At 34.3% G+C, this 71218-nt stretch overlaps 6 protein-coding genes and 1 long non-coding RNA gene across 8 annotated transcripts in view; 6 read left to right on the plus strand and 1 right to left on the minus strand.

Annotated features, from left to right (window-relative positions):
• Positions 1-11881: 11881 nt before the first annotated feature.
• LOC118057269 (dehydrogenase/reductase SDR family member FEY) lies at positions 11882-18862 on the plus strand. Its single transcript, XM_035069788.2, has 7 exons — positions 11882-12388; positions 12477-12594; positions 14482-14618; positions 15074-15175; positions 16111-16203; positions 17086-17158; positions 18247-18862. The coding sequence occupies exons 1-7, from the start codon at positions 12035-12037 to the stop codon at positions 18507-18509; spliced, it is 1140 nt and encodes a 379-aa protein (XP_034925679.1). The 5' UTR covers positions 11882-12034; the 3' UTR covers positions 18510-18862.
• A 7697-nt stretch (positions 18863-26559) lies between these two features.
• Positions 26560-34326, plus strand: LOC118057270 (protein argonaute 1). Its single transcript, XM_035069789.2, has 22 exons — positions 26560-26694; positions 27647-28353; positions 28444-28652; positions 28900-29049; positions 29129-29262; positions 29386-29495; positions 29666-29772; positions 29867-30005; positions 30086-30202; positions 30643-30750; positions 30839-30910; positions 31450-31572; positions 31674-31839; positions 32252-32511; positions 32624-32766; positions 32859-32921; positions 32996-33059; positions 33166-33301; positions 33392-33465; positions 33547-33641; positions 33773-33804; positions 33892-34326. The coding sequence occupies exons 2-22, from the start codon at positions 27655-27657 to the stop codon at positions 34107-34109; spliced, it is 3219 nt and encodes a 1072-aa protein (XP_034925680.1). The 5' UTR covers positions 26560-26694; positions 27647-27654; the 3' UTR covers positions 34110-34326.
• Positions 34327-35762: 1436 nt separating this feature from the next.
• Positions 35763-40343, plus strand: LOC118057271 (sucrose synthase 7). Its single transcript, XM_073404839.1, has 16 exons — positions 35763-35949; positions 36090-36222; positions 36331-36485; positions 36568-36760; positions 36866-36984; positions 37082-37298; positions 37396-37491; positions 37602-37775; positions 37879-37995; positions 38102-38268; positions 38360-38584; positions 38700-39266; positions 39339-39477; positions 39562-39717; positions 39816-39844; positions 39968-40343. The coding sequence occupies exons 1-16, from the start codon at positions 35849-35851 to the stop codon at positions 40113-40115; spliced, it is 2736 nt and encodes a 911-aa protein (XP_073260940.1). The 5' UTR covers positions 35763-35848; the 3' UTR covers positions 40116-40343.
• Positions 40344-43578: 3235 nt separating this feature from the next.
• LOC118057273 (uncharacterized protein At4g15970) lies at positions 43579-50283 on the plus strand. Of its 2 annotated transcripts, XR_004688933.2 has the most exons (5): positions 43579-43952; positions 47822-48187; positions 48291-48772; positions 49031-49146; positions 49805-50283. XR_004688933.2 is itself a non-coding variant. In XM_035069791.2 (4 exons), the coding sequence occupies exons 1-4, from the start codon at positions 43740-43742 to the stop codon at positions 49035-49037; spliced, it is 1068 nt and encodes a 355-aa protein (XP_034925682.1). In that variant the 5' UTR covers positions 43579-43739; the 3' UTR covers positions 49038-49616. The 2 variants fall into 2 exon arrangements, 1 of the variants encoding a protein (XP_034925682.1); XM_035069791.2 differs by lacking the exon at positions 49805-50283 and having other exon boundaries at positions 49031-49616.
• LOC140954660 (uncharacterized) lies at positions 48745-50148 on the minus strand. The gene is made up of 4 exons (XR_012168096.1): positions 50013-50148; positions 49748-49889; positions 48977-49082; positions 48745-48872 (listed from the first exon to the last, which is right to left on the minus strand). It is a non-coding gene; the product is annotated as an uncharacterized lncRNA (long non-coding RNA).
• Positions 50284-51115: 832 nt separating the features above from the next.
• Positions 51116-54966, plus strand: LOC118057274 (uncharacterized). The gene is made up of 5 exons (XM_035069793.2): positions 51116-51590; positions 51676-51884; positions 51984-52082; positions 53800-53873; positions 54498-54966. The coding sequence occupies exons 1-5, from the start codon at positions 51272-51274 to the stop codon at positions 54721-54723; spliced, it is 927 nt and encodes a 308-aa protein (XP_034925684.1). The 5' UTR covers positions 51116-51271; the 3' UTR covers positions 54724-54966.
• Positions 54967-70588: 15622 nt separating this feature from the next.
• Positions 70589-71218, plus strand: part of LOC118057275 (organic cation/carnitine transporter 1) — a 2296-nt gene continuing 1666 nt past the window's right edge. Inside the window, exon 1 of the mRNA XM_035069795.2 lies at positions 70589-71210. Coding sequence (XP_034925686.1) covers positions 70772-71210 — 439 coding nt within the window. The 5' untranslated portion in view covers positions 70589-70771. The remainder of the gene's footprint in view (positions 71211-71218) is intronic.

Consider the following 71218-nt stretch of genomic DNA (forward strand, 5'->3'; position numbering starts at 1 on the left):
CAAAAGCTTCTTGACAATCTTTGTCCCAAGTACCAGGATTCTTTTTTCGAAGCAATCGAAAAATTGGCTCACATGTTGTTGTTAACTAAGATATGAATCGTGCAATGTAATTCAAACGTCCCAAGAAACCTCTTACTTCTTTTTCGGTTTTAGGAGCTGGCATTGCTTGAATTGCTTTCACTTTATCAGGATCAACCTCTATTCCTTTATTACTTATCACAAACCCTAGCAACTTTCCAGACTTCACCCCAAATGAGCATTTTGCGGGATTCAATTTCAACTGATACTTCCTTAGTCTATCAAATAATTTTCTTAGAATCTGAACGTGATCTTCTTCATTCGTAGACTTGGCAATCATGTCATCCACATACACTTCAATCTCTTTGTGTATCATATCATGAAAAAGTGTCACCATTGCCCTTTGGTATGTGGCTCCAGCATTCTTTAACCCGAATGACATCACTTTGTAGCAAAATGTTCCCCATGGTGTGACAAAAGTGGTCTTCTCTTTATCTTCTTCAGCCATTTTAATCTGGTTATACCCAGAGAATCCGTCCATGAAGGAATAAGTTGAGCTTCTAGCAGCATTGTCTACCAAGACGTCTATATGAGGCAAAGGGAAATTATCCTTTGGACTAGCTTTGTTTAGATCCCTGAAGTCCACACATACTCTGATTTTGTCATCCTTCTTTGGTACTACCACTATGTTCGATACCCATTGAGGGTATTTAACAACTTCTAGAAAACCAGCATCCCACTGCTTCTTTATCTCGGCCTTGACCTTGAGTAGAATATCCGGGCGAGTTCTTCTCAATTTCTGCTTGACAGGTTTACATCCTTCTATCAAAGGCAATCTGTGTACTACAATATCAATGTCTAAACCAGGCATATCTGCATAAGACCAGGCAAACACATCCACATACTCTCGTAGTAGTGAGGTTAAACAACATCTTTCTTCTGTAGTAATCAAAGTTCCGATCTTTAGCTCTCTTCTATCTTGCTCGGTGCCTACATTTATCACCTCTAATTCTTCTTTTGCAGGTTTCCAAGCATGCTCAGACTGTTCTACCTGTCTAGTAAACTCTTTCATATAATCTTCATTCCATTCCTCTTCGTTCGTTGCAATCACATCCTTATCAAAGTTTGGCCATTCATTTTCAATGCAATATGTTTGTGGATTTATGGAGGATTCGCTTTCAGAATTCCTGAAAGCGGAAGGTGTTTTGTGTAAATGCGTATCTTGTAGCCAAACAAAACAAAAAAGATAACAATTGTTGAAGAAAATGCAAGATCTCAATAATATTTTAAAAGCTGACTCAATAATTATGAAAAGACCTTATGTTGACATCTTGAACCAAGATTTCCAACTAGGTACAAAAACACAAAGCAAACTCCAAAGCAAAGCACACAAAGTACATAAGAGCAAATATAAACAGACGCTTATTCATTACTTCTTGAAAACAACTGGGGCTTCTTCAATCTCCCAATTATGGAATACTTCGTCAACAGCAAGCTTTCGCACAAAGGTGTTGGTTGGAGCCTCCTATAGAGAGTGGACAGTTAACTGAGGTAACAGTTCATCTTCTTTTGCTGTTTTTGGCTCGTCATCAGAATTCCAGCCTTTTCCTTCACCTTCCTCTACATTGTTGATGTCCATGAAAGCTAGTTTCTACCCCAAGACTTCCATCATGTTTTCAGGTTTCATCACATATGCTGACTTTGGGAAAGAAACATGGATAGGTGGGATTACAATGTCTTCTTCTTTTGGCTTCCTTCCTTCCATTCTGGCCAACCTTCTTTCTCGCTTAATCCTAGCAGCTCTCTGGTAATCATCTTTCTTAGGCTTAAAGCCAAGCCCAAACCTCTGATCAACAGCCTTAATTTTCATTATGTTGACTCTCTTGAGATTTCCAGCACTTGGATCATTCTGGAATGGTAGCCCATGTTTCAAAAAGCACTTAGCTATCATTCTGGCAGTATCAGAAATCATTGGTCTTCTTAACACCGTATTCTCTGGTACCCATTCAGTGTTCACAACCTCGAAGGCATGGAGATTTCCATCTTTGCAATCTTCTGCTTCAATATAAGGGACCGACACATTCCTTATCATGGACAAGGTTTCTTCTGCCTTAACTTTTACTAGAGTACCATTGATAATATACTTCAAACATTGGTGTAGAGATGATGTCACAGCCCCAGCGGCGTGTATCCATGGCCTTCCCAATAACATGCTATACGAAGGATGGATGTCCATCACTTGTAATGTTATCAGAAACATCTGAGGCCCTATAAACAATTCAATGTCAATGGTCCCTATCACCTGTCTAGGGGAACCATCATATGCTCTAGCTGTCATCGTGCTTGGTCTCATGTAAGTAACATCAATTGGCATCTCATCTAATATATGCCTTGGTAGCACGTTCAACGCTGAACCATTATCCACAAGCACTTTGCCAATCAAATAGTCCTTACATTTCACGGTGATGTACAAAGGCTTGTTATGCCCAGTCCCTTCCGGGCCTAGCTCATCTTCTGTGAAGTATAAGTAATTGGATGCTTGAATTCTTCCCACCAAATGTTCCATCGTATCTTGAGTAATATCCTGCGGCACATATGCTTCATTCAACACCTTTTGCAATGCCTTACGGTGTAACTCAGAACTCAAGATAAGTGACATTAAAGAGATTCTAGCAGGAGTTTTCTTCAACTGATCCACCACACTATACTTACTATGCTTCATCAACTTCAGAAAATCATTAGACTCATCTTCACTTATAGGTTTGTTCACTTCCATGCCTTTAAAAGCATCAACTATTTCTTTTCCTTTAGCTTTCCTCTGCCTCTCTAATTCTTCTGGTGTAAAACACCGACCACTTCGAGTTAAACCACCGATTTCAGGGTGAAAGATGGGAGTAGGGTTCTTAATGTTGAAAGAATACCCATAATTGTAAGGCATTGAGCCATAACTTTCACTGTTTGTGCATACAGGCTTGGTCAGGATTAGTTTTGGTGGACCACCCACAGTTGGTTGGAGTCTACAAACTTCCATTTTTGTCTCCTGATGGCCTATCATCCCAACTTCACTGCTCTCTTCTTCACTCTCTATCCTTAACATGCTGAAAGTCAGCATCCTTTTCACTTCGTGGTGAAATTATTCACAATCATCAATGTGATGTCCCACCTTGCCATGAAACTTACAATAATTATTTTCATTCATCACTGGTTCAAACTCAGATAAATATCCAGACTGTACCAGCATATCATACAGTCTTTCCATGGAAACTTTCAAAACGCTTTCCTTTTTACCCTCAATTCCTACAGCATTCACTCCTCCACCGCTTGCAGCATGATTGGGCAAAGGATTGGATTTCACATTCGGTGCATCATCAAAAGTTATCCATCCAGCCTTTATCAATTGCAGAAGCTTGTTTTTTAATGCATTACAGCTTTCAATGTTATGCCCAGCAACGCCAGCATGATATTCACATTTCAGATCTGGCTTATACCAATTTGGGTATGGAGGTTGCAGTGGGGTTAAGGGAACGGGAGCTACTTGCCCAATACTCAACAACTTTGAGTACATTTCTCCCAAAGGAAGTGGTAATGGTGGCAGTCGTTCTTGGGTTCTTTGAAAATTCCTTCTTGGAGGATTAACGATCTGGTTACTTTGTTGGTCATGTGGTTGGTTTTCTTGGTTGGTAGGGAAAGGTTTAGTGAAGTTTACACTTGCAACTTGTTGGGTAGGCATTTGGAAGTTATAATGGTGGTAATTTGTTTTCTTACCCTTGTACATTCCTTCCACGTTGTTCACCTCGGAATCCTTCTTTTTCCCAGTAAAGCCTTTCTTCTCAGTAGGCTCTGACATTCTCCCCGCTCTTATCGCTTGTTCTATTCTCTCAGCGATAGTTACAGCATCATAGAAATGCTGAGCTGAACTACCCACCAGGTGTTCAAAGTAGGGAGATTTAAAAGTGTTAGAAAAAAGAGTGACCATTTCTTTTTCTAACAAAGAGGGTTGCACATGAGATGCTTTTTCACGCCATCTCAAAGCGTATTCTCTTACAGTCTCTTTGCTGCCCTTTTCCATGATTAACAAGCTTGACCTGTCCGGGGCTACCTCCATGTTGAATTTATACTGCTCCACAAAGGCTTTTACCAAATCTTTCCACTTTCTGATCTTGGTGTTATCCAGCCTTGTATACCAGCTTAATGCCGATCCAGAAAGACTGTCTTGAAAGAAATGGATGAGAAGTTTCTCATCGTTCACTACTTCTGCCATCTTATTGCAATAAGATTTAAGATGAGTGACTGGGCATTCAGTTCCAGTATACTTGATGAATTCTGGTACCCTAAATTCCTTGGGTACAACTACATTTGGAACTAAACACATTTCTGCAGCATAAACAGGATCATATAAGTCTGCCCCTTCGACTGCCTTCAATCTCTCTTCTAGAGCAGTCAATTTATCATAATCGACATTTTCAGAGAATTTCATCCTTTGTGGGCCATCAGTTGCCAGGTTTACAGTAACTGGCACTTGTGCTGGTGGAACATTGGCAGTGAACTGTTGTTCAAATGAAGAGGGATTTGCCCCTAAATTCTGAGGCGGGAATACAAAGGGGGCTGATGGCATAGATATAGATGGAGTTGCAACTGCCGGCTGGGTAGAGGTACCTTCCCCAGACTTGGATACTAGGGTCTGCTCGAGTAGACTTGTAAGTCTTGCTATATCGTTTTTCATGTTCTCTAACTCTCTTTGATAATGAGCCTCTAGTTGGGCTCTTTCTTCATTCTCCATTATCTTTCTTCGTAGTCGAGTGTAATGAATTTTATGGCCTCTTGGGGGACCTATATTTCAACCTGGATGAATGCAAGTAAACTAAATGAAATGCACAAATGGGTGCAAAATGCCATATGGTTTATGCATGTTTGTTATTGGTTTCAAATTTTCTTTTAACTTATGATAAGGAACAAACCAGATCAGATTCTCTTAAAAAAGTTCTCACTGAGGACTCCAAACCTACAGGGACTTGAACCGATTTAGGGGAGAAATTTGATGCCATAAATCAGAATCAAAATAAGCATTTCTCATTATTTTACAATATTACAATTACAACAGACTCAATCTTTCCAAAGCCTTGGACCGTCATATGCTGAGATCTCATTAATTCCATCTCTGATCAACCCAAAAAACCGATGGAATTCATTTCTAGTCATTGGCTCACCGTCTGCTATTTGTTGGGCTATACCTCTTAATCCTAAAGCATAATTCTTGGCATCATCTGCTTGTACATGATAGCGCATAGCTTCAGAAGCCCAACATTCTACTTCTCTTTCTGCATTTTCTTTTTCTGATAATAAGGTCTGCTCAATAGAAAGCAAATGATCCACCCGCTCATCTAAATTGGCAATTATTATATCTTGACTTCGGCACTGCTCCTGGAGTGATTCATTTGTCTCTTCCAACTTCAATACCATTTCCTCAGCTTTTGATGCTCTTCCAATCCATCTCTTCATGCTAACATCTTGCCTCTTCTTATCCTCTGACAAAAGTACATATTTTTCTTGTAGTTGCTGGAACTTAAGTTGTTGCTGTTGTAGTTAAGCTAACAAATCATCCTTTTCTTTTCTTGTGTTAGCCAAAGCTTTTTCTTGAGTGATTAGATTAGATTCTAACCTTCTTCTTTTAGCCCCTAACTCTTCCACTTCAGCATTCAAACTTAGGTTGTAAGATTCTTGTTGGGCGCGAACTTCTTCGTATATGTCTTCAGCAGACTGAATCAAAGACCTCGGTGGCCCTTCAAAAGGAGGAACTCTATACCCTTTCCCTCTCGTCTTTTGCCATATCGGATACCCTTTAGTTGTTTTTCCTTCTACTCTCTTAGCAGAAGTAACCCTACCAGGATGTTTCCATGCCTTCCTCACTGACTCTAATAATTTCTTCGAGGTCTTGAAATCTTCATAAAATGTTGCCAGTTCGGTAGTCCTTGGAATAAACTGCTCAAATCCAAACTGTCGCAAAACCATGTTGGGACAATAACTAATACAGCAACAGGCTCCTATCAACGGAACCCATGGGTACTCACCACAGTATGCCAGATAAGATTTGAAGTAAGAGTATCGACTCCTCCAATGAAACTGAGATTTACTTAAACTTCGAAACATTGATTCCCATGTGGATCTTCCTACTTCATGCAAATGTTTTTCAGTGAAATTCTCCAGCTTAGAATAAAGATGCCATGGGGTACCGATCAAACCTGAAATCTTCCCCTCAATCATATGACTCACAGTCCAGACAAACAACAACTGCAAACAACATCTTAAACGACCCCTTCCAGCTTTTCTACAATAATTTAAGGATGAGAAGGTTTCTGCCAATATCGCTGCAGCAGGGTTGATTTTAAGGGTCACCACACTTTTAAATACATTAACAGCCTCAAAATCAATCATTCCCTCGGCAGATGGGAAAAGAACCAAACCATATATGCCTAAGGCCAAAATTCTCAGTCGAATTTCGTTGCTCTCATCGCGTAATCTCCTGTTGAATATGGCTTCTAGTACATTCCAAAACCAACCCTGGCTATTTCCTCGTTTACTCGCCTGTGCTTTTGCTAGTTGACAGTCTATTTGAGTAATCCAAGCAAAATTAGAAGGTGCATGCTCTGTATGTGTGTAAAAGTACACCTTTTCTGACTTGGGACAATCTAACAGGGCATCATACTCCTCGACAGTAGGAGTCATATCCACAGTATCAAAAGTGAAGCACCGATATTCTGGATCCCAAAACCCTATCATGGCTTGAAAACAAGCATGCTGGACCCTAGTTTTCAGTAAATGTGATAGATCCCCGTATTGTTTCTGAAAATCGATTTGATCATGAGAGGATAACTTTTCCCAACAATCTAGCAACTGTCCTGTACCAAGTGGCTTGTCATCTAATTTAACATGTTCTGGCAATTGAGACTCAAACTTGGATGGCAAACAATCCCCTTCATCATATTGGTTCAATTCTGATCTGGTCAAAAATTCCTCAATAGTAATGGGCTTTTCCATCTCACACTTCCTATAAGGATCGGTGGAGATTTAATGAGAATATGAAATGTATATGAATATGTATGTTAATGCATTGATATTTGTTTGTGTCCTAAAGGTATATCCTAATTGATAAGATCTAGCTCATAGGGTTTGGCTCAGTTGATTCTAATCTTAAAGATTTTCTTTGGTTCTTAGATTGCCCGAATTACCCATGGGGTAATCAGCCTCTTAACCTTATACAACATGAGTATGGGAAGAAAATTCCACAATACCCGTTGCATAGGGTGAGTTACAATCCAAGCGAAAGTCCAAATGAGCATCAGTGGACATAAGTCACACTTGCCACCTGAATCTTTCTTTTCTAACCTTAAAAAGGACGAGCTCGGGTCCAGAGCTTTTATGGGTTCACCGTGAAGTGTGTGAATACACAAATAAATAACATGCATGCATGTGTAATTAAAAAATGAAATGATTTACAATTGATATTGCATAAAATAAATAGTGCAAATAAAATAAATACTCAAAAATAAACAGCAATAAAAAAAACAAATGAAAAAAACACACACAAGCAGTTGGTTCAACCCTATTCCCCAGTGGAGTCGCCATTCTGTCGATACACGACGTCGGGCGACGGCTCCATATCACTTTTGTTTATTTAATAAAAAGATTTTGTTTTGATTGGTTGAAATGAAAATTTTATTGGAGTCGCCATCTAGTAATTTGAGGGAACTAGAAATCCCAAATTAGACACTGGTTCCAGAGATTCAGGTACTGGGTTAGTTATGATTAAGGGAAGGTAGACACCACCCTTAAAACATCCTTTCAAAAGAAAGGTTACCCTTACTCGTGTGTTTTTATATTTGATTCAAATGCTATTATATTTTGAGCTTATTTGCTATTTTTTATTTTTTTTATAAAATAGTTAACGTCGGTCCCTAAAAATAGGAGACACGTTAAAAATGACATCAGTCCCTAAAAATAGGACACTCGTCCAAAATATTGACACTTAACCCTAAAAAGGAGATTTACGTCTTAGTTACCAAGAGAAAATAATGGACATAACCCTTATTTGGTATAAATCCTTGACATCGGTCCTTTTCTGTAAAAAGAGACGTGTCGACCAAAACAAAAAATATTCGTAGGAGACGCGTTAAAAATGACATCAGTTCCTAGAAATAGGAAACTTGTCTAAAATATTGACGTTTAACCCTAAAAAGGAGAATTACGTCGGAGTTACCAAAAAAAATATGGACATAATCCATATTTGATATTTAAACTTTTGACATCGGTCCTTTTATGAAAAAGAGACATGTCGACGAACAGTATTTGTTTATAAAATAAAAGTTATTTTTATATCGTTGAGAAATGGGTATAACCATATTTGAAATTTTGGCTTTGGACCCACGAACGATAACATGATAGGATGGGTGTTAGACCCGCGTTATTTTTTTTTTTTTTATATATTTATTTTTTGTTTTATTTTTATTTTTATTTTGTTAAAGTGTGATATTGTACAATAAACATGCTACATTCAAGCAGCACAACGATTGAGACATGCTAGAAATTTTAGGACTCGGAAAAGCAGCAGTTATTTGTTCTCCCATATTACAAAATTACGGTACAGTTTTGTGTGCAAAGTAACATGACATCAATGCCTACTGCAAGAACTCCCTTGGTTTTGTTTTATTATTTTTTATTTTTTATTATTATAACACACACACACACACACACACAAATATATATATATATATATAATTCACGTCCTGCATGAACAGTAGGACGTGAATTATATTTCACGTCTACTGTTCATGCAATAGGAAAGGAAGAAGAAGAAGAAGAAAGAAAAAGAAAGAAGGGAGGCTCACCTGGCTGAAGGGGTCGTGGCTGCTATGATGAGGTGGTTCGGCTGGTGGTTGAAACGGTGGAGTTGGAGGAGGAGACGTTGACAGCAGAGGAAGAAAGAAGAAGAAGAAAATCTGCAGCGAGGAGAAGGAGGAGAGGAGAGAGAAAGTCACAGTGGCTGCTCCGCCAGTGGAGAGGATCTGAGTTGATGGAAATTATGGTGGTAAAGCCGGTGATGGTGGTGGTGGTGCTGAAGAAAAGGCGGAGAGAGAAGGAAAAAGTTGCAGAAATCGGCAGAAAAACAGGTTTTTTGGCTGACTTTGGACCCGATTTTCTCTTTTTTTAGGCCATGAAATCCACCTCTATTTATAGGCGGTGGAAGAGGGCAATCTTGTCTACATTGAGAAAAAATTTAAGCCCTTGATTCAGTTGGGAAGGATCCCAACCATTGGCTCAAAGTAGGTATCATGAGTTGAAAATCTGCAGACAAAAGCTGATTGAGTATGCCTCTTTAGGCTGTCACCAGTGCTAATATATTGTCATTTAGCCCAACCTGATCACATGGGGTTGTAGAAAAAATGCATAGGATCCGTTTCATATAAGATTTGTTAAATTCGGTGGACATTAGGTACATTGAATGCAGCTGCAAAGTAGTCAACCAGACCAGCTTTTTCAGAGAAAAAAAAAATAAAATCTGCAGACAAAAACTGATTGAGTAGGCCTCTTTAGGCTGTCACCAGTGCTAATATATTGTCATTTAGCCCAACTTGATCACATGGGGTTGTAGAAAAACTGCAGAGGATCATTTTCGTATAAGATTTGTTAAATTTAGTGGATGTTAGGTACATTAAATGCAGTTGCAAAGTAGTCAACCAGACCAGCTTTTTCATAAAAATAAAGAAGATAATGAACAGTGATTTTTTATCAAAGTCCATTTCAATCCTTTCTCTTTCAATTTAGCCCTAATTGACCCTAAACCTTTTTATTTAATGCAATTCGCCCCCTAATTAACTTGGTAAAAATTAAATTTGGTCTTTTAAAATTCGGATTTTCTCAATTAAGCCCAAATTAAACTCCCAAACTTAATTTTTCACCAATTAAGCCCCAAATAAAATTAATTTAACCCATTTAAAATATAATTAAGTCCTTGCACTTAATCAAATCCTTCAATTGGACCCAAATTAATTCTTAAACATAATTAAAATTTAATTCGGCCCATGATTAAATCAAATTGGCCCATTAAAAATTTAATTATGTCATTGAACTTAATTTTTATGCAAATTCATCCCGATAATCATTTAATTTTGACCTTGAATTTGTATTTTTTCTTCATTTCTTAGGCACAATAAGGTACAATTAGGCCTTGAACTTCCTCCAAAATTGCAGCTTGATTCCCCGATTTCCTTTCTCCACATTGTCAGCCTTTATTTTATTTTTTATTTTTTATTTTTTTGAAAAAAGAAATTGATTTTTTTTATTTTTATAAATAATAATAGAAATAAAATAACATTCAAGAAAATCTTGGTGAGTCCAAAATTGGGTTACAACAAAGAGTATCATTCTTATATATATATATATATATATATATATATATATATATATATATATATATATATATATATATATATATAGAGAGAGAGAGAGAGAGAGAGAGAGAGAGAGAGTTTAGATCTCATAGGTGAAATTTTGTTTGAATTGAGTATAGATTATTATTTTTGGTTAAAAAATATTGACATCTAATTAAGTTAAATGAGAAAAATCAAACAAGTAGCACGAGATGGGAGATCAAATATGTTAATCTTTTATATAATTATCAATTTATTTATTAAACATATACATTGAATTTCCGTTTCAAATATTTCTTGATGTTAATTAAAATAATTATCACTTGCATTATATATATGAAAATTATTGTTATCATTTAACAAAAATTCATTTTTATTAATACAATACTAAAATTATGGCTAAATTAGTATAGCCACACTCATAAAATATTATTTATTGTAATAATTTTTTTTATTTTTTACTTTTTTTTTTAATTTAACTCTTCAATAATTTAATTTTTTTAAGTTTTATTTTATTTTATCTTTTAATATTATATTATTTGATAATTATACTTTATATTATTTATTTATTTTCTTATGTTGGGTTGTATGTTGGTCTCATGGAATTAGTTTTTTTTTTCTTCTTCTCAATTTTAGGATTTTTTTTTCTCGATTTCAAAATTCAATATTAGATTTACTAAAAATAGACCTTGGTAATTTTTTATTATTATCTTTATATGAAATTGTCTCAGTCTCATGACACATGTTATAACTTTAATATGTTAGTCTGAGTTGACTTGAGTTGGTTTTTTTTTTCTTTTTTTAATAGTTTTTTTTTTCTATTTTTCAGCATTAGATTGATTGTAAAGTGAGCTTAAAAAAAATTTCAAGTTTGCTTTTTAAGGGGTATCTCGATTTTATGATTCATGTTACGAGTTTAGTAGGTTAGCCTGAGTTGACCTGAGTAGTTGTTTTGTTTTGTTTTTTAATTTTATCTTTTAATATTGAGTTAACGAAGAGTTGATATTTATAATTTATTTTGATTTGATTTTTATATGATTATCATAATCTCATGACCCAACTTATAATTTTAATAAATTATCTCAAGTCAAATCAATATATCAAAATCTTAATATTTTTAAAAAATACTATTTAATGGGCATCATATTTTGAATTTATAATTAAGTTTTTTTTATTGAAAAATTAATCCAAACTAAATCGACAGCGAGCGGACCACTGATGTATTTATTTTAAAACGGTCTTGGACTCTCGTGCTGATTTAGCAGAGTATTTTATCAACAAAAGCTCACACCTTTATTTATTTATTATTATTATGGTGCAACTGGGGACAGATCTGTTGCTAGCCGTTAGAACCAATTTAGACAGTCATGAAAACTTGAGGGACTATTTTGGCACTTCGAAATCTGACACTTGCACTACTACTCTCTGTCACTTTTCCCTGATTCTCTCCACATCTCTCACCAGTCACCACCAGAACCAAGCAAGCAAAAAAAAGCGAGCACTCACTCACTCACTCACTCACTACTTCAGATCTAAAGATTCCAAATCGCGTAAAAGAACCGCAAGAAATCAAGAAACTTTCTTGTCTAGCCATGGAAACGACGCCGTCAGAGTCATCTTCTACGCCATCAACAACAGTACCAAAGAAGAAGCAAGGATTAGGATGGGTAGAATGGCTAAGAGGATGGATGTACATAATATACGAGATGTTATTTCAGCGAATCATGGCTAGTCACTTGCAGAACCCTCTCTCTTTACCTCCTATCAACAATCTCACGTGCATTGTCACCGGATCCACCAGCGGTATCGGTCTCCAAATCGCCAGGCAATTGGCGGAATCCGGAGCCCATGTTGTTATGGCTGTTAGGAATACCAAAGCAGCGCATGATTTGATTCATAAATGGCAGTCCGAATGGACTGGACTCGGCCTTCCTCTTAATATCGAGGTAGGTGGTAGTTTGGCCTTAATTACTGTTTAATCTCTGTTATACGTGCTTGGATTTTCTTAAATTAATGTTGTGGTGATTTTTGAAGGTGATGGAGCTTGATCTTTTGTCCTTGGAATCGGTTTCGAGGTTTGCCGAAGTGTGGAATGCGCGAATGGGACCTTTGCATGTTCTTATTAATAATGCTGGAATATTTTCCATTAGAGGTTGGTTTTTTTATTTTATTTTTCTAACTTTTTTTTCCTGATATGTAAATGCGATGTTGCCTGCTGCTTGTGCATTATTTCTCATGTTTTAGTATGGAAGTAGGGTATTGTCAAGGAGAAGGGAATAGTAAAATGTGGAATCCCTTCATTTGTGAATACTCATGGTTAGTTATAACAGCTGGTATAGTTTAGTAAACTGATACGAAGGTTCCTGCTATTCGGCAATGAGAAGTCGTGGTCACAATTAGATGATAAGTGCTGTTATTGGAAATCAAGTCAAATGAGCCAAGGGTGATGCATGGCTTCAGATTACTTGTTTTTTTCTCCCAGTTTAGAGAGGATATCCTTGGAGGAGGGTGTTTTTGTTTTGTAAAATAGCCTTGTTCATGCTGTTGAGCCAGAGCCTTTTGACCATCCCGATAAAAATACATTTTTGGATCCTCCTGCCTGCCTAAGAGATGCTGCAGTAGTTTTTGTGTTACCACAGCATGTCTTGATGACATGTCGGAATCCATTTTTTTGTGATGTCATTCCCGTGTCCTGCTAATATTACTAAGTCCACATCATGAATGACATGAACATGGCCTGAGGGTCTCAATGATAGGCTTTTCTGTCGAAACTTTTGGTTTCTTGTGTGAAAAGGACAGTAAGCCTTTGAATCATATGTCATTCCACTTGCTTGGTTGCTTGTTGTTTATAGCTTGCCATGGCATAGAGGAAGCATGGATGGTTGCCTCACTGTGATGTATTTACGTCTTCAAGTCCTGTCTTTTCTTTTGTACGAATGGCCTGTTCCTTGCAAATGTATATGCAGCATTTTCAAACAGTTGAACGATCTTCTGAGATGAAAGGTGTGTGCATTACCGCATTTCCACAGTCAGGGGTTCTTAATTTTTGAAAGAAAAGGGAAAGAAATTGTGGGTTCTTTTGGGTTTGAATGGTGATGTTTGGTGTGTGAGGACAATGGGGAGATAATGTTGGCTTCGATTGTCAGGCACTTCTTGTAAGAATTCAACATATTAATAAGAAAGTTACTGGAATAATTCTACGTGGAGGGATGGGCATTGTTGGAGAAAACTAGATTTCATGGTGTTTTCACAATGTTTGTGATCAAAAGAAGTGAAAACTTCAAGTTTAGTTCAAATGTCCCTGAAGGTTTTACATTGTTCTTAAGAATGTTTGGAGAGCATTCTTCTACCCGACATGACTTTCAGTTAGAATCACTCAAAGGAAGGGAGACAAAGGAGAAATGGCCTTTTTTAGTCGAGGTCATGGGTATTGGTGGACAGAAAGCATTGCTCTGCCAAATGTGAATGTTTTGGAGGTAGAACTAATTAGAGAGTTTCAATGACATAGTTGGCAAGATGTTTCAGGTGCCCTTAAATAAGGGAGTCATCCTGTGCATTTTGTATTTTATTTTATATGGACCAATGAGAATGTGATATGCAGGTTTTCTATAGGTTTTGCTTACTTTCTCAAGAGAATAGGTTGCAAAAATCACGAGAATCTAATAATTTAAGAAGCTGCATTGATTTGTTCATGAGTCCTTGATCAGCCATGCATTTGGGGATGGGATGATGGGGAGATAATTGAGATTGTGAGTTAGTTGAATTTTTATGGTCCTGCTTCAAGCTTTCTGCTTTAGTTCAAGACTGTTCTTGACGAGTGTTGTTTAGCAACTATGCAAGGTGTTGGTAATGATCTGGCTGCTTCTTGATTGAAAAGTTTGGTTAATCTTTGATTTTTTATGGAGTACTGTTGAGCATTTATGTAAACTAGTATTGTTTCTATTTTCAGTCATAAAAACTTTTTGGATATGCATTTCTTATATATTTATCTACCATTTGACCATAAATAACTAGTATGCTTTGAATTTGTTTTATCAAGGACCGCAAAAGTTCTCAAAGGATGGGTATGAAGAACACATGCAAGTGAATCATCTAGCTCCAGCATTGCTTTCGATATTGCTTTTGCCATCCTTAATTAGAGGCTCTCCAAGCAGAATTATCAATGTGAATTCAGTTGTGAGTACTATGGCCAACAGAAATATACTTTGCCTCTTTTTAGCTGTGGTCTCTTTCAATATAGGATCTTACAAATGTATTTAGGAAACTATAAAATAGCGCCTAGAATTCCTTATTAAATGATATAGACTTGTGTGATTGATAGATCCAGCAAATTAAAATGATGTGCAATTGATAAATCTGGAAGAAGAAAAACAGCTTCTATTTCCTATATCCATTTATGATTTAATTTTCCGGTCCTGGCATGATGTGTCAATGTCCATCATTTTCCTGTTCCACAGATTTGTGCAATTACCTTGGAGGAAAGGAAAACATATTAATATGATTGTGAAATTGTGCCCCCTGCATAGCAGTTCTACTCGCCGTCATATAGCATATAAATCCCGTCATAATTCTAATGTAACATTCATATGCTTACATTTTTTATTGGTTTTTAATGTTTCTCTCTTCTCTAGATGCATTATGTTGGCTTTGTTGACACTGAAGACATGAATGTTATTTCTGGAAAGAGAAAGTATACAAGCTTAGTTGGATACACCGGCAGCAAGTTAGCACAGGTGTGCTTAGAGTTGATATTTGATACTTTTGACTGTATAATTCTGGAAACTGTTATTTTTATTTCGGGTTCAAGTTAACAAAGGAAATGTCCCTATTGTTTGTGCTGCATGAAGTTGCTGTATCAATATAAAATGCTCACCTCTCACCTCAATCACGTTGGATTCTTTTTATCCCTTTTGTTTGGAACGATAAAAGAACTGTGATGCTGGCATCTCTGTTAAAGTTCCTGTGGTTTTTCAACTGGATTAGTTTCTGTTGAGCATCTGTGTTTCAACTACTGGATTTAGTTTCTTTTAGGGATGCAAATGAACTGAACTCTTACCACAGTCATGCTTGTTTTTCTTAATTGACCTCACTTGGTGTTGTTTGTTTAAATTATTAGGAAGAGCCTGAGATTAATATTGGACTTGTCAAAACAAATGAATAAGCTCAAACATACATGCTTTCTGCCAAATATTGGATGTGGGATTCAAAATTGGCTTCAAATTATGAATCTCGTGTGGGTAAAGGTGTTGTGGGAGTGAATTATCCAGTTGTCCTCTGACTATAAGATATAAAATTAAATTATAGATAAATTTTAGAATTAATATGGAAGTTTGATTGTTAAAGACCACGGCTTTTGTTTGCATTACAAAACATGCTTGCCATGCAAACGGTTGATGGAGAAAGGTGGATTTAATTAATTTTTGTTAGGAAATGTTAAATCTGGTCTGCTAGGTACCAATACCTTAGATTCTTTTGCATGGGAATTATTGCAGATAACTCAAATAGCTCTAGCAATATCATTTTACTCAACATTATCCCTTTCCTGTGCTACATCACTGCATGAACATGTTCAAAGGATGTATTGACTGTATTTCAGTAAGCTGCTATCTGTTATAATTTGTTTTAACATTCATGAATGAATCATGTACTTGTGACCTTTGGATTGCAGGTCATGTTTAGTAGTGTTCTGCACAGGCGGCTTCCAGCTGAATCTGGCATCAGTGTATTATGTGTTTCCCCTGGAGTAGTCCAAACAAATGTTGTAAGTGTCTTGAATCAATCATTATAATTTTATTATGGAATAGGATGTGCCAACATATGTCTGCATATAGTTACTCGTACAAGTTTCTTGATGCATGTGTTTTCAGTATAAATACAGACGAAGCAATAATGTCTATGATTTGTGCTGTTACTGCTATTAAAAAAAGAAAATGCTGAGGGAATGTCATGATGGAAAGCTGCACTGTAAAAGGGGGAGAAGTGGGTAAAAGAGAGATGTATTAACAATTAAAGACATTTCCTTTCAATAAAGCCATCCTAGACAAGCTCTTTTTTCACATGAAAAGAGTATGACCTAACTATTCAGAACATGTTATATGGCACAATGGTGGAAAGATACAGATTTATAACTTCTTATTAAGGGTGTTAGCTTGGGATAAGCAGCAAATACCTTTGGCTATTTTTGATTAAATATGGCTGGTTCCAAAGTGGAGCTGTTATTCATTTATGTTTTGGGAGGGAAAAGCATCGTTAGGCTTTTTGGAAATATAGTGTTTGTAGCTGTTTTGATCATGTTGATGTGTGTTGGTTGACAAAATATAATATAGTAGTTTTTAAATGAAGTTGTAGAACCCTACCAATGGGGCTCTAGCTCACTAGTAGCAATACTTGTCCTTTAAGAGGGAGGTTGCAGGTTTGATTCCTCAGAGAGAGGCTAACCTAAATTACAAACACCTTAAAAGACAATAAGTTGTAGAACATCATTCTTGGTGTACGCTTGACGGGACTAAATGATGGGATTGATTTAGAGAGACCAAATCTGTTGTTGAATTGGTTTCCTTTAGCTTTGTATGATCAAAATAAACATTCTTTCTAGTTATGTCATTGTATCTTACATCCTGCTTTCAACTTCATCTAAATTCAGGCAAGGGATCTTCCCAAAATTGTGCAAGCTGGTTATCACCTAATACCGTATTTTATCTTCAATGCCCAAGAAGGTAAGTCTCCCAAATGATAGCATGTTCTCACTGTGCAACTTTGTGGGATAATGGTGACAACTTGTCTTTTAATTTTTAACATGACATTCATGACTTATGATGTCCTTCTTGTCATCATTCTGATCACGATACATGATGTATTGAAGTGCATGATGTTTTTCATCTCCTGCCTGCTGTTTTATCTCTCTTTTCTGCCCAGTGAATGCCAAGGAACTTTTTCAGGAAACTGAAATATGAGAGTTGAAGAGGTTGTGCATGCCAACAAGAAGCATTGATTGTTGGACAATTCATATGTTTCTATGTTTAAGATGCTTGTGACAAGAATTTTACAAATGAAAACATTTTAGTGAATCAGATGCTGTTGCACGTGTCTTGCATTCTCAATGTCTTAGACGTTATGGCTTGTAACAATGTCAATTTGCTGCTAGAGTGATTTGTTTCATTGTTGGTCCCCACTGGCTGTAATAAACACCATCCTTAGGAGCAAGTTTTTTTTTTTAGTCTCCATACATAAATAGTCTCCGTGCAAAAGAGCTAAATTCATTTACGGTTTCCCATCAAACTGTGAGTAAGTTGCTCAGGAAAGACTTCTAAGTTGTAGGAGGAGATGTTCTTTGTGATCAGCCTAGGCAAGAAAAGAAAGACTTGAGAGTGAATTTATTATTACTATTCCATACTTTTTGTGGTCAGCAGCTATATGTAAAGGTTTTGAACTGTTGAAGACGTCTAATATTCAGCAATTCAGACACATGGTACCTGAGTCTGAAGCTCTTTGGAAATCCTCACAAATCCATTTTTATGCAGAACTTGTACGTTTAGCAAAGCCATCTAGTTTGTTCGGAACATTGAATAGAGAACTAGGTTGCACCAAAAGATTTTATAGAGAAATGGCTTTTCGATTTCCAATGAGAGTTGCTATGACAAAACATTATCAGTCAATAATTTATGGAATCACAGCATAATGTACCATGGAAAGAACCAAAATATGAGTCATCTTGCTATTATGCTCAACCGCCTTCAAATTTAAGAGGAAAAAAAAACAATATTCTAACTGTTAGCTAACCTCATATAATTTGCATCCAATTCAGGTTCCAGGAGTGCTCTTTTTTCAGCAACTGATCCTCAGATTCCTGAATACTGCGAGTTGTTAAAATCAGATGACTGGCCAGTTTGTGCATTCATTTCTCAAGATTGTCGACCAACAAATCCTTCCGAAGAAGCACACAACATCGACACCGCGTATGAAGTGTGGGAGAAGACTTTAGAGATGATAGGCCTGCCTTCGGATGCTATAGAGAAGTTAATAGAAGGGGAAGAAGTTAGGTGCCGTTATGGGGACCGTCAGGAGTAGACATTGTGCTGCCATCACACGGGAAGGTACTAGTTCTTACCAGGCAGTTAACTTGGAATGCATGTATACTAAGTATTTTTAACATCAATCCTTAGATTTGTGATCATCTCTATCTTGTAATGGAAAGTTGTTTTACATCACTATATGAATTTTCCCAGTAGGTTTGAGCAAGGCAGCCTTTAACATGCTGCTTCGCCGCACCACACAGATTTCTTGATGTAAATTACTGCTGTATCCAGACCTGTATATTTCTTGGATAATTAGAGGACAGAAGGAAAAGAATGGATAACCAGACATGAAAGACTTTCATGCATTCCTGTCTGACTTTTCTCTCAAAATATTTTCTTTTTCAATGGGATCTATCTTCTAGATTTATGTGGGAGTATCATACTCCTTGGTGCTTCCTTTTTCTTCTCTTCACTCACAGGTCCAGTTTCAAGCAGCTTTTAACTATGAAATTACAGTGCCGAATACATCAGGAAGATGAGGTCTATAACTTGTAAATGGTGGTCGCCCTCGGATTCGTCCGTAATGTCTGGTTCCAAGGAAAGGAAAGATACCATTTAGAAAATAATACATAGGGAGACCGATTTACTCCACGGACCGGATTAAGTTTTTCTTAACGAAATAAAAGGATGTCTATAGAATGATTGCATTTTAAAAAAAAGCAAGAAGAAATGGGGATTCAGACTATTAGTTCGAATGAGTTCAAAATCAACAAAAAAAAAACCAACGGTAATAAAAATAACCAAAAAATAGTTATTGATTAATTGAAAAAAATGAGCAATTGTTAATATTATAAAAAAATATATATTTTAAATATTCTTAAAAAATCTCAATGATGTTATTTAATAACAAAGAAAAAAATTGAATCATAATGGGATAATCTAATAAAGAGAAAAATAAAAGAACTCCAAAGTTTAAAGTTATGACACAAACATTGAAGGAAGAACTGGAAAAAAAAATTAATTTTAAAAAAGAATAAGAAAAATTGTATCTAGCTAGCATATCAACTATATGGCCTGATTGTGAGACCAAGATAATTTTGCATGAAAGAAATTAAATAAAACAACAGAGGTCAACTCTCAAGTAACTAGCCAACATGCTGACCTTGTAGCCTGGTCATGAGACCGGGATAATCTCATATAAAAAAAAAAAAACAATGGAGATTAAATCTCAAACAAACTAAATAATCAAATGCGAAATTTAAAAAAAAATCAATTTAAAAAAAATATTTAAAAAAACTTGACTACCCCGCAACATAGGATATGAGTTGGGATGACCCCGCATAAAGGAAAAGGAGAGAAAAATTATAGAGCTCAAGCCCAATAACTCAATATCAAAGGATAATATTGTAAGAAAATCAACAAAAAAAATCAAACTTAAATCGAATTAATCATCGAAATTTGTAATTTGGATCATGAGACCAAGACTTTCCATTAGAGGGTAAACACAAAAAAATCATGAAGCAAAATTCCTAGTCATAAAAAATTAGAAAAAAATAGCAATAAAAACAATGAATACCAAATCTAATATAAAAACTAATGAAAAAATAATGAGGGACTAAATTGAAAAATAAAATAAATCAAGAAAGGGATAAAAAAAATAGAAATTAAAAGAATAAGAACCAAGTTGGATACAATAATTAAATGAAATAAAATGTTGAGGGAGTAAATTGAAAAATAAAACAAATCAAGAAAATGATAAAAAAAATAGCAATTAAGAGAATAAAGACCAAATTGAATACAAAAATAAAATAGAATAAAATAAAACGTTAATAGATGAAATTAAAAAAAAAAAAAAACTTCAAATGGCATCAAAAGCACAAATAAATAACAATAAAAAAAATAAAGACAAAATTAATACAAAAACAAACCGACATTACCCATTTGATTTTTACATTAATGTGAAATTTAAAGTCAAGAAAGAGAAAAAAAAGATCATAAGAGCCCAACAATTGTTTCTATGTGCACAAACGTCCAACTATCCTGAAGAGGACAACGCAACGCTTCTAATTTTATTATGGAAGACAACATTTGATTACAGGGAGGCATCTCATACACTACTTAGAGGGGACGAGAGCCTCTAGTTCATAAGAGCCAAACAATTGTTCCTATGTACACACACATCTAAGAGGGTGTTTGGGAGTGTGGTAGCGGTTGCTTTTCAAATAGCTTTTCGTGCCGAAAAGCATGTCAATAATGTTTTTTCATTTTTTAAAAATCATTTTTAATATCAGCACATCAAAACGATCCAGAAAGTACAAACCGAACTCAATTTTAGCACAAAAAAAAAATTTGAATTTTTGTAAAAAGCTGTTTGGACCGCAGTGCCAAACAGCTTCTAACTATCATGAAGAGGATAACATAATGTTTTCAATGCCATTGTGGAAAGCAGCATTTAATTATAAGAAGGCGCCTTACGCACTGCTTAAAAAATATGAAGGCTTTTCATTTGCTAACACCTGTTATGCACGTGCCAATTACTTTTATTTTTTAATTGTATTTATACTTGTTAAAAAAAATGGATTACATACCATTTCAAATTGATTATAACTAAAACAACCATAATAAAAATAATTAAATGCCCTTGAATCGTTAGTTTAATTTTTATTTGCTTTAAAATGCAATTTAGTCATTTCAATTGGCACCTAAATAGTAAATAAATAAATTTTCTTAGGTTTGATTTCAAGTAAAAAATAAAAATCTCTAAATCCCTATTCCAAGTATAAAATACACAAAAATATGAATAATGGTAAACTTATTATTTTCTATATTTTATTCTATCTTGTTTTTTTTAAAATTAAATAGCGATGAAGATGAAAATTTATGTTACATGCACCAAACTAAACACAAATCGATCTTGCCTTCAACACCTACTCCCTTGTTATCTCATCTCCACAGTCCCGCTTTCTAGTCTGATCACCATGTCTCTTTAAACGATATCTCAATGAGTAAGAGGGAGAAACAAAAACCAAACGGCAAGGTAGCCAGGGCATCCTTTACACGCGCGAGAATGTGCTATGGTGTTGAAGTGCAAAGAGAAAAGAAAGGTAGTAGAGTGCTTGCCTCTATGAGTGGGGTAGATCTAGAAATTGTTTATTAATTATGTATTTTATTTAGAAATATATTATGTTTTAAAAAAAATCTATAAAAAGATTAAAAACAAAAAAGAACTACAGTTTTTAAAAACAAAAAACAAAAAGAATAAAGGTGTGTTTTATATGTTATAAGAGAGGGAAAAAAAAAACATACAACATTGGTGACAATTCAATCACCACAAGAAGATACAGGTCATTCTGTATAACAAATAACACAATTACGCATTTAGAAAGATAGCAAAAAGGTCAAATTTGGCCACCAAATAATGTCACAAGTACCACCTGAATAGTGCAAATGCCACTCACTCATCAACATATGATTAACACGTGTCAATAGTTTTCTAATTTAAATATTCAAATATAAATATAAAAAACACCAAAAACACCCTCACGACTTTGTTAATTACACAAAATATTTGTGTGAAAATTTAAAAAAAAAAAACACTCTGAAATGCAAATCTACCTTTTTTTTTGGTTTAATTCAAGGTTAAATTCATACTTGTATTATACAGGGATAATGAAAAAACCCTTGTTTAGCATCCTAACAATTTTTTTTTTTCTTTAAGGGAAAAAAGTATTTTTATTGCAAGAAAGCACTTGATTAACAATTTTAAAATTTATTGAATTTGGAGATAGAAAAGCAATTTTACTATTAAAAAAAATAAAAAAAGCACATACACACTCAAACAATCTTTTCATTACCAACAACCTAGTGAAAAAGACAAAAAAAAACTAGCCTCAAGTCCTAACTTTTTCTATTAAAAGGTAAATAAATAATTTTTTATAGCAATTTATAGTAAACTATCTACTATTACAGTGAAAACCATAGTTATTAAACCTGGATCAACCCAACGGGTCGACCCGAGACCCGATGATTGGATTGGTTCAGTCAAGACAAGACTAAGATGAATAAAAACCTGGTTGACTTGCTAGTTTGACCCGTGACTTGGGCGACCCAGCAAAACCTGATTAAGACCCAAGTTTTTTTTTTCAAATGTGTTTTTTTTTCAAGGGAAAGACCCATTTTATTTTTTTTAGCTGGTTATTAACCCTTTTTAAAGTTTATTATATAAATATTAGAAAAATGTTTTATATTTTTAATATGAGATTTGAAGTCCTTTAGTATATATATTCTATATTCACAAGAAAAAAGTTATGTTTTTTCAACATGGGATGAAATTTTTTTGAAATAATCTTTTAAACTTTATTATTTATAATATGTCTAACGTATATTTACATGGATTGATTCTTAATTTTTTCATATGAAATATTAAAACTTCAAAAAAAAAAATTTAGGCTTACCAGAGTCAACCCAAGCAACCTGGAACCCGACTTCTTGGTTGGGTCAGCCCTCGGGTAGGGTCTAATAACTATAGTGAAATTAGAGTTTTTCTTAAATGTGTGTTTGATATTATAATACATTATATATTTTAAAATTGTTTTTCACTTGGAAATGTATCAAAATATTTTTTTTAATTTCTAAAATCAATATATCAAAACTATTAAAAAAATAAAAAAATATTAATTTAATATTTTTTAAAACCAAACACATTTTTAAAACTTATCTAAACACAAAAACAAACATTTCATAATATATATTTGTTATTATGGCATAAAATGCTTTTCCGCAGGGGATGACTTGTGGCTGGGGTGAAAGGCCGAGGGCGATCGTTTCGCAAGTCAGCTTCGTATTCCCCCCATTGACTTTTTCCCCATTCACTAACGCTTCACCCTCTTCCTGTTTTCTCCCCTTGTAAGGATACAATTAATATTAAAATAACTTTTTTATATATTTTTATTTTCTATTAATACATCAAAATTATTCAAAAAAAATTAAAAATAATATTTTTTAATAAAAATATTTTTAAAAACAGGTTTAAACGCAAAATAAAAAACCTTAATCATAATTAATGATTTTAAGCATGAGATTTCCTTAAAATTTATGAATTCAATTCAGTTCAATGCATCCTGTAAGAGGTTGAACCAATGAACCAGACCAAGAATCCTCACTGGTTCAACCTCTGCTCGGTTTGGATTAGTAAAACCGATGGTGACGGCTAGTGGGTTCTTAGTTACCAGTGTTGATGGGACCCACTACATAAAAGCAGATGACAATTACAGCTGGTTATACCATTGCTTACAAAGAGAGTCTTTGAAGGTGCGATGCTTTTTTTAACTATTTTTTATTAGAAAAAAATAATATTTTTTTATTATTTTTTAAAATTTATTTTTAATATAAACAATGTAAAAGTATTAAAAAAATAATAAAAAAAAAGAAAGAAAAGTAGTCATTCCTTTTGGCCAACTAGGCCATGACCCGCTCTCTCTCGGCTTGTTAACGAAGTTGTTAAAGATCGTTAACGAAGCTGTTAAAGATTGTTAACGAAGCAGTTAAACATAGTTAAGAATATTTAATAAAACGAATCTTCTAGAAAGCAACGACTATTTTTAAACTCAAATCCAGCCCTAAATAAATAAATATAAAACAAGATTTATTGTACGTTTCGCTGATTTATTGATTATAATAATGTGTAATTATTTCTTATTTTTATTGGGCTAAGCGTAATTAAATGGAAATAAGGCGCCGCGTTATGACAAAATTGATGAAGGGTGTTTCGGTAAATCGAGCTAAGACCGTACTCCTCTTGTCACGAGAGAATATAACAGGTTTCGAGCCAGAGGAGCGAGTAGAGTTAAGATGTTGGAGAGTATGAAATGTTCGGGATTTAGTGGGGTGCGTATTTGTCGAAGACGAGTGGTCAATCATGTGTCCCTCGATTCGCTCCCGGTTTTTGTTTTTCCAACTTTATCCACTCTCATCGCCCTTCAATCCACTCGCCAGTCCTTAAGCTAAAAAAATATTTATCATTGATTTAAATCATGGATAATAGATACACTAATGTCAATTATTTTTATTAAAAAATTAATGTTTTTTTTTATTTCTTTAATCAAGTTTTTTCCATTTATTTTTGTGTTTCAAAAACATTTTAAAAATAATTTTTTTTTTATTTTTTTACTTCAAATTAATATTTTTTCAGTATTTTTAGATCATTTTAATAATATGATGTCAAACATAATTTTTATAAAATAAAAAAAATATTATTTTAATATATTTTTTAAAATAGAATACTTTCAAAAGCAATCGTAATTACATTTCAAACATGCTTATAATTAGATTTATCAAATCAATCAAGTCGCTAAAAAATCAATGAAATCAATTTAGTGCTCGTTTGATATCATTAATTTTTATTTTTTAAATTATTTTTTTAACTAAAAAATATTAATTTAATATTTTTAAGTATTTTTTAGATGATTTTAATGCACTTATATTAAAAAGATATATATAAAAAAAACAACCTCCATTTATTATTTTTTAAAAAAACCATTATTTAAAAAAAACACTGTAATATATTTTTTTATTCAATTAAAAAATATTAAATTTTGGATCTTAACTTCTCATGTCAACAAACTAGGTTGGACGCAACGACTATGTTCTTATCACTCGATTCGTTATAGAAGTCTTGTTGAATGTCTTACCTTGAACCGAAGCAAGAAAAGGCCAAGTCTCCTTGTTGAGTTGATTACTTTGAACCGAAGTAAGAAAAAGTAGGTCTCCCTATAGATTTGCTTTACCTTGAGCATAAGTAAGAAAAAGTAATGTCTCCGTGTTTCGTGCACGAACACTAATTTTTAATCTTATAAAATATTAAAAGATCTACAAGTAAAGTGAACAGACAAAAAAAAAGAAGAGAAGAATATTAATAACGTTATATAGTGATATTTTGAAAGTGTGATTATAATTATTTTTTATTTAAAAATATATTAAATTAATTTTTTAAAAATAAATAATTTTGATATCGACATATCAAAATAATATGAAAACATAAAAAAATAAATTTAAATTTTTTTTAAAATATTTTTTAAAACACAAAAAAACTAAAAAAACATATATTACCTCTATCTTCTACTTTTCTTTTCTTTTCCAAGGAGGCCATTTATATTCATAAACATTTTTGCCATTCTTCATTGATTTATTTCTATCCTTCATTTATAAAAAAGATCTTTTTTAGCTTAAAAATACTCATGCAATTTATTCTATATTATTTTCTTCTGGCGGTGTATTTGAAAAATATATATTTTATTTTTGATGTTTCATGCATATTCACATGTTAAATGTGAATACTTTGGCTTTAAGTTTTTCTAAACTACCCCCACCATAGACTATTTTATTAACAAAAAATAATTATAGCATATGCTTTTGAATAGTGAAAAATGAATTAAAATTAAGACTTAAGTCAGGAGTAGACTGACAAGGGCACCTCAACATTATATATTTCAATTTATTATTTTATGAAAAACATCTTATCTTGATGGTGCTAGGTATGCAGTCAATACACTTGTAATAATTCAAACTCAAAAGCATGCCTCGTCTGATCCCTACAGATGAATATTACTATTGTTCCCCCCACCCCCCAAATAAGCATAATCTATTGAAAGATTCGCACTAAATACAAAAAAAAAAATATAAAAAAAATCCAGACTCAATTTATAATTCCTTTTTTTGTCTACCATGCAAAATTTCCTTCTACCTCATTTTCCTTTTTTATTTTTTTTTTTCCAAATCAGCATTTTATACCCACAAAATACCACTCAATACAGAAAAAAAATCAAATAAATCAGAATATATCCGTTTTTATACCCTATAAATAACTGCTATCAAAGATACCAAGATCAAAGTCTAAAAACTAAATAAATAAAAATCATATAATCCGAACAACTAAGAAATCTCAAACCATCCAGCTCAGACTCCACGTGTCAACTTCCACATCAACGAAGGAAAAAAGTACCAGTGTACTACTTCCCTGAAAAGTAGAGTAGGGACGGAGTTGTCATTTTCGAACACCTACCCTGTCCTTTATAACCACCATTATAGTGGATTTTCCAAGCCACTGTCATCTCTTTTTTTCTCTCTCTAGTCTCAAATCTCAACGCTAGGTGCGCTTGTAGTGTTGTACGATAACCTTCTTTTCGTGGCTATTTTACTCTCCGGTGACCAAATAGTTGTTTTCCGGTAATTTTTTTCAGGTAATAGCACTGGTTTTTCTCTTCCTTTCACTACTCGTTGACTCTAGATCTGCCGGGTTTGACCGCTTTTTGTAGTTTTGTGCCACTTTCTGCACAGATCTGTTTGGTTTCAGTCACTGCTTGCTTTTCTGAGTTGTAAAATGTTGTGTGTCATTCTAGATCGCGAGATCCTTTCCCTATGACTTTGTACTGGTTCTCTTTTGGTGTTTTGAGTGGTTTTGTGCTGTATGAAGTGACTGGAGTGGATGTGTTTGAGTGAGGGTTTATGTTTTTGCTGTTTTTTGAATTTTTGTTCGTGGTATGATAATTGTAGTATTTTTATTACTTAGAGATTATTAGCTTATTTTAGTTGTTAATTAAAGCCAATTCTGAAACTTTCCTGTATTTGGCACATTTTTTATATTTAATGTGTGTTCATGAACTGAACATGTCTATATTGATCATTTGTTGTCTTTCATTTTTTTTTTGGAAATTTTAGGGTATGGTTATCAATTTTCATGTCGTATATGAAATGAGTTTTGCTGCGAACATGAGTGTGTTTGTTTTTTGCTGTGTTCAAAAAATGCTTTTGAAAATTTTTGAATTTTTTTTTTGTCATCAAATTAATTAGTTTGGATTGTTTTGATATGTTTGTCAAAAATAATTTTTTTTAGAAAATAAAAAAAATATTATTTTGATACGTTTTCAACTAAAAAAACATTTTGAAAAAACAACAGCTGATATAATCTTAAATCCTGTTTAAATTTTTTGTTTTGGGGAATTGTTTATTATGAAGCACAATTAATTTTCACTGATAATTTTTTTTTTCTATTTTGATTATACAGCCATGCTTTTAGTGACCTTGCTCTTTCATGATAGCTACTTGTTTTTGGTCCAACGTGTGTTTTGGGTTCTTGGGCTTGAGATGTGCTTATCATTTTGTGGCATGGTTTTAAGTATTGTGCTTTTGCAGTTTTCATCATGGTGAGGAAGAGGAGAACGGAACTTCCACAAAGTGGGGGTGAGAGTTCTGCGTCCCAGGAAACTGGTGCTGGTCGGGGCGCTCAGCCCCCAGCTGAGAGGAGCGGTCCTCCTCAACAGGGAGGAGGTGGAGGAGGATACCAAGGTGGAAGGGGTCCCCAGTCTCAGCAGGTAGGCCGTGGAGGTGGTTACAGTGGCGGCCGAGGAAGGGGAGGAATGCAACAACAGCATTATGGTGGAGCCCTGGAACACCAGGGACGGGGGAGAGGACAACCTCAGCATGGAGAACGAGGTTATGGCAGTGGTCGTAGTGGAGGTGGCCGTGGAGGACCCCCTTCAGGCGGACCTTTTAGAGCACCAGCACCCGAGCTGCACCAAGCTACACCAGCTCCTTACCCAGCTGGGATGACCCCTCAGCCCATGCCATCTGAGGCACGTTCTTCATTGCCCATGCTGTCTGAGGCAAGTTCTTCAATGCAACCACTAGAGCCATCACCAGCGGCTGTGTCACAGCAGATGCAACAACTATCAATCCAGCAAGAAGGCTCTTCTAGCCAGGCAACTCAGCCACCGCCAGCCTCAAGTAAATCAATGAGGTTCCCTCTTCGGCCTGGGAAGGGAAGCACTGGGATAAGGTGTATTGTAAAGGCTAATCACTTTTTTGCTGAGCTACCAGACAAGGATTTGCACCAGTATGACGTGAGTGACTGATTCTTAATGTTTCTTCCCTAGGTAATTTGTATTTACTAGTTATTGTTGCATGTGATTAATCGGTGTTGATGGGAATAGGTTAGCATTACACCGGAGGTCACATCAAGGGTTGTCAGTCGAGCTATAATGGAACAACTGGTTAAATTGTACCAAGAATCCCATCTCGGGAAGCGTCTTCCTGCCTATGATGGACGGAAGAGTCTTTATACTGCTGGAGCTCTTCCTTTTCAAGCAAAGGAATTCAAAATCACCCTCATTGACGAGGATGATGGAACAGGCGGGCAAAGGTTGTTCCTCGTTTTCCTTTCTATATTGTTTCACTTATTTTAATACCCTGCCTTTTGTTCTAATGGGATGTTGTTTGTTTCAATGTATTGGGTTCGGTGTGTGGAGAGGTGCAGCACTTTGAAATGCCAAATTGCAATACTGTTTTAAATTATTCAGCTTATGCTCTGCTTTTGTGGGATCATAACCGTGTAATGGCCTAACCTGGTATCCTCTTCTATGCTGTTAATTTCTTTCTTCTTGTTTCAGGAGAGAGAGGGAATTCAAAGTTGTCATCAAATTTGCTGCTCGTGCTGATCTGCACCATCTAGGACTCTTTTTGCAGGGAAAGCAAGCTGATGCACCTCAGGAAGCCCTTCAAGTCCTTGATATAGTGCTGCGTGAATTGCCAACAGCTAGGTAGTAGTCTGTTTCTTACTTTAGCAACTTGTGCAATATTAGTTTTGCATGCTAAAGAATGGGTGCTGATCAACTGAAGGTACTGCCCGGTGGCTCGATCATTTTATTCCCCTGATCTAGGAAGGAGACAGTCTCTTGGCGAGGGCTTGGAGAGTTGGCGTGGTTTCTATCAAAGTATTCGTCCTACACAGATGGGACTCTCACTCAATATTGGTATATTTTATTGATCAAATGTGTTTTCTGTCAGGGACTCTTTTAAGTTCATTTATATGATTATTGTTTATATTATAATTTCTTTGCAATTTAACATCTGTCTATGGCTTATCTGTGCTGCAGATATGTCCTCAACTGCATTCATCGAGCCACTACCAGTTATTGATTTTGTGACTCAATTATTGAATCGAGATGTTACCTCCAGACCGTTGTTTGATTCTGATCGTATAAAGGTTAGAATTATTTGTTGTTTCGCTCTGAACTATCTATTTTCCTATAAACAAGTTCAATGTTATTTCATACAATTTCTGTAGCCTATGTCATGTTATTTTTGCGTAGTTTAATTTTCTCATTCATTTATCAATGTATGAGACATGAGGCACTATTTCTTCTCAATCAACAGATTAAAAAGGCTCTCAGAGGTGTCAGAGTTGAAGTTACACACCGTGGAAATATGCGCAGAAAGTATCGTATATCTGGTTTAACATCACAGGCAACACGGGAGCTGACGTAAGTTTCATATGTCATGAAAAGTTTCTTCATGCTGTTAGAAATTAGATATAGTTCCAGGTTTATGTTGGTGACATGATTTTTTCTGTGTTAGTTTCCCGGTAGATGAAAGAGGAACATTGAAATCTGTTGTGGAGTATTTCTATGAAACCTATGGCTTTGTAATTCAACATACTCAATGGCCTTGTCTACAAGTGGGAAATCAACAGAGACCTAACTATTTGCCTATGGAGGTGAATGCATGTATATTCATTTCTGTTCTTTTGTTGCAGTTTATAGCTGTGCCTGCTTATGAATCATCTCTTGAAAACAGGTTTGTAAGATTGTTGAGGGTCAGAGGTACTCCAAAAGATTGAATGAAAGACAGATCACTTCTTTGTTGAAGGTGACTTGCCAACGTCCTCATGAAAGGGAACGTGATATCATGCAGGTAAAGTGTGTTGTGGTGGATATCTTCTATTTGATTGCTTGAAATGATTTTTATCTGGGCATAATATCGTGGTTGTGCTCTGTACTATGCATTGCTCCTGGATACTTCAAGAGTTCATTAGCTGTATATTTTTTCTTATATATATATATTGTTGAACAGGTGATTCTACGTTCTTGATTTATGTTTAACAAGTACTTTTGCATTCTTGATCTTTAATGTATTGCCTTTTCTTTATCTAAATTGGGGTTTCGTTGTTCCATTGCTGTGTAAAATTACCGGGCACTGCTGTTTTAAAATGACAATCACACAGTTTGCTGTAAAGACAAGTGAATATGGAGCCTTGGATAATGACATAATTAGCAGCTTCCTTTAGTTATTATGCCTATTAATGTAGAGCAAATTGTGAAATATTTTACTTCTAACATTCTGATTGTTTGCAGACGGTTTATCACAATGCATATCACAACGATCCTTATGCCAAGGAGTTTGGTATAAGAATTAGCGAGAAGCTTGCTTCAGTTGAAGCTCGCATTCTGCCTCCTCCATGGGTAAGTAGTCTTTATTTTCTATCTGTCTCACCTATGTATACTTTACATGTTCTGGTTGCAATTGTCTATTGTCTGTTTGTTTTTGCAGCTCAAGTATCATGATACAGGCAGGGAGAAAGATTGTCTTCCTCAAGTTGGGCAGTGGAACATGATGAATAAGGTATTTCTACTGTTACTACTCTATACAATAACAATGGTATGGGATGCATTTCACAATCACCGTTGTCTTGTCTGTATTTTGTCTTTATTTTCTTTCATTTGTTTGTTTGGAATATGGAGGTTAGTAGAAAAGTCTTTGTAACTCGGTGACATGAGACAGCAAGGGAAGCTGAGAGGCAATATTGTGGTTAGTTGGTGGTAGAAAAGGAGGGTAGCTGAGAGGTAGGGGGGAGATTATACCTTCTGGGCTATCCCTATTAAGCAAGGGAAGCCCAGAACCTGGATGGTGATTGGCTTTAGTGGATATATGTTTAATGAGTTATTTTAGATGCAGTGTTTTGAGGTCTGGATGTTGTGGATTGTAGGTTCATTTTGATTTTTTTTTTTTACAAGCATCATTGCAAATTAATTACAAAATTTATCAGCATAGGCCACTTATTGGTAGTCTTTTGTGAGTTTAATCTCTAGCCTTAATTGTGTTAATGTTATTCCTTGCAAATTAATAGACTGTAAATTTGCTCTGTTGTCATTATGTGGCAGAAAATGGTTAATGGAGGCAGAGTCAATAATTGGATCTGCATCAATTTTTCAAGGAATGTCCAGGACAGTGTGGCCCGAGGATTTTGCTATGAGCTTGCACAAATGTGCCACATTTCTGGCATGGTATTGAAATTGCACAATTCTTTTGGGCATCTGCTTCCAATTTCTTTCTGGACTGTGTTTTTGAGGCATCTCCAAAAATTGGATTGTGGTTTTTTATGCAGGACTTCGCTCTTGAGCCATTGCTTCCTCCTGTTGGTGCTCGTCCTGAGCAAGTAGAAAGGGTTTTGAAAACTCGGTACCATGATGCAATGACAAAACTCCAGCCACATAGCAAGGAACTTGACTTGCTCATTGTGATTCTCCCAGATAACAATGGCTCTCTTTACGGTATGAGACTTGAGTTCTGTCGGGCAGATGGTGGTTGTTTAGTCTTGTTTTTGGTTTAATGGAATTGTTTATTAGGGCCAAATCAAGGGGAATTGATGAGTTCTATTAAATAAAGCATTTATTTTCATTTTTTATTCCATGCGAGCTTGTTTTATTTTGAATCAAAATCTCTGTTGAAAACTGGCTTTTTTTAAACAAGAAAAATAAAATAAAATTGACAAGCTATTTCCTCCTTTATCTCATTATTTGCATATGAATACCTTTGTGATTAAGGTCAAAAGGTTCTTTATATTAATAATAACTGTGATTTATACTAAGTTTGCAGTTATTCTATCCTTTTTAAAGCTGATTTTCATAATTGCTTTCAATAACTCTGTTTTGTATTTTACAATTTATTGTGTTTTGAGTGCAGGTGATTTGAAGCGAATTTGCGAAACAGATCTTGGGCTTGTTTCTCAGTGCTGCTTGACAAAGCATGTATTCAAAATGAACAAGCAATATCTGGCCAATGTGGCTCTGAAGATAAATGTGAAGGTTGGAGGAAGGAATACTGTTCTTGTTGATGCATTATCAAGACGTATTCCTCTGGTCAGTGACCGGCCCACTATTATTTTTGGTGCTGACGTTACTCATCCTCATCCTGGGGAGGACTCAAGCCCATCCATTGCAGCTGTATGCAGCTTTTCTTTTTTCTTCAGCTTCTGAATGCATGCATCTATTTTCACTTGGTTGGGCTGTTCCAATTTGCAGTTTTTATTTTTATATTAATGAGATTTTAATGCAGGTTGTGGCTTCTCAAGACTGGCCAGAGGTTACTAAGTATGCTGGCCTGGTTTGTGCTCAAGCCCATCGACAAGAGCTTATCCAGGACTTGTATAAAACATGGCAGGATCCTGTACGAGGGACAGTGTCTGGTGGCATGATCAAGTATGATTAAGCTTTCACTCTGATGACGGTCCTGTGCTCGAAGAGGAGCTTTCTGTGGTTATTAGGATTGATGGTCTCTTTCCATTTTGCAGGGAACTTCTCATATCTTTCCGGAGAGCCACAGGGCAGAAGCCTCAGAGAATTATATTCTACAGGTATTAATTGGTCTGTTCTCCCTTCTGCTTTGTTGTTTATTGTTGCCATGTCTAATGATGTATTTATTTTCCAGAGATGGTGTCAGTGAAGGGCAGTTCTATCAAGTTTTGTTGTATGAACTTGATGCTATTCGTAAGGTAAAACTGCTGTCCTTCAAATCTCTCTCTCTATTGTTTATTTGTTCCATGTCCTGTTGAATTTTGCGAGCCTTCTATTTTCTCATCTTTCTGCTTTCATCCTCAGGCATGTGCTTCTTTAGAGCCTAACTACCAGCCTCCAGTGACATTTGTTGTGGTTCAGAAGCGTCATCACACAAGGCTGTTTGCAAATGATCACCGTGACCGTACTGCTGTTGACCGGAGCGGGAATATATTGCCTGGTAATCTATCTAGCTTGGTGATGTGATAAATGTGTTCAAGTTGTTTTAGATTCACAACATGTTTCGCTAAACCCCCTTCTTATATGGCAGGTACTGTCGTGGACTCAAAAATTTGTCACCCAACGGAGTTTGACTTCTATTTGTGTAGTCATGCTGGGATTCAGGTGAGACTTTCATATCGATGTAAATTCGATTCCTTCAGAGCACTTTGATGCTTTTTGTTTCTGACCACTGGCCACCAACAGGGTACAAGCCGTCCAGCTCATTACCATGTACTTTGGGATGAGAACAAGTTCACTGCTGATGGGTTGCAGTCCCTTACAAACAATCTTTGCTACACGTATGTTCATGTTTTTATTTAATTTTACAGTTTCCTGACCTTGAACACATCTTTCCCTGGTCAATGCTTCACGTTCTGTGATAAACTATGTCTCCCTAATATGCGCGCTCTCTACTTGTTGATTTCTGCAGATATGCAAGATGCACGCGTTCTGTTTCCATTGGTTAGTCTCCCTTTACCACACTCACCCATATGCACAACTTGTAGCGGACAAATAACCTCATGTTTTATTGTTTTTATGATATTGTAGTGCCACCTGCATACTACGCACATCTTGCTGCATTCCGAGCTCGTTTCTACATGGAACCAGAGACATCAGACAGCGGTTCACTTACAAGTGGCATGGCTCCTGGACGAGGAGGTGGAGGAGCAGGTGGTCGAGCCACACGCGGACCTGCTGCTAATGCTGCTGTGAGGCCCCTGCCTGCCTTGAAGGAGAATGTCAAGCGGGTTATGTTCTACTGTTAGGATTCGAGACAGCCCCACCTTTGGATTGTCTAAATCTCTGGGAGGCGGCCCCTGCTTACCCTTACATATACAATATCAAGCTGGTTGTGTCAGCGTTGGGTGTGTGTATTTAAATTACGTGTTGAAAACTGCTGCTTTTATCGTTATCTTCAAAATTTGTATGACATTGAATGTCTTGAATTCCAAGACTTTTTAAGTTGCTGTCGTTTTGAGTTTTCATGGTTGTGATCATCGCAACTCAATGGCTTCCCTCTCCTCGGGTGCATGGGTCCCCTGGTTTTGTTTCTTCATTCGTTTTGGTCATGGTAGATGTCTTATTACCATTTTTCCGACAGCTCAATTCAAGCTTCTAGAGTCCTTTACTCTGTCTTTATATCGTAATCACGTTATATCCTTGGATCAAACCAAAAACTCTACTACCGTCATGAACACGGGAGATTTGGACTTGGCTCGGATATGTCTGGTTTCTCGGTTGTTCTTTAGCCTGATTGTTTTTATGTTTCTAATTTCTAATTTTAAATTAATATATTTTTTTAATGTTTTTATATTATTTTAATAATAAAAATAATTTTAAAAAATAAAAAAATATTATTTTAATATATTTATATAAAAAATATTTTAAAAAACAATTAAATTATGTTTCAAATACTGCAGTTTCCTCTCTCAATGTGCTTCAACCAAATAATTTGCCCGGGATGTCACTTCAAATGCGAGATGAAGAGCCTGTTTAGAATGCGCGGTTGTTTTAAATAATATTTTTTTATTGCATCAAAATAATTTAAAAATATTAATTTAAAATACTAAAAGAAAAGGGTTTTAAATTTTTTTAAAAACATTTTTAAAATATAAAAATATTAAAAAAATAATAACACCGCTAGTCGGTGATATGACCGTGAGCTTTGTCATATGTATTGGTAATTTAGAATCTAGATAGTCGGATGTTCAGCTTATCTAGTTTGGTTGCTTGAAAGTAACTTCAGGTTTAGATTCAGAAAGCTAAGAAGCGTCGGAAAATCTTGTTAACCAACCAAAAATATTGAACAATCTCTAGAAAATAAATTTATTTTAACCAATAGTGTATGTATAGAGAAAGATCTGAAGATAACATTAAAAAATAAAAGAACAAAAAATATATACGAAACATGGTTATAAAACTCAATCTATGTATCGATCTAGCCTAAATCATATGAGTTGAATAGGTTGACACGCGGGTCGGCCAGACTAAACTCTGGATAGATAAATTACTTGGTTGACACGTCGGGTTAGCCAGGCGGCTGCCATGGAAGTTAGAAGGATATGATACCATGCTGAAACATGGTGATCACAGTAGAGCAAACTATTAAACTTTGTAGAGAGACAAAGTCACGTGACAGCTTGTAACCTTCCTCTAGGAAGAAGAAGAAGAAACGCATATGACAGTCCTCTTCATGCATTTCCAAATCAAGAAAGATTAGCATGGCTATAACTCTTCCCTTCACTTTTTAGATATTAAGCAAAAAGGAAATCTAAATATTCTTCTTCTATCAATCACACATTCCTTTCTTTTCTTTAAGATTTCTTTCTAACGAAGAATGTTCTTTCTCCTTCTCTCCTAGCCTAACTCTAGCTATCTCCATCACCTCATTTTTTGAATATATAAGCACATTATCACAGCTATTAAAACACACAGAAGCTTCATTCTTCACAATCTTTCTGCTTTTGAAAGACCCTTTTCTGTTATCATTCGTTTTCCTGCTCAAATGGCTTCTGCACCAGTTCTTAAGCGATCCGAAACAATTGCTGAAAGCATGCCTGATGCATTAAGGCAGAGCCGGTATCACATGAGGATATGTTTTTCCAGGTACATGAGTGCTTCAATGTTCTTGTCTGGTGAAGTTAATTACATTCTTCCTCATTATTTTCTGGTTCTGAACCATTAGAAATATTTATACATCCTCTTATTTATTTCTCTCCGCTGGGATGCTTAAAAAAAAAAAAAAGGTTTGTTGCTCCTGGGAGAAGGCTGATGAAGCGCCAACATATAATGGATGAAGTTGATAAATCTATACAAGATAAGAATGAAAGGCAAAAGGTCTTGGAAGGCTTACTTGGTTACATCCTGTGTTCCACTCAGGTAATGTTCTTGATCTGTCTTCTTTCTCTATTTGTCCATCTGCACCTGTCTGCTTCCTTGTGGACCTAAGAGTTAAAACCGCTTCCTTTTCATCTAAACAATTTGCAGGAGGCAGCTGTTGTTCCACCTTTTGTGGCATTTGCTGTAAGACCGAATCCGGGTTTTTTGGAATGTGTTAAAGTGAACTCTGAAGATTTGAGCGTTGATGGTATCTCCGTTTCAGAATATTTGCAGTTTAAGGAAATGATCTTCGATGAAAAATGGTATGCACAAGTCCGAGTGAAAATCTTTTGAATGATTTTTGAAATAGCTTTTCCTTCTAATAACTGCTACATGGAGGTGCAGGGCGAGCAATGAAAATGCGTTGGAAGTAGATTTTGAAGCTATGGATTTCTCCACCCCTCGCCTTACTCTTTCTTCTTCTATTGGGAATGGACTGAACTACATGTCGAAGTTCATGTCCTCAAAGCTCCGTGGGAGTTCCGATGCTGCAAAGCCTCTACTCGACTATTTGTTAGCGCTCGAACATCAAGGGGAGGTAGTTGTCCTCACATTAGCAAGATGATAAGTGTGATCTGCCATTCTTAGTCTTGGAACAAGTTCTTGAAACTAATGGTCATGCCTCTCATGTTGTAAAATGCAGAATCTTATGATCAATCAAACTCTAGATTCAGTTTCCAAGCTTCAAGCAGCATTGATTGTAGCTGAAGTAGTTGTCTCTGCATTTCCTAAAGACGCCCCATATCAGGATTTCCAGCAGAGGTCATTTATCTAGTTCCTTACTTCCATAAAACATCTATGTTGGTTGAAATTTTTTCTCTTGCAAGTCTTATATTGCTGGCTGTAAATTAATATGCAGCCTGAAAAGGTTGGGCTTTGAGAGGGGATGGGGAGACACCGCAGAAAGAGTCAAGGAGACAATGAGGATGCTTTCTGAATCACTTCAAGCCCCAGAACCAGTGAAACTGGAGTTGCTGTTTAGCAGGATTCCCAACATGTTCAACATTGTGATCTTCTCTCCTCACGGCTATTTTGGCCAGTCGGATGTCCTCGGGCTGCCAGATACCGGTGGCCAGGTGTGTAAGACAATCCCACACACTTTTAATTATGGCCTGATTATATAATAATCCATGATTACAGTGTAGTAAACTAATCTGCATGTACATGACACAGATTGTTTACATTCTTGATCAAGTAAGAGCATTAGAGGAAGAACTGCTACTTAAAATAAGGCAGCAAGGGCTTAGCGTGAAGCCTCAAATTCTTGTGGTGAGGCAGATATATGAACATCACCAAACTTTATCTTTATTCACTCAATTAAAGAGTTGGATTCAAGATAATTATTTTCTCCCTTCTTTCTATTGTTTAATTGTATACAGATAACACGACTGATACCACAGGCTGGAGGGACAAAGTGCAACCAGGAGGTGGAGCCTATTTTCGGTACAAAACACTCCCACATTGTTAGGGTCCCCTTCAAGACAGAGAAAGGGGTTCTCCCTCAATGGGTCTCCCGTTTCGATGTATACCCTTACCTCGAGAGATTTGCTCAGGCATGTGCCTCCATTTCCCTCTATGATTTTCATTTTGTTTTTCTTGAACACATACTGACTGCAATAATCTTGTACTTCTCTCTGGCTCATCACCAATCACTAGGATGCTGCTGATAAGGTCCTTGAATACATGGACTGTAAACCTGATCTCTTGATTGGGAACTATAGTGATGGGAACTTGGTGGCTTCCCTAATGGCTCAGAAACTTGGCATAACTCTGGTTTAAGCTGATCACTTCTTATTTAACTTCCACATTTTTCAGTTAAAGAACGAAGACTAACCCACCTTCTATATTTATTGTGAAATCCGGCCTGCTGTAATTCCAGGGAACCATTGCTCATGCTTTGGAGAAAACTAAGTACGAAGATTCTGATGTCAAATTGAAGGAATTAGACCCCAAGTACCACTTTTCCTGTCAATTCACAGCAGACATGATTGCGATGAATACTGCTGATTTTATCATAACCAGTACATATCAAGAAATTGCAGGAAGGTTAGCCTTCTACCTTCTATCATCAGCTCTAAGCAGACCTATTGACCATTATATTTTGCATTTCCAACTAAGAAAATTGCTTCAATTTCAGCAAGGATAGACCAGGACAGTATGAAAGCCATGTGGCGTTTACCATGCCAGGACTTTGCCGTGTCGTGTCAGGGATCAATGTCTTTGATCCAAAGTTCAACATTGCTTCCCCTGGGGCTGACCAAACTGTCTACTTCCCCTATACCGAGAAACAGAAGCGGTTAACCTCTTTTCATCCTGCCATTGAAGAGCTACTCTATAAGAATGAAGATAACAATGAGCACATGTAAGTTTTTGTCAAGTTTCCTTTCGCTGATAAGATTCTAAAGCTATCATTAGCACAGAAAGCCTACAGTTATTGTTCTGTGATGAGACTAATTAAGAAAACATGCCTGGAACAGTGGATATCTGGCAGACAAGAAGAAACCAATTATCTTCTCCATGGCAAGACTGGATACAGTGAAAAACATTACAGGGCTGACAGAGTGGTATGGAAAGAATGCGAAGCTAAGAAACCTGGTGAATCTCGTTGTTGTAGCAGGATTCTTTGATCCATCCAAGTCAAATGATAGAGAGGAAATTGCGGAGATAAAAAAGATGCATTCCTTGATAGACAAATACCAACTCAAGGGCCAGTTCAGATGGATAGCAGCTCAATCTGACAGGTACCGAAACGGAGAGCTATACCGCTGCATTGCAGATACAAAGGGAGCTTTTATTCAGCCTGCACTCTATGAGGCCTTTGGCCTTACAGTAATTGAGGCAATGAACTGTGGACTACCTACCTTCGCCACCAATCAAGGTGGGCCAGCAGAAATTATTGTTGATGGGGTCTCAGGATTCCACATTGACCCCAACAATGGAGACGAGTCTAGCAACAAGATAGCAGATTTCTTCGAGAAGTGCAAGACAGATGCTGACTATTGGAACAAGATGTCAGCAACTGGTCTCCAACGCATCTACGAATGGTGAACTCACAACGCTGCCAACTATCAGACATAAACTTCCACCGGTAACTAATCATACTTCTTGTCCTGCAGCTATACATGGAAGATTTATGCAAACAAAGTGTTGAACATGGGATCTGTTTACGGGTTTTGGAGGCAGATGAACAAGGAACAGAAGCTTCTGAAGCAGAGATATGTTGAAGCCTTTTACAATCTCCAATTCAGGAATTTGGTGGGTTATTTTAGACAGTTCGTAACATGAAAAGCCACAACTCCTAGGAAGCTAAACCTCTAATTTATCTACTATGCATGACAGGCAAGGAATGTTCCAATCCCAGGATTTACACCATCCGTACAGACACCATCAGCTTCAAAAACTAAACCCCAAGAATCTCTTCCAACCCAGAAAGCCAAACCGCAGGTGGAGGAGGCCGCGGTGCCAGCACCTAAAACTCAGCTAACACAAAGGCACGTCGTTTAACCCCACCTTAATTAAATCACAATTAATTTGATTCTCTGTTTTATCACAAGCTGATTCTCATCTTGATCTTTTTGACTGCTGACAGAAAGGCACAACCCCAGCAGCCTCAAAGCCAAAGGTGAAGACGACGAACTTTCTTTCTCATACAATATACACTCTACCTTTATAATAATGTTTTTGGTAAATTTCTTGGAGCCAAAACCAGGCTGTGTTTACCCAGGAGAGACTTTTTTGTTTGCAGGAATGGCAACGAAAGTTTAGGGCAAATGGTCGTTGCACGACGAGAAAGCAGCAGCACACAGAGAAGCTGGAGTTGGTGGTTGTCCAGGATCGCTTCCCTTCTTATAGTTTATTACATCCTGAGGAAGTTGTATTGCTACCTCACATGAGAAAAAAAGTCAAAGCAAGTTGCAGAGATGAAGGCTGGAGTCCATAACTAAGAACGTAAAAATGCTTGCCATGGATGATTAATAATAAAAATAAAAACCATGTTGTTTCTTTTATTAGAAGTCTTTGTATATATATTAATTAATTTAAAAAATCCAAGTGAACAAAATTAAAACGAGTCAATATTGATTTTGGAAATATTTAATGTAATATGTATATATTTTGCAGTAGTTAACACCACGTGTGCAATTGATGTTTGAGTTTAAATATATTCTATGAATATATTTCACAATCACAATGTGAATATATAGAAAAATCACAAATAACCGATTTAATTTTAAAAAAATAAAACTATAATAAAAATTAAAAACTAGGCTGATTAATTTTTTCGAGTTTTTTTTATTAAATTATTTTTTATGGTTTTTAATCGTTTTAATGTGCTAATATCAAAAATAATATTTTTAAAAAACAAAAAAAATATTTTAAAATATAACCTCTCAAACGCTTTCTAAAAAAATTAGAGTCTTGCAAATGCAATATTCTAGCAACATCATCCTAGAGTAATTATCTAAAAAACCATTTAAAAACTATTTTGAATCTCAAATTACCGATTCTCTCCTCCCTTCTCTCTATTGATTATCTCCTCTTTCTCACAATTAAGGGACTTTGTTTCAACACAAATGAAGTTTAGGACCATTTCATGCAAACCTCTAACACCAAGGATCAAAATGAATTAATATTTGCTTTAAGTCACTTATTTTTTGTTTTAAGGAAAACGACACCGTTTAGAAAAAGTTCTAGTTGATTCACACGTCATAGTGTATGGTTTCTGTTGCCAATTGAGAAATCGAAGAGAAAAGTCACCCCTCACGCCATCAAACCTGCTGGCGGAGTTTTCACACAGTCCAATTATGCACACTCAACTTTATTTTATTTCAACAATGAATCCAATTCCTCATGCTGTCGCATTCAATCTAGTTTTTCTGCATCAAAATCATGATTAAATTAAATTAAATTAAATTATTTTCCAATTAGATTTTATACACATCATTCGCAGTTAAATTCTTCTCCAATCTTATGAAAAAAGGACCTATTATTTTCAAATTAAATTATTATATTTTTGTTGAATCAAGGTGATGGGAAGAATACTTTTGTTTTGATTAACAATATTAATGGGGCAATTAATTCCTCAGCCGTCCCTGTTGAAGCCTAATTCATCCCATCTTATTCATGTGATTCACGAAATCTTATCTTTTAATTAATTTCCAGAATAGAAGTGTCAAAATTAAGTAGCTGGCAAGCTGTGATTCCTTTGCTTGAAATGAATTCGTCCAAGTGTCGGTCCATATCGTCCCCTGCGGGCACGTTTGTTACTACGGTAGTTTGTATAGTTTTTTTGCAAAAATATTTTTTATTTAAAAATAAATTAAAATATTTTTAATTTTTAATTTTTTTTAATATCAATATATAAAAAGGGTTTAAAATCATAAAAAAATAATTTGAAGTAAAAAAAATTAAAAAATTCAAATTATCTTAAAAAAGCTTTTAAAATAAAAAACAAATAGCTTACACACTAGCTTCACCCAATAAAGTAAAATACATACTCATCACACTAAACAAAAATAATATTAAATTGAAATAAATAAGTGTGGAAAAAATCTGCAAACGACAAAGCACAAGCTATTTATATAGTTTGAACTCGATGATGGCATGTTGTTTATTCAAATAAACAACGGCATCGTCCGTTTTATAAAAAATAAAATTAAATGTATTGTTTGTCTACTAAGCTTTATATTCTAGAAAAGTAGTACAAGCTTATCTATAATTTAACCTGAATTTTAATAAATATTAACATAACCTGACTCGAATATATAATTATGTTTTGGACAAGATAAATAATAAATAGGGTATAAATATTATCAAGTCTGACATTAAATTGCTTGAATCTAACCCAAAATATATATTTATATTATATAAATATATTTTTAAAATATTTAATTTTTTTAATATAATATGACACACACACACTTTAATATTGATATAAAACACTTATATATAGATAATATTTATCATTTAACACGCGCATATATATATATATATATTAATTGTTTTTTTATTAATAAGTAATATTAAACAATTGGTATCCATTAAATATCCAAAACTGATAAATAATTTTATAAATATTTAAATTTCTTATAAATAATAAGTAAAATATAAATATCAATTGTCATTCCTATACCTATTCTCCTAATCCTAGCCACTCTTTTCTATTCCCTTCATTTTAATTATACATATAATTTTTGAATAAAATTCACTATAAATAAAATATTCTCATGAATATTAAATGATAATTTTAACAATTACTTCGTTTCGTGAATTATTATACATGAACACGATAGGCAAAGTTTATATATAAAAAATATTCTCCTGTGAATATTAAATGAAAATAAAATATCTAATTTCTTTTTTTTTTGTTGTACTTCTTTTTGCATAATTAATTATCCTTTTATTTTTTCTTCTATAGTATATAAATTATTAAGTCATGATTTTTTCTATAAATATCTATCTTAATTATAATAAAAGTAAATACAAATTGTTTTTGAAATCTATCTCGCAATATCGCTAAATAAGAATAACAACAACAATGTATAGCACTTTAGGTAAGGAAAAGTATTTGGTTGAACTGTTAATTTTTCTTTGGAGTATTCTTAATTAAACAAACTTTCATATATTAAATTAAATTTCTTTCTTTTCAGGTCTTGAATAAGTCAATGGCGTCCAGCCGAATCAATGGATGTACAAATAATTTCTTTATTAAATAGCCTCCCTACATAAGTTGAACCCTCGATGATATCAAGCAAGCAATTATTTTCATTTAATAATGTAGTAATAATTATTTTTTAAAATATCTTTTATTAACATTATTATAATTAAAAAAACACAGAAAAATAAAAAAAACTCCCTCTTAATTATTTGGCAAGTTGCTTCCGGTTTATCTGTCTTTCTTTATTAGCTGGGACCATAATTATACCAGCGGTCACGTCTAATATTGACCAAGACTTAGAGGCTGTTTAGGAATGTTTTTAAAAGTATTTTTGAAATATATTAAAAAAAAAATTTATTTATTTTTTTTAATATGTTCAAATTTTTTATTTATTTTTTTTTTTTAAATTAATATATTTTTAATATTTTTAAATCATTTTGATGTGTTAATTTTAAAAATAACTTTTTAAAATAAAAAAAATATTATTAGCATATTTTTTTAAATAAAAAATACTTTTAAAAAATAACAATAATTACACTCCCAAACACGCTCTAAACTAAATAGTTTCATCGCTCAGGGCTCAACATTTACAACAAATACACTGGATCAAAAAGAGAATAAAAAAGTAAACCAAATATATAAATAAATAATATCCAAATTTTGCCATCTCTAGCTAGGAAATGATATATATATATATATATATAGAGAGAGAGAGAGAGAGAGAGAGAGAGAGAGAGAGAGCAGCGAGGTTTTGACCTGCAGACAAACTATGCATCCTTAAAGACTACAAGATAGACTAGTTCTAATTTGGAGAAAAGTACCAAGAATTACAAAGCGCAATTCATCATCATCTGCAGGGAAAATGACTGGAACTGGAGGCGACAACATGAATGGACCTGTGCACAGTTCTTCAGGGCTCATCCACAAACGGGTTGTCAGAATCACAGTTTTGTTTCTTGGTGTTCTTGCAGTTTCTTGCCTTGTTCTGTACAAGTCTGCCATCCCTTTCGAGTTCTCCTTGGGTTCCTCCTCTGATTCAGATTCACTTTCCGTGTTATACCATCAAACTTACAAGGTGAGTTTCCCTTTCATAATCTCTTAATGCTTAAATCTACCTCATTAAATCTTGTTTGGTGTTGATTACTTTTCTTGCTGGTTCAATATAAGTGGAAGGTGCTGTTTCTTTTCTTCCCTGGTTCTTCTTATTAACCTTCTTCAAGGCTTCATATTATAGCTGCTTGTCTTGAATTCAACACTCATGAAACCAAAACAAAATTGCCCGAGAACCAAAACCACAAACATCACCAACACGTTCCAGCACAGGATTCAGAGGCAGAGCATATACAAACCTCTCTGTTTCCTGGCTAGCTGAAGTATTTTTAACTTCGATTTAGTCCCTATCATTGATCATTTTCTTGGTGTTGAATTGAACACTATTGCTCGATTGTCGGGGCTTCGATACTTGTCAACAACCTTCCTCAGTAGGATTTCTGTACGTCTTTCTTTTTTTTTTTAGGTAAACTATATTTTAGTCTCCAAAGTCTCATCATTGCTTCACTTCAGATCCTAAAGTTTAAATCTCTTCATTCTTAACCCATTAGTTTTGAGAAAGTTTCAATCTTGCTCTTGAATCTTGAATAGCTAATATATTTTTTCCCTTCCCTTTTCTTTCACTTTCATCTTAAAACTTTCCTCTCATGCTCTCTCTCTCTCTCTCTCTCTCTCTCTACATATATATAGACGGAAGGTGAAGAAAATCCTTGGGAGGACAGCGATGGATTATGTGCTTTTTGCTCGTATTAATCATAATCACTATTCATTTACATGTATACCATTCATGAATCTTAAGAATTTTAGGTAGATCCAACTCTCCCTAGTCCCCGCTATTGTACACCTATGCTTCTATATGACAATATATCACAAAATCATCCCATAAAATCAACATTGAAAATATGAACCGACAGGGGCTAAAGCATAGTTTATCCTTTTTGTTTGCTCCCACCATAAGTCTACAACTCCTAGGTAGCGTTTAACTATTGGTTTAGAATACAAAAAATATGGAGATAGCTAATATAGTCTTAATTTTTTTTTTATCTTGAAAATATAAAAATATAAAGGGTGTTTGGAGTGTTTTACTTCTATTTTTAGATGTTTTTTAAAAATATTTTTGGTTTTAAAAAAATATCAAACTAATTTTTTTTAATGATTTTGATATGTTGATGTAAAATAAAATCTTAAAAAATTATTTAAAAAATCACACTACTTATACTTTTAAATATACATTTATTTTTTTTCTCTTTCAATAAATACATTTATGTGTGTGTGTATATATCTAAAAATAAAATAAATAATTTTGAAAAATAATTTTTTTTTTAAAAAAAAACATTCAATGCACACACAAACAAACCCTTCGTTGTCACAGCAGCTATATGTTTTCTAGGCCAGTCATTTCGTGGGCCAAGTGTGGGTTCGAGATGGAACATGAAGGAAATGTCTTCTCGCTGAAATAATACCAATAGTTTTTATAGTAATAAAATTTAATAATCTATTTTATTATTTTTATTATTATTAGTTTGTCTCCAACTTGCAATAACGACGTGACTTTCTGGGGTTAATCTAATTAACTCATTTACAAGAAAATAATATAAATGTTTTTAACGTGAAATTAATAATTTTTTAAGGCTTCATTTTATATATTCTAGGAGCATCTCCGATGTAGAGGTAAATAAAATGCTAAAGCCAAATAACTGCCAATATATATATATAAAAGGGGAAAGACAACCGGGGCAGCTAATTATGCCTATCTAGGTCGGATCTAAGCTGTCTTTTTTAATTCAGCAGACCATTTATAAATCTTTACCTTTTAATTTCTGGTGGAGGAGATTTGAAAATGAATTTCTTATGTTTTTGTAATATAATTATAGTTATGAAAGCGTTGACCGATTCAAAACCTTGACTATAAAGATGGAGTAAATTAATCTAGTTTAACCAGATAAATTAATTTAGATCTACTCAAGCTTTGTTTCTTAGAAAACCCTTCAAATAATGTTATTTTGAAGGATATATATACACACACACTAAGATATTTTACTGACTTGGTCAGGATCAAGCCTGTGTTTACCGGTCATGAGGTTGATTTAGGGGGTTGGTTCTGTTTTTATAAAAAAAAAATTAAAAATTTTTTTTTTGAAATAAAATCAAACTGGGTTTTGACAGTTTTGATTTGGTTTTTTCTCGGTTTAACTCGGTTTTTTTTTGTTTGGATTCAATTTTATTAAAATTTTAATTGGTTTAATCAGTTTTTTTTATAATTTAATTTTTTAAAATTTTCAATTTTTTTCTCACCCTAAAGTTGACTAGCCGAGGCCGTGTCTTATAGCAGTCAAAATAAATAGAAGAGGAAGGAAACTAAACGACACGTCAAACTGTTCATTTGTGACAGTGTAGATCTTTTTCCGACTCATGAGTTCATGGATGACGTGGTTTGCTGAGTGTACACCATGTTTATCTAGCTCCTCATGGAATTACGTAGCATACATCCAATAAAAAATATTTAAGAAAAGATTATTGACATCATAAATTCAGTGAACGAAAATTAAAGGTGAAACAACTTGATGGGAAATCATTACAATTTGAAGCCTTTTCTTGTGTAGTTTTTCAAAGCACAGTGTGTTTTTATTATTACTACGATCTCATTTCTAGAAACTAGTTATGTGTCCTGCTCTTCTCAACGTGCTACACACACACACACTCACTAACTGGATTTATGTGTTGTTGTATATTTGTTAAAAAAATAAAAAAATATATGAATAAAAATTATTACAATTTACAGTGTTTTTAAGAAAAAATTTATAAAGTTAAATTTTTAACCAATTAATATTTAAATAATAAAATGAATAAAGAAAATTTGAAAAAAATCATAACAAAAAAAAATAAAAGAAAAAAAAACTATACAGATAAATATTGTAGCAATTTATAGTGTTTCATGAGAAAATTTACAGTTGTAATTCTCAACTAGCTCAATATTAAAAATAATAAAATTGATAAAGATAATTTTAAAAAAAATCATAACAAAAAAAAATCATGTGGGAGAACACTATAGCAATCCACAGTGTTTTAAAGAAAAAAACCACGAAGCTAAATTATCAACCAATTCAATATTAAAAAAATAAAATCGACAAAAACAATTCTAAAAAAAAAATCATTAAAAACAAAAAAAAACATGTGACACTGTAGCAATCCATAATATTTTTTTTAAAAAAACTATAAAGCTAAATTTTTAACCAGCTCCATATTAAAAAAAAATCAATATAAACAATTAAAAAAACACAAAAAATTGAAAAAAAAGAAGAAGAAGACAAATTTTTTTTTTATATGCTTTTTAAGTTTTTATTAATTTAAAATTAGTAAATGTAAATGAGATTAATCTTATTATGATAGTTGTTAAACTTGATCTGATAAATTAACTTGAAAAATCTAGAATTCTAAGATTCAGAACTTAACCCAAGATGAATTTTTTTATTGAACCAACCCATATATTAACTTGATAGAATCTAATTAATCCGGCTAAGTTTTGATTGATTTGGTTAATATAAACAAACATTATAAAATAAATATCAAGAGTTTTTTGAAGAAAAACAATGTGGTTTTTAATTAAGAAAGCCGCCGTGAGGTTGAAAAAGAGGTACAAACACTTTCAGTCATCAGGCAAGGTCCGACCGACAACTATCATAGCATGACAGTGACCACACAGGACATGTTTGCTGACGCAACGGTAACAAGTTAATATGTTAAAAATGTTGCATCATTTGGTGGCCATCACCTCAGCAATCATGTCAGCGTAGATAAATTCATCGTCGGACCGGCGACATGCGGCCATGCCCAGTTAACATTTCCTCCGGCAATACTTTCTTACACTTTCTTCTGTATTTCATGCCCTTCCAGAGGAAAGTTGATTTGGAATTGGAGAGAGTTTTGAATAAAGCATCCATGAAAGGTAAAACTGTGATCTTAACAACATTGAATGATGCATGGGCAGAGCCTGGATCTATATTTGATCTCTTCTTGGAGAGTTTTCAAATCGGAGAGGAGACTAAAGAACTCCTAAATAATTTGGTGATAATATCCTTGGACCAGAAGGCACATGCTCGTTGCTTAGCTATACATCCACATTGCTACGCTCTCAAAACTGAAGGGCTTAATTTTACAAGAGAGGCACACTTCATGTCTGAAGATTACCTCAAGATGATGTGGAGAAGAATAGAATTTTTGAGCACTGTTCTTGAGATGGGCTACAGCTTTGTTTTCACGGTATAGATACAGACCCTTTTGGTTAATTTCTGATAATTATAAAGAGATTTAACCAGATCTGCTCCATTTTTCTGCCATCTAACTTCTTCATCTCCTTTTCCAGGATGCTGATATCATGTGGCTTCGAAATCCATTTCCACGGTTCTATCCAAGTGTAGATTTTCAGATAGCATGTGACAAGTACTATGGCAATCCTAAAGACAGAAGCAATCAACCCAATGGAGGGTTTACCTATGTTAGATCCAGTCTCCGGACGATTCTGTTCTACAGGTTTTGGTTCATGTCTAGAAAAACATATCCTGGCAGACATGATCAAGATGTATTGAACAAGATTAAAAACGATCGTGTCCTTGAAAAGATTGAACTAAAGATGAGGTTTCTAGACACTGCTTACTTTGGTGGGTTTTGTGAACGTGGCAAGGATTTTAACAAGATCTGTACCATGCATGCAAATTGTTGCTATGGTTTGGAGACTAAAGTTCATGATCTTAAAATTGTTCTTGAAGATTGGAAAAATTACACATCGTTGCCTCCAAATGAAAGAGCTTCAGCATCGCCCTCTTGGAGAGCTCCTCAAAATTGCAGGTATTATTTCGGTATTCTTCAACCTTTCTCTACCTGATTTTCAACTGCGTACTGTTAACATATCAACAAACATTCATCCTAGTACTGATCGTAATGTTTCCTACAAAATGTGGACGAGGATAAGTAACCGAACTTGAGTTCTACCCTCATCAATGAAAAAAAAATACAACTTCGGTTAGATATACTGCTCAAAGCTATGCTTACCTCTGGTTTTCATATGCTTGGTTGCTGATGTAAAACTTTTTTGACCATTTTCAGGACATAAATCCAGAGTCAAGCTTCCATGTACATCTGGCTTCCTTCCATTTTCCTGATACATTCAAGAGCACTGATGGTTATCGTGTCTCTGTGACAATTGTATGGAATCAGTGATGGTGCAAAGCGTTTACTGTTCAAAGATTGCTTTCAATGTCTGTCTCAAAAAACAAGTCATGTTTACAGTTTTAAAACCAGAGATCAGTTGTTAAAGCGGAAATCTAGAAATAGCAAATACCTTTCTAAACTCACCACCATGGATGTTCCCAGAGTTATTTTTGACTCGATTGTATGTGTTTGGAATTCCAACTTGAAGATCCACGATTCTAGTTCTATTAGGATATGGGGTTCATGAAATGGGAAAGAGCTGCTCTCATCAAGCCCAGTCTAATAATTCTCCAAAATCCCAATAAACTTTTTTTTTTTTTTTAATCCCAGAATAGACAAATTAATATGCTGTGCAATTTTCAATTTGAGTTGAAAAAAGTTCTGTACATGATATTAACTTGGTTTGAGTTGCCAGTGTTGCTCCTGCCAAAATGTTTAGAAGCTCAGGAAGCAGTGAATTTTTACTTGTACAAGTTTCAAATTTCATTCTCTGTTATCCAGTTGAAATTTCGTTTCATTATTTTTGAATTAAATCTTATTTGGTTTAAATATATACGATATTTTTCATAATAATAATTAACAAATTAAAAATTTATAGCATTCAAAATTTACCAAATTCTCGCGGTGGTGTCATTGATTGCTAATTTAACCTTCTTTTACCATTTGCAGGACATAAATCCAGAATCGAGCTTCCATAAACATCCGGTATCCTTCCATTTTCCCGATACATTTCAAGACTGATCGTTAAGCATATCTGCAAATTCCCATGGCAATTATATCAAATCAAAGAAATCAAGAACTTATTTCTTCAAATATTGTTTTTTGGTGTCTTCCACACTAGTGACATCCACAATAGCAAGAAGTTTTCTAAACCCACCATGGATGTTTCTCATCAGGTCCAGCCGTTGTAGAATAGGATCATCTTATCGATCCCATTGTATAACCTGGAGAAAAACGCATTAATCGGAAAGAAAAGGAAAGAATCTACCGACGCCGTTATCTTCGTCGGGATTTTTTTTCCCTCTGGGAGAGGGGACGGACGAAGAGAATGAAAAGAACCGAAACAAAGAAAGCCCGGGCTGTAGCCGGTTTTATTGTGGGAAAAACTACAAATCAGTCTCCCAATTATATAAGTCGTTTCAGATGCATCTCTAGAGGTAATTTCCAAATAATAATATTTAAAATTGTTTTTTTTTTTAAAAAAAAATCAACCTATAATAATGATAATAATCCATGCCATTTTCTTTTGGTATGTGAAAAGCATTATAATAATTCTAACTGTTTTTTCATACGAAAACATCAAGAACAAACGCGGTAGCTTGGGTGATTTATCAATTTTTAATCATGTTTGTTTGCAATGATAGCAAATGATAAAGGAGTTTAATATAAATTAAAATACTCAAATATAAAAAAATATTTAAATATTAATTATAAAAAAATATTTAAATATTAATTTTTATTTTTCCCCAAACTCACTTTAAAAAAAATTATAATTTTTTATATAAAAAAATTATAAAAACCTGTTACTGAATATAAAAATAAAAACAAAAAATTTTCTAAAATAAAAAGGAATAGAAATAATTTAAAAATATTTATTTGTCTAAAAACTAGTGCATCATATATATATATATATATATATATAATTTTTCAATCTAAAGCATTATTAAAAAATATAAAAAACCAGTTATTTTCTTAATTACAAGTATCAATAAATAAAATCATCTATTCAATACAAAAAATCACTTAATTCACCAATTACAGGTATTAATAGATAAATTATCTGTATTCTCTGTGTTGACATTTGGTGCTAAACCATGACACTAATATTTATTAAAATAATTTGTATATAATATATAATTTCTCAAAATAAATGATAAATATAATGAATTGATTTTTCATAAACAGACAAACGCATAAAAAAAATGCTTATCAGCTTGATGTCATTGCAATTGTATCACTTTGCATCCTTACCTTCACTCATGGACCTGATAAAATAAGTTACATAGTTGGGGATTGACTTTTCTGTTGTTCTTTACTTTAAACCATGGCAATTTCGTAAATTTCTATAAAGGAAACGCAGCTTCTCTCTCCAATTACGCACCGTTCACAGGACGACAGTCGACGGACAAATCCAAAATGCATCTAAAGAAGCCATTGTGGAGCGCAGCACTGAAAGAAACAAGAGAACCGTCGTCAGAGGCGGAGCCGCAACCACAACAACAGTCGTCAGCCACGGCAACAGCGGTGGATGAGCTAGTAAATTCATTAAACAAGCAAAGATTATATAGAGAAGTAACACTCGCTCTCCGTACAAGCCTTAGAGATGCTCGCGCCGAATTCTCTTTCCTCCGCCTCCGCGGCCTCCGCTCTCTCCTTAACTTCCTCAGATCCGTTGCTCAATCAGATTCCACTATCAATCTCTTCTGCCAAACGCAATCTTTACCGGACCTTCAAGGTAACTAACTTGCTCTGAATCACTTCTTTGCATTTTTCGATTACTTTGTTTTCTGTAATTTTTATTTATCGGTGAATTTTTTTAGTGGTTCCGGTTTTGTTTCAAAATTCGCTGAAAGAAGGGGAGGAGGAGCAAAATGTGGAAAGTTTGAGTCACGTGTTTGGTGTGGAGCCGATGAGGATTACGAGTCCTTCGACGGATGCAGAAATCGCGCTAGCGCTTCGTGTTTTGGAAGGTTGTTGTTTGCTTCATAGAGAGAGTACTGTTTTTGCTCATCAGTACAAGGCAATTCAGGTGGTTATTAGAATTGGATTTTAAAGAAAATGAATTTTGTACTGCGTGTTGGTGGTGTGTTTATGCATAAACGTTGAGCATTTGGTTTTGATTTTGTAGGTTTTGATGCGGGTTTTGTCGACTAGAGGTGTATTGGAGAAAAGTGCTTGTTTAGATGCTCTAATTTCGATAATGTTGGATTCATCACCCAATCAAATGGTATGAATTTTGTCCCATCATTCTCATTCTTCATGTTTAAATTTAGAGGCCAATTGGTTTCTATTACATACATTCTGATGCAAGTTATTAAGAGCAAGCTTAGTAAATGTATTGATTTGAGTTTATTCATGTTTTACATTTTGGTAGTATGAGGGTAGATTTTATTGAATGAAATCATTCATAATAATCGTTTATGTCATACAAACTCTGAACTACACTGCTTCTGAAATATTTCGACTCAGAGTTTTTCGAACTAGATGTGAAAGGGTATCCAATGGAGGCAAATGCTAAAAGAGTCTGCCTAATTGGTTCTGTCATCTTTTCCTCATTTGTTATTGTTTACAGGGAGCTTATTTAGGTTATGTTAACTGCAATCAAACTTTCATTTTTGGAATATGGATTGAAGATGACCATGGCATAGTTATTTTGTGGATGCCACTTGTAAGCTAGTTGAGTTAATAAAATTAGTTCTAAGTATGCTCATTCACCTAGATAGGGAAGCCATTGCCCCCCTAAAGCAGAGATTAAAGATGATCATAGCATGAGTTGGCTTAAACTAGCAAGTCTCATTCTTTTGGTGACACTCTCCCTCCATGGGTTGAAGTCAATGCCAGACAACTTTCCACTTGGTTTCACTAAACATCTACATACTAACCAATAAACATGTCATAAGGCTCAACATCTGCTAGAAAAGATGATGCAATGTTTCATGTGGGATCGAGAAAAGACCACTTTTAACTAATTCAATTTTCTATTTTTCCTTTTTCCTTATTTAGTTCAGCTCTGGAATGGACTGCATTTCTAACTTTAGTTTGTCAGAGTGTTTCTATTTTGTATTGGTGTAGGTGCAAGTTTAATTATAGGCTTCAGAGATACAGTATAGTTGGGTTTCATATAACTTGAAGACCAAGAACTTGATTTACTGTGATGCTCTTGTTTAGTAGTTGCACATTTTTTGTTTATTTTATTTTATTTATTAGACTCTGTTGCTTCACTTTGGTGCATGGGCTTGTCTCTCAAACTATCATCTTGATGCAAGATTCTCTTTCAACATTTTTCTGTTCTTGTATTCTTTATTATTTTCCACTATGAATATTCTATGCTACTATAACTGGAATTTTTCTTTGCTATTGACATTATGCTGGTTTAATCCTAGAACTTCCCTAGATCTAGAGAAGTTATTCATATTTCATTTCCTTTGTAATTGGATTGTGATTTCTTGATCTTGTTTTGAATTGAATTAGGCCTCTTTTTTTCAACCTCAACATCAATATTTCCATCCGTGTTAGAGTTTAATCTCAGTTATGGTTATAGTAGTTCCTAAGTGATTCGATTATAATACCTAATCATTGCTAAACTGGGCCTACTTTGTAGACTAGATCAGAAATTCTAACATGTTATACATAAAGAATATACCAATACACCCAACATCAATTTGGATGAAATAACTAGGCTTGATTTGCTCTTTGGGCTTGCTTTTCCACGAGTTCCATATGGCTGAATTCCGGCTTTGTCAATTAAATGCATAATGGAACTTTAGAGGACATGAATTACCTGGTTAAGGCTGATACAATGACCTCGAAAAACAGTTGTGCTAACCATATAAAGGAGTTGGCCTTATTTTCTAGCATTAAAGTCAATCGTGATGTTAATTGATCAAGAAAATTATTTCTTCTCTACTTAGCATCCCTGTTTACTTTGACTTGTATACACTCAGGATTTCGAAGCGTGTAATGGTATTGAGGAAGTAACTGTGGTTATTAGGGACAAGCAAGTGGATGAGAATCTCAGGTATTTATTAATTTTCATCACCCCTGTTTACCTCCACTGTACAGCATGGTGCTATTAGTACTGTTTGTCATATCCAAGATGTTATTAGAAGTAGAGCAAATTTTGCAAATGGCAACAAGTTACAGCAGTGATTACAAAAGTGAAAGAGAACACTTTTAGCTTACCCTCATGCACACACTTGAAGAATTTGTTTTCAAATGATTGTCATGAACATCAACAAGTTTGAGGCTTTATGATAATGTAGTGAAGGGAACTGTTCATTCTTTGTATTCAAGCTACTTAATTACCTCTTAAACACAGAATTCTTGACATGCGAAACATGTAGAGCACTTCGAAAAAACTGCAAGGCATATATTTTGTTGCTAGGAAGGGGAGGGGGTTATAAATTGAGGATCAAGTTAATAAAACTTACAAATGGAGCACATTCCTATCAGTTTTAGATGAGAAGTTTCTCATTTGCAACTCTGGCAAGCTCATGTTTTTTTCTCGTTTCTTTTGATTACATAGAAAATTCCTTTTTTTAGATTTATCAGTGATAAGTTCCTTTTTTATAAATTTAAGATAGAGCTGTATCGTTTAATTCAGATTTGACTGCTAACAAAGCATATGTTTACCTCCGATTAGGTTGAAATGTGGAGAGTTCATGCTGCTACTAATTGGCCATCTTAATGGGAGGGAAAGGGCCCCCATGCCATCAATACATGAAGATGTAAGGCGACTCCTTGGTGAGAAATCAGCCTCCTTGATTTGGGCAGCCAGTCAATTTGGATCAACAGTAGATCCAGAACAGAGGTTGATGGCTTTACAGATCCAAGCTCGCAGGGTCCTTGAATCACTGGACCTGTACTAGTTCAGAAGATATGAAATCTCTATTTCCTCTTGGCAATTTACTCTTGCTGATTCGAAAATGAAGATGAGTTCTGTAGATAACATTAATTGCTGGCATTTCTGTAATGTTAAAATCTCGTTACTCAGGAAGCAGGCGTGGTATGCTGATGCCGTGTGCATTTGCACACGTCATTCTTTCATCTCAAGCGAAAGTGTTCGTTATATTATAAATACAACTAAAATAGTTGTGAATTGGGTTGATAAATTATTTTTAAGTGTTTCTTAACAAATTTATCCCATAACCCAGTTGGATGAAGCGTACTTGTTGGTTGCTAAGGGAAAATATTGTCTAGGCTAGCGTGTCTGGGTTTGTTCTAACAGGCTCTTTGAGGTTTTTTTGGACTTCTATTTTTTTTTTTTATCTTTTGATTTTTTTAAAAAATTTCTATCCTTGGGGAATTTTTATTTAAATTATTTCTAATTATGTTCTTTAGGTTTTTATTTAATTTTATCTTTTTTTTTATTAAATGATGGTAAATTAGTTTTTTTTATCATATAATAGAATAAAAAATATTAATTAAATATAATGAAGTTTATAATTTTATCTTTTTTATTAACGAGTTATAAGTTTGATAGGTTTTTAGGGTTATATGTTTTTTTTTCTTTTCTTTTGATATATTTTCTCTGGACTTGCTCTACCTCTACCAATAAGGTCATATTAAATAATTTTATGTGATTTAATTTAAAACTTGGGATAAACAAAGTCTAGACATTTTTTTTCTTTTTTTCAAAAAAAATTGATCCAACGTGTAATGATGGCGCGAGCAATAAACTAGTATTCAATAAAATAAATGACAATCATGTATTTGGCTCTCCTATCAAACTTGAAGAGTGATGAATTATTTCTTGAATTGTTGGAATCAAATATTTGGACTCGGGATGACAATGATACCCATGGATAGAGTTTTATACTATCTTTACTTGAACTCAAAAATTCAAATAACTACCCAAATAAGCATGAGTTTTTTTATATTTGAATCCAACTTGATCGAGTTTTAAGTACCTATCAGGTATCAATAACCCAAACTTAAACTTAAAACCTGAACTTGAATTCTATAATTTATAGCTATTTAGTAAATAATTAGCTTGATATACATGTAATTCTTTTCGGACTTTAAGATTATTTATTTATTTCGGGTTGTGTAAACCAATATCTATACCTAACTCGAACTTTATTTTTTGCCTTCAAATTTTACCCGAACTAGACGTGAAATATGATCAAGTCTAAGAATTTCTTGTCTGTTTAGGTCTTTGGGTCAATATTTATTGGATTTGAGTGAAATTGTCATCTTTACTTGGACTTTATTTTTCCTTTCTTGCTTTGTGATATTGGTTGATCTTTATTAGTTTTTTACCCCATTATTAGTTGGTTTTGCTCATAATTACATTACAATTACAGTTACAATAAAAACTAAAAGAGATGGTGAATTTATTGTTCATCAACTCACAAAACATTGTTCATCGGAACAATGTTTTGTAATTTTTTTTAGTCTTTTAAGTTTTTTTATCATTGATTTTTTTCCCAATCATCCTTTTACATAGCATTGATGCAGAATTGACCTTCATAATCTATTTTGATTTATTTTCTATAATAGTATCGTGGTCTTAAAACAACATCTTAACATTGAATTGATGCTCAATTTTATAAAAATAAATTGGTTTTATTGTTTGCAAGAGCTTGAAAATGAGGGGACCAAAATTAAAATTGAGATTTGTAAGGGCCAACTTGATCCTCTTCCTTAGGAATCCCAGATAAGGGAACCCTAGAAGAGATACCAACTCTAACTATCATCCATATATGATTCATACTATCAATTGTCCTTCCTACCTTATTTATGTTATTGATAACTTATCTTTGTCTCCGTAGTGTTTTTAAATGAAATGTTTCAATCCTCTTCCTCGATACTTATAAAAAAATGAGCCACTAGTTCAGGTACAAGATGCTATTATTATCACCTGAACAATTAGACACCTAACCTGTAATTGCAATCACCTAATTGAATCATGTATATCCCTTTAAGTCAAATGAATTATGTATAACGAAGTCAAATGCTTCTTTTATTATTTTGTTTGGTGCAGCTGAGTCATCCTAGACTTGAACCAGAAACCTCACTTATGAAGTAAATCAGTGTACCTATAGTTTAACCAATTAGGAAAGAATCTATCAATCCTTTTTCATGAGCGATTCATCCTTCTCAAATGAAGCACACAACTTTTTGGTGTACTACACTTTCTAAGTGTTCTTATTCCTCTTTTTCCTTCATCATGACAAGTTTTTTTTTTTAAAAAAAAAAAGTTCAGATGAGAAGAAAAAAAAGGTGCTAAGAGAGATGATGACTAAGGTTGTTGTTTATTTATTTATAATAATAATAATAATAATAATAATAATAATAATTTCCATAGCAAAATGGAACTATGATAAGATCATTTATTTACAACGAAATGATATACAAAGTTAACAGATCTTAATTAATACATAAAAAATTTTATGGCTACACAAAATGTTGATCAGATTTCTATATCTAGTTCAAGACACGTTGTTGTAGGGGTTTTATTGAAATCATTAAATTTAGAAACCGATAAAATAGCTTCGGGAGGAGAACTACTTCTTTGATAAATGTCGTAACAACTCTATTTGCGGTATTCCTACTTATCATCTTGAAGATTTATAATTATTTTATTTTACTGGATAGAATTTGAATGAATTAAATTTAGAAAAAAACCATTCAATTCTAGCTTTCAATACAAACTTGTTTTTTAAAACTATTTTATGTTATTCTATTTTGGTAGTTAGATCATAAAATTTTTTTCTTTCTGTATTTCTAAAATATAAGTGTGACTAGTTATAATGAGTTTTATTGACAATATAAAAAATGGATTTATCATTTTATCTTGATAAAGATGGTTTTTGAATTCATCATATATTTATTCTAGCATCTAAAGCATGAATAATATGAAATAAATTACAAGTATTAGAGCTATGATTCATACTTAATATTCAAATCTTGTTACCAGACTTCAAAAAAACTCAAAGAGTTAGAAACTCTAAATTAAAAGATTTTTCTTCCTCTTTGTCTATATCTATTTTGATAAAAGGATAAACCTTTCTTTGAATTTTTAGTCATTGTACTTGTTTAAAGTGATGATACAAGAATTCTTACTCAAGTAATTGTTATACTTAGTTAGAACCATTCTTCTTATTTTTTTATTCCAAAAATAGAAACAAGGTTGTCAATGACATAAATTGATAAAAAACAATACACACATATAAGCATTTCTTCATTTTTTGAGCAAATTATTTTTGCTTGATTTAAGTCTTTCTGAAAGTTTTCCTTAATATAAAGTGACCTTAAAATGAAAGTGAATTGGATATATGAATCAACATCATCTCAATTGTTAGATAAATCTTAAATTATTCATTAAAGCCAAAGACAAAATCTTTGAAATGAAGTTAAATTAGAAAAAGAAAAAGAAATGTATAGCATATGTGTTTTTCTTTGTTTATTAATGAGATTCAAATATACATTAAAAATGATCATCAAGTGTGGGATAATAAATGATAAATCAAATAAAGAACAATTCCATCATATTGGATACTAGACTATCTTTTCATAGGTACAAAGCCAAATAGGTCTATATAAATTTATTGTTTTCTTTTTTATTATTATTAATCAAGTTTGATAGTGGGTGTTGTAACCCATTTTCGGGTCCCCACAAAAATAATAATAATAATAAAATTAAAAAAAAAATTTTAAAAATTAATTAAAAAAAAAACGAACAGTGTCGTTTTGACACTGTTCCTCTTCCCGCATGCTGCTAGAGCCCCACACCAATGATTGCAGGCTGCTCCCAAAAACCCGCCGCGCACCCGGCCGAAATCAAGGGAGCGACGCCTTGCTTTCGCGCCCAATGGCCGACCAACCGCCGCGTGACCCGCTCCCTGGCTCCACAGTGAAAAGCCACGCTCACTGGCTCTATAAATAGAGGAGGAACGACGAACAGAAGAAGAAGAAGAAAAAAAGGAGACCGAGAGAGAGGGAACAAAAGGGAGAAGAGAGGGAGAAGACCGAGAGAAGAGAGGAGAGAAAGGAAGAAGCAGAGAAGAAAACAGAAAAAAACAAAGGAGAGAGAGAAGGAAAACCGCCGGCCACCGCGAACCGCCACGCCGCCACCACCACCCCTGTCGCATCAGCTACTGCCAGCATCAACACCGTTCCAGGTAACTTTCTCCACTGTCATTTTTTTTTTGCTTCGGCTTCGGCTTCATCTGCATGCAGAACATTTACGTTCTGCAGTAGATGAAGATTAATTAGCTAGTTACTGTGTTGTGCACAGTAATTGGCTAATTAATTCACGGTTACTGTATGCACAGTAACCCGGTTACTATACACGCTAATTAATTCTCTGGTTAATGTGCACACAGTAACCCCGGTTACTATGTGCACAGTAACCAGCCCATGCATTTGGGCCTGACCCGGCCCATTTCAAAGAAAAAAAAAATCAAAAATATTTGTTTCAGCATTTTATAATTTTTCCGCATATTTTTTATGTCATTTTGATTAATATTGGGTGGTATTTTATGTTGTTAAAAATACAAAAATCTGATTTTAAAATACCCGGTTTTCATCAAAAACTTCCAAAAATACAAAAAAATTAAAAAAAAAGAGAAAAAAATGTTTTCATGCATATGGCCAAGTGTCTCAAAGCTAAAAATTCATATTGTATTTTTCATACACCAAAAAAAAATGTTTTAGCATGCATTTTGGCTTTAATAACCAGTTTATTAAAGTCAAGAGAATATTGGCCAATATTTCAAAAACAACAAAAATTTTATTTTGTTTGTCTCTTAGTATCCGGGGTATGACTTTACACGTAATGCATATTCCGGATATTTAATTCTTTTTTTTGGACAATAGAACCTGGGGTATGACATTACACGTAATGCGTATTCCGGATATTTAATTCTTTTTTGTTTGGACAATAGAACCCGTGGTATGACATTACATGTAATGCATATTTTGGACAATAGGAAACCACAACATGACTTAGATTTTATTAGACAAAACAATGCAGCCTACCTTAGGTAGGGCGTAGTTGGGGTGCTAACACCTTCCCTTTACGCAACCAGTTTCCGTACCTGATCTCTAAAGACCAGTAAGGGTTCCTAGTAACCAGAATACTAGGTGGCGACTCCCAGTCCATATTTTCACATGTAGAGACAAGAATTCCTTGTCTCTCCATATTTTCCATGCCAAATAGACAACATACCACACCCTCATGAAGGGTTGGGGTGGACGATCGCTGCGCCGCCGCACACCTGCGACATAATGACGACTCCACTGGGGACCTTGTGGACTAAGCATTGTTTTGTCTAGTTTTTTTTCTTTGGATTTATTGTGTTTTATTTTTAAGATGAATTTCCCTTAGTTATTTGCTCATATGCTTTAAAGTTGTACATATTTGTTCATGCATTATAGATTGTGTCATGCATCATTCATATGAGAGTTTGTACTGAAAAACTTTAAGTTAAGTGGGGGACTAGCAGCTTACCTTACGACTTTTAGTCAAGGTTTAAGTTTGTGTAAACCCCAACTCTTCGCTGAGTGGTTAGACTGGTAATAGTTGGTACACGTGCCATCTCATTGCCTACAAGCCCCCATATTGCCTCCACGAGGGCGATCACTGGGACAACAAGAGACCCTTTTTTAGAGACTGAATAGCCAACCTACCCATGTTCACATAATAAAACCTGTCCTTAGGTTGTATGTGCTATCGTTATTTGTATATGGGCAAACCCTTCTTGACATATTTTGAACTCATGATCGTCACTCCAAAAATTTTCATTGTAGAGTTTGGACAAGAATTAAGATTCTTGTTTCATCATGTAACAATTACGATCATCATATGTCACCCCTTTGAAGGGCGAATTCATCATATAGATTACATGTTCATACATTTGGCATGCATGCACCTGAAAAGAAAGATAGGTCCCCTATGAATCTACAACACCCAAATTTGAGTGGAAAAAAACATTGGAGATAAAGAAGCGTGCTCGCCGCAACATCCATTTTCAAGAAGAGTTGGAGTCTCTGAACAAAAGCTTGACTCACCTCTAGCTTACTCGAGCATATATTGAGAAATGCCTCTAGTAAAGGTCCTTCCAATTGACCTATCATTTTTGTTCAAGCCCCAACAAAGACTCAACCTGAAGAAATTGAGGGCCCACATGATCAAGAGCCTCAACACAATTTAAAGGGAAATTGCATCACCGTGGCAGAATGGAGCATGTTCTTTCTCTGCCAAAATAACTACCTCAGTTCGATCATGCCTCCAAAAACTTGATTTTTTGTTTCAACCTATTCTAGTTTTTGTTGGTCATTTGGCTAAAAAATTCCACAAGACTTTCCTTGTCCACTGAGCCTTTCTTGTTAATAAAATCATGTGTTTTGTTGTGCTCGTCACATGCCTTCATTTTTGTTGTTTCATGCAAATAACACATTGAGCATAACCTTTAAGCATGAAACCATCGCGCCCAAAATCTTGTGGTGTTTTTCCCTTTTCTTCCAAAACTATGCATGATCGCATGTGAGGATTTTTAGGAATTCAAAGTTTAGTACAAAAACAAAAATCATGTTGACGTTTGTCCGAAACAAACGAGTTCTGAAAATTCAGGTGATTCCTTAGAGAGGTAACCATACACCTAGAAAAAAAAAAAACATGAAGTGACTCCAAAAGCTGGGTTTTATTTGCATGAATAATGAGAAATCACATTGCATACTTGCATGAAAGCAAGGCTTACCGATCCTAAATGCATGCATTTGAGATGAAGAAAGACCATCTTTGATAATCCTTTCACAAAGCTGAAATATATCATTTGCAGTCCCCTTTTGAGCCTAATAAATTTTTCTTGAAAAATAACCCTGGCTAGGATCACACCCCTAGACTGGGGAGGCAAGTGCAAAAAAAAATCCATAATGATTGAAAGTGCCCAAATAACTCTGGGGGGCATAAAAGAAAATTCTCAATCATCAAAGATGCCCATACAAAGCTAGGGGGCATGAAGAAAAATCCAAAGAATCCAAAAATTTTGAGCAAAAATTACAAGGCCAATGCAATGATGCTCAAAATCAAATGAAGAAAACAAAAACAAAGAGAAAAAGCTCAAGCCCCACACTGGGGGGCACCGTAGACCATTTTACAAATCAATTCTAAGGTCCAAAAATGTATAAACAAAAGAGTTTGGGATATAAACACTTGTGATCCTTAGTCTTAAAGTCTCTTAAACACCTTTTTGAGCCTGCAACATATCCTTTTCTTTGTAACCAATAACTAAAGCCTACATTACGCACCTGATAAAGCCCTTTTTGATCAAAGGCAAGCAATCTAGATCGGTATGCAGTACTTTCTCGCGCAAGTCAAATCATTATTCATACAAATAAAATAAATGCTTTGAATCAATCGGTTCTCAATAACCCTCAAATTGACATTTAAACTTTTTGTGACCAACTAGATGTCACCTTCATCTTTAACCAAAAGCAAAAATCTTTCATCACTTCAAGAAACCTGTCCATAGGAATCACTTGAATTTTTGAGAACAAGTTTATTTTGAACCAATGTCAAAATAATTTTTGTGATTGGAATAACTTGGAAGTTTCAAAAATTTTGCATGAAAACATTTCATTGTACAAAAAACCCAAACTTACTTTCACATATCCTCACCCCAAACTAAACCCAAGTTGAACACTTGGGGGGCATGATCAAGCTGAGGGGCAATCAAAACACATGGTAGGGCTGGCTCCATGATTCCTTTTCTAAGGAAAATGTCGGGAAAAATTGGTAACTCTTAAGATAAAGGGTGAAGGACAAAGATGTATGATGACATCAAACCCTTCCCAGAGGTCAAGCCATCGAAGTTTACTACCAACACTACAACTTTTGAGAGAAAAAAAGACACCATGAAGAAATGGGGCCCTATATTTCTTAGGTAAGTATACATGCATATCAATCATAATGCATTTGCTTTTCAACATTGACAAATCATTGTTTCAACATCATCCCTTTGGTAGTGCGTTTTCTAACCCTACCTCCTTTTGAGTGCGCCTTTGAGCCCTCACCTCCATTTTGAGTGCGCCTTTGAGCCCTCATCCCTTTGGTAGTGCGTTTTCTAACCCTACCTCCTTTTGAGTGCGCCTTCGAGCCCTCACCTCCATTTTGAGTGCGCCTTTGAGCCCTCATCCCTTCGGTAGTGCGTTTTCTAACCCTACCTCCTTTTGAGTGCGCCTTCGAGCCCTCACCTCCATTTTGAGTGCACCTTTGAGCCCTCATCCCTTTGGTAGTGCATTTTCTAACCCTACCTCTTTTTGAGTGCGCCTTTGAGCCCTCACCTCCATTTTGAGTGCGCCTTTGAGCCTTCATCCCTTCGGTAGTGCGTTTTCTAACCCTACCTCCTTTTGAGTGCGCCTTCGAGCCATCGCCTCCATTTTGAGTGAGCCTTTGAGCCCTCATCCCTTCGGTAGTGCGTTTTCTAACCCTACCTCCTTTTGAGTGCACCTTCGAGCCCTCACCTCCATTTTGAGTGCGCCTTTGAGTTTGCGCCTTTGAGCCCTCACCTCCCTTTTGAGTATGCAAAGTAACCCGGTTACTATACACGCTAATTAATTCTCTGGTTAATGTGCACACAGTAACCCCGGTTACTATGTGCACAGTAACCAGCCCATGCATTTGGGCCAGGTTCGGCCCAGCCCATGCATTTGGGCCTGACCCGGCCCATTTCAAAGAAAAAAAATCAAAAATATTTGTTTCAGCATTTTATAATTTTTCCGCATAGTTTTTATGTCATTTTGATTAATATTGGGTGGTATTTTATGTTGTTAAAAATACAAAAATCTGATATTAAAATACCCGGTTTTCATCAAAAACTTCCAAAAATACAAAAAAATTAAAAAAAGAGAAAAAAATGTTTTCATGCATACAGCCAAGTGTCTCAAAGCTAAAAATTCATATTGTATTTTTCATACACCAAAAAAAAATGTTTTAGCATGCATTTTGGCTTTAATAACCAGTTTATTAAAGTCAAGAGAATATTGGCCAATATTTCAAAAACAACAAAAATTTTATTTTGTTTGTCTCTTAGTATCCGGGGTATGACTTTACACGTAATGCATATTTCGGATATTTAATTCTTTTTTTTGGACAATAGAACCTGGGGTATGACATTACACGTAATGCGTATTCCGGATATTTAATTCTTTTTTTGTTTGGACAATAGAACCCGGGGTATGACATTACATGTAATGCATATTTTGGACAATAGGAAACCACAACATGACTTAGATTTTATTAGACAAAACAATGCAGCTTACCTTAGGTAGGGCGTAGTTGGGGTGCTAACACCTTCCTTTTACGCAACCAGTCTCCGTACCTGATCTCTAAAGACCAGTAGGGGTTCCTAGTAACCAGAATACTAGGTGGCGACTCCCAGTCTATATTTTCACATATAGAGACAAGAATTCCTTGTCTCTCCCTATTTGTCAAGGAATAAATATTTTCTGTTTTTGCCTTGAGGGTGGACGATCGCCGCGCCGCCGCACACGTGCGACAGTGGGTTTTCCAATAAATCTTCTAAGGAGTTTTAGGAAATTTGAATAATTGTTTGACCAACAAGTTTCATTATGTATTATTAGTATCAATATATATAAATGATAGTAAAAACTCAACAAGGTTTTCTTTAAGTCTACTTTCAAGCTAGGATGACTAATCAACCAATTTTAGGACCTCACCAATCTTTTTTGCACAATGAAAAAAGCTATCAATTTATCTTTTTATCAAATCAAATTATCTAAAGGTGTATGTTTATAAGCCCATGTTAAAGTTTCAATCAATTCCTACACCATGAAATTAAGAACATAAATACACTAAACTAAACAAAATTTCCAAATAAGAACATCCATGCCTAGATTGATAAACTTTTTACCCCAAAATAATTATACACATTGATAAGTTGAGAAGATTTTAATCATAAATAATCTCTTAACCATCCCATCAAATAAGTATAAGATTCATTACACTCAGGGGCGGAACTAGGAGGAGGCGGGCAGGGGCCCGTGCCCCTGTAAAATATTTTGAAGTTTTGTATTTTTAATGTTTAAATATAGTATAATATAATATATTTTTAATTTAAATAGATAAAATTTCTAATAATAAATTATATTTTGAGTTTTGGCCCTCCCTGTTATATCATTTCAGCTCCGCCCCTGATTACACTGTGAAGCATTACCCTGTTATAATGTTATGTTGTTCCAATGCTAATAATAAGTAACCTATATAATGGAATTTAAAAACCAAAAAACCACAAAATAAAAAGCATTCCAAGCTAAAATATCAAAAGTACCATCTTGTCCCGAACCATCCTAAGAAAAACTATATTCAAAATCCTTCTATCTAACATGAACTTAGAACCATGCACATATAAAACACTTTTTACTAAGATTAATATAGTTTTATGTAAATGTAGAGCAATAACATGGTGAACCAAAAAGTCTCCATGATGCGATCCAAGCAATACCAAGATCCATTACAGGTTCTAATTGGTCTAGTGAAAAGACTTAGAGCTAAGATGTTTAAAAAGGCTTTCATTGGACTTCTTCAAGACATATGGACTAAGGTGGACTTCAAGAAGATATTAAATAATGTGTAAGAAGTCTTGATTGATTTAATTTATGTTTAAGAATGGTTTATTGCTGAGCATTTAGAGATTACAAAAATATTGAAATAAAAAGATTGAAATCTGCTAATTTTGACAGTTCTATATTGTTTTGATCATTACTAGAGATATGAAAAGAATTTTAATGTGATTTTTATTGCATTAGAAAGTATAAATTCATATTTTTCCAGTGATATTTGGCACACCTTCTAATTTATTAAGATGAGATAGAGCCATGAATTTGAACTTGGGCTTTGTTTCTTCCAACAAATTATGAAAATAATTTTAGTGTTATTTAAATTAGTTAGGCTATTGTTTTATTTACCTTTCAAATATAATTAGGCCTTTTATAGATATTAGAGCTTTTATTTAAATTTAGGTTCATTGGATTATTATTATTTATTAGGTTTATCCATATTTATTAGGGATATCCTATGAGAATTAGAATTCTTTCTAATATAAATACTTTTTTGTAAAGTTTTTTTGAAAAAAAGAGAGACAATTTTTAATAAAGAAATCAATATTATTTTTATCTTTTGTGTAATTGAGTGATTCTTATACTAATTTCTTGATTGGACTTATAAAATTTTAGAATAATTGATAAATTTTATTGTGATTTTATTTTACTCGTTTACATCTATTTACAAGCATAGAGTGAAAGTGATCATTGCGTAAAATTTTGGTTCTCCAAGGTAGGTTCTTATTAGGTCAAATTGGAAACCATTCAAATATGATTTTAGTGTATCCTACCTAGTACGTAGGTGTCTATATTAGTCGGTTTCAGAGTTTGTGCTATTTTCAGGCTATATCCTTTTAATTTTTAGTTTGTGTTGTTTCTTGATTGTATTTCTTCATAGTTTTGGCTAGCGTCTTGTTTATTTTTTTTAAAAAAAAAACTACTTTCTCTTATTATTTCAAAGTTTTCGTCAAACTCTATATTTAAAAAATAATAATCTTACTTAGATTCTTGATTTTGCCGAACACATCAAAAAAATTTTGTGTTTTTAATCTTCATTTTCAATCTTTATTGATTTAGTATTTATTGACATATAGAATTCTCGATCTATTTTATTAAATACATGCATTGAATTTTGAACTTATAATTAATTTTAGCTACTAGAAAACACATTAACGAAGCATGCGCTTTTTTTTGCTGCTTGCATTTTCAAAAGATTTGGTTCAACTCGAAATGAGGGGGGCAATTGTCTAGTCTTCCACCAAGTTGCCTAGTCTTCTTTGTCTGGAAAACTCTATCTGGTTTTTGTGTTTGACCTAATTTAAATGAAACTTGTACATTTACACTTACTAAAATACTTGATGTACTTCTCTCTCTTATAAATACGTTAGATCAGGTTTAAAAAATGATAAGAAAAAAAATGTTTTGGATTACTGGGTTATAAGGGCAATTTGAATTAATTATTTTTATCAAGATAATATCATTTTGTTTGTTTTTTATATTTTTAAAAAACAAATCCTCAACGTTAATTTAGTTAGGTTTAATTACATTAAACAATTTTAGCCCGATAACATTATTTTTTATATATATATTTAAACTAAAACCCTGTTCGAATAAGGTTTTGAATTATTAGTTTTTCAGGCAAACTCAACGTACTGCTCTGGCAATTAAAAGAAACCATTTATCCGAAAAACAAAAGAAGAAGAAGAAGAAGAAGATGAAGAATACGAGGGAAAGCCATCTGAAAAAGGGGAAGCACATGTGACGTATAAAGAGAGGTTGGATATGCAACACGGCTTTGATTACAGCCACTAATGGCATTATTTAATCATGAAATGCCATCTTACTTGGGTGGATAATAACGCATGACAAGGACACCACCACCACCCACTTCATCTTCCTGTTCATGCACTAATATATAGCCAGGAAGAAGCTAGCAAAGCAGGAGCGAGCACAGTCAGTGCCCTGAACAGCTGTGACACCAGATTTCAGGGACCTATGGCTGAAATGGAGTGCCTATTCTGCTCCAGATGTGTCTGATTTCTCCATTTAATAATAATAACAATGGAGTTGTTCATTGAACTAGAGTTTGTGGTGGCTATAATTAATCGTGTTCTCCACGGAAGCATAAAATAGAGTAAATCGAGGATCAAAGTATGCCTTGTCGAATCCCATCTTCCCTTGCTGTTAGTGGCTTAAGGTCACCTTGCATTAGGGGATCGAGGGAGAGAGCTTTCAAGTTTCAATGCACAGGTGTTTCCTTTGTGGATTGCGTGGCCACCTTCCCGGCCACACTCTGGACAGGATCATATTACCACGTATTCTGATCTCAGCTGTTCTTGGTGAATTATTTTCAAGGATTCAATGCAGCAAGCACTAGCCTCTCATTTGCCAGCCACGCAGTCCCATCATGGAGTTATTTTTTTATTCATTTCAGTGGCACTGTGTTGGATATATAGCTGGTGATCGATGGTTATGGCCATGCAGCAGAGTCAGGTTTTATAACTTCAGTTTGGATCTGGGTTCTTGCAGGTAGGTTTGGCAAATGATCGGCAAGGTTGGATCTATTTTCACTATGAATTATACTTGACTTTATCCCTCATCAAGCGTTTCTCTCTCTCTCGAAATAATCTTTATTAAAAATCAGCTCTCAAGAAATTAAAATAGAAAAATAAATATATTCCCATACATAAATCACAAACAAACCATAAATTAATAAAGTCAAATGCAAGTCGCACATATTAGCAAACAATTTTAAAAATAATAAGAAAATACTAGGTTGAGTAGGAGTTGGGTGAATTCACAACACTGCCTAAAAAATGTTAAACAGTAATGGAATTAGTGCCGGATGTTAGAGAATAATTTAAATCATATCCTGAGACCTCATCTAACAGCTTAAGCTTTTGGGTTGAGATGGTTCTTTGATATGGTATCAAAGTCTTGATGACCAAGCGGTCATGAGTTCGAATCTCACCATCCCCATTTATTTGATAAAAATTAAGCACAAGGTAATGTGGGCCTGTGCAAGTTTCAAGCCCAAAAGGCTTTCACTTAAGGGGGGGTGTTAGAAAATAATATAAATCATATCCTGGAACCTCACCTAACATCTTAAGCTTTTGGGTTGAGATGGTTCTTTGATACTGGAGAATTTTTCGTTTGTTATTTTCAATGATAACAGCAATGCAAAATATCCAGCGATAAATCCGAAAGAAATTACAAACATAAAATTTTCTTTCAGTAGTTAACAATGAAATTGCTAACAAAATAAAAATAATTAAAAATATATATATACTAGTGATTTCATCGATAAAATAACACATCATTAATCTCATAAAAAGTAAACAAAAAAATAATCTGAGTCAACTTGAGTTAACTTGCTAAACTCATGACTAAGGTCATAAGACTGTGATAACCCCATAAAAAGTAAATTAAAATAAATTATGAAGCCTGATTTTCAATAAACTCTTTCTCAAAAGTTGAAGTTGAAAAAAAAAATCAATCTAACAATAGGACACAATAAAATGACCTAAGTCTACTTGGATTAACTTACAAAACATGTGACCTGAGTTATATGATCGAGATAACCTCATAGAAAAAAAACCAAAATAAATCATAAACCCTAATTCGTAATAATCAACTTTATACTGAATGATGAAATTGAAAAAAATATCAATCAGAAAAAGACCAGAAAAACTTGAGTTATCCAGGTTAACCAGTCAAACATGCATCACGAGTTATGAAATCAAGATAGCCTTGTAGAAAGTAAATCAAGATAAACCATGAAGCCTAATTCTCGATTAAAATAATATAAAATGATAAAATTGAAAAAAAATATATATCAATTAAAAAAAGGCAAAAAAAAACATCAAGTCAAGTGAGTTAATCCGCCAAACTCATTATACATGTTATGAGACCAATCAAACCACATATAAAGCAAACCACGGTAAATTATAAAACTCAATTCTCAATAAACTAAATGTTGGAGTATGAAATTAGAGAAAAAAAATCGATTTAGAAAAGAAAAAACAACAAAGGCAAAGAAAAATAATTATTGAAATGAATAGTGTTTTGTGAAGTGGTGCATAACAAAGGCACCACCTCTTTTAGTTTATGCTTTGAAAATATGTAAGGGAAGCTTTGAAATCGAGAAGGAAAAAGAAAAAAGAAAGAGAAAAAGAAACAACCACCAGTACAAAACCTAATAACTTCTTACTATGCATGCCGCTCATAAATAAAGGTGATGTCATGAGGATTAAAACGCTACCATAAAAGCCAAAATTTGGCTACGTGACAACGCATCACACGTCGTTCGAACAACACGGAAGCATGAGATATGCCCCGGTAAATTTCATGCCAACCAACTTTTTTTTAATAAATCAATATTATATACATGCCTAAATCCTAAAGTGTCACTCATTGCAAGAGAAGCGTGGTAATTTAATTGTGCACATGAAAAATACCTCTTTATTGATCCATTATTTTTTAATAAAAAAAACATATTAATCATTATACTTTGCAAACAAAAATAAAATAACCAATATACCCCTATTTGCAAAGCTATTTGTGCTTTGTAGATAAATTCAAAATCATCATTTCATTCCTGGAATCCACATGAAAAATAAGTTTGGGTGCCACTAATAAAAAAAAGTGAGATTCCATTTGGTTTCATTTAATAATAATAGAATCCTGCAAGGAATATTCCTGTATATTCTACTTTAAAAAATAATAAAAAAAAAGAATAAAAAACCACCTGGACAAATCCTCATGACAACATACCGAACAGCACTCATGTCATGTCTGATAGGTCTAAGCACCGTATTATGGTGGCCAATAAGATAGCATTATTAGATATATCCTAAGCCCTACGGAAGATTTTGGCTCTTTGCAGGGCCCATTCACTATCTTGTTTTCAGATTATTATTTTTTTTTCCATTTCGAGGGATGAACTTTAATTCTGGCCACAAAATTTATCATTTTTTTTTTTTGCATTACATTATATATATCAAACATATAAGGGTAATTAATTATCTAGTTATCACTTAAACTCATGAAACCTCAATAAAATCTATAGCCATGATGATCTCCATTTTCATTACAGAACATAGTTTGCTTATTTATTATAATATTTTAACTAATTAAAAATAGTAAAGAGCACGTCCTGCTCAAGTTTTTCCAACTACGTTACTCAAACTTCTCTCTCATCTTCAGAAATATTGTATTTGTTTGATAAGGTGTAGCTAGAATTCATGACAAAGCTAACGTCTATATAAAGATGGACAAAATGGCTAAAATATATAGGAGGAAAGGCATTGGCCTGTCTTCAGCCAAACATTTGTAAATAAGAAAGTAGAAATGGAAGAAGCAGCACAAAATCTTGGGCATGGAAACAAACAGTTAGCAGAAAGAGCTGTAGCATCATCAACAACAAGAAACCTAGAGCTAACAGTGGAGGCTGTGGTGGAGGAGTACGTAGGATCCATGGGGTGGTCACAGTTTTTGCATGTGTTCTTGGTTTCGATAGCCTGGGTATTTGATTCCCAAAACACATTGGTTACTATCTTCAGTGATGCTCAACCGACATCTTGGAGATGCATAAATAATTCGTCATCGTCTCTGTGCATGTCAAGTAGCAGCAGAGGTGATGTTTCGTCTGTTTGTGGATTGACGCCAGGCACTTGGGAATGGGTTGGTGGCCATGAAAGTTCCATTGTTGCTGAATGGGGTCTTGTTTGTGACCGCAGGTTCCTTGCTGCTATACCTGCCTCACTGTTCTTTATCGGTTCTCTCTTGGGTAATGGA

Source organism: Populus alba, chromosome 15 (genome assembly GCF_005239225.2).
Source record: "Populus alba chromosome 15, ASM523922v2, whole genome shotgun sequence".
NCBI lineage: Eukaryota > Viridiplantae > Streptophyta > Magnoliopsida > Malpighiales > Salicaceae > Populus > Populus alba.

Excerpts from the sequence above, each read along its gene's own strand:
- LOC118057269 (XM_035069788.2), top strand. The coding sequence starts at position 12,035 with ATGGAAACGACGCCGTCAGAGTCATCTTCTACGCCATCAACAACAGTA. Across the intron at positions 15,176-16,110 it reads CCGGCAGCAAGTTAGCACAG|GTCATGTTTAGTAGTGTTCT; the intron begins GTGTGCTTAGAG and ends TTTGGATTGCAG. Across the intron at positions 16,204-17,085 it reads GAGTAGTCCAAACAAATGTT|GCAAGGGATCTTCCCAAAAT; the intron begins GTAAGTGTCTTG and ends ATCTAAATTCAG.
- LOC118057270 (XM_035069789.2), top strand. The coding sequence starts at position 27,655 with ATGGTGAGGAAGAGGAGAACGGAACTTCCACAAAGTGGGGGTGAGAGT. Across the intron at positions 30,006-30,085 it reads CTAACTATTTGCCTATGGAG|GTTTGTAAGATTGTTGAGGG; the intron begins GTGAATGCATGT and ends TCTTGAAAACAG. Across the intron at positions 33,642-33,772 it reads ACAAACAATCTTTGCTACAC|ATATGCAAGATGCACGCGTT; the intron begins GTATGTTCATGT and ends TGATTTCTGCAG.
- LOC118057271 (XM_073404839.1), top strand. The coding sequence starts at position 35,849 with ATGGCTTCTGCACCAGTTCTTAAGCGATCCGAAACAATTGCTGAAAGC. Across the intron at positions 36,223-36,330 it reads ACATCCTGTGTTCCACTCAG|GAGGCAGCTGTTGTTCCACC; the intron begins GTAATGTTCTTG and ends AACAATTTGCAG. Across the intron at positions 36,486-36,567 it reads ATGATCTTCGATGAAAAATG|GGCGAGCAATGAAAATGCGT; the intron begins GTATGCACAAGT and ends ATGGAGGTGCAG.
- LOC118057273 (XM_035069791.2), top strand. The coding sequence starts at position 43,740 with ATGACTGGAACTGGAGGCGACAACATGAATGGACCTGTGCACAGTTCT. Across the intron at positions 43,953-47,821 it reads TATACCATCAAACTTACAAG|AGGAAAGTTGATTTGGAATT; the intron begins GTGAGTTTCCCT and ends ATGCCCTTCCAG. Across the intron at positions 48,188-48,290 it reads GCTACAGCTTTGTTTTCACG|GATGCTGATATCATGTGGCT; the intron begins GTATAGATACAG and ends CTCCTTTTCCAG.
- LOC118057274 (XM_035069793.2), top strand. The coding sequence starts at position 51,272 with ATGCATCTAAAGAAGCCATTGTGGAGCGCAGCACTGAAAGAAACAAGA. Across the intron at positions 51,591-51,675 it reads ATCTTTACCGGACCTTCAAG|TGGTTCCGGTTTTGTTTCAA; the intron begins GTAACTAACTTG and ends GAATTTTTTTAG. Across the intron at positions 51,885-51,983 it reads ATCAGTACAAGGCAATTCAG|GTTTTGATGCGGGTTTTGTC; the intron begins GTGGTTATTAGA and ends TTGATTTTGTAG.